This window comes from Lissotriton vulgaris, unplaced genomic scaffold (assembly GCF_964263255.1).
Source record: "Lissotriton vulgaris unplaced genomic scaffold, aLisVul1.2 SCAFFOLD_7093, whole genome shotgun sequence".
NCBI lineage: Eukaryota > Metazoa > Chordata > Amphibia > Caudata > Salamandridae > Lissotriton > Lissotriton vulgaris.
The window spans coordinates 1-72,089 of record NW_028243411.1 but is presented as its reverse complement, the minus strand read 5'-3'; the positions used below and the strand labels follow the sequence as shown (position 1 = coordinate 72,089).

General features: G+C 45.1%; 1 protein-coding gene across 1 annotated transcript; it reads right to left on the bottom strand.

Moving 5' to 3' along the window:
- Positions 1–20,528: 20,528 nt before the first annotated feature.
- Positions 20,529–68,332, bottom strand: LOC147668410 (aquaporin-3-like). Its single transcript, XM_086948570.1, has 6 exons — positions 68,083–68,332; positions 47,499–47,625; positions 35,297–35,434; positions 33,091–33,209; positions 23,213–23,430; positions 20,529–21,499 (listed from the first exon to the last, which is right to left on the bottom strand). Exons 1-6 carry the CDS (start codon positions 68,197–68,199, stop codon positions 21,310–21,312), a joined length of 909 nt encoding a protein of 302 aa, XP_086804696.1. The 5' UTR covers positions 68,200–68,332; the 3' UTR covers positions 20,529–21,309.
- Positions 68,333–72,089: the final 3,757 nt, after the last annotated feature.

The following is a 72,089-nucleotide window of genomic DNA, read 5'->3' as shown; positions in this document are numbered from 1 at the left end:
AGCCATGTTCACTTGTGTGCTGTCCTGGACCTTTTTTTGTCTTGTGAGAGGAGTTGGAACCTTTCTAGCTTGAGTGGCAGGACCTGATATGAGGCCCAGCTGCATCATCCTGCCTCTCTGTGTGGTGCTTTGAATTCAACTGGGAGTATTTCTTATGTAGGAGGCCACTCATACATGAATAATGTCTGCATTATGAGTATTCTGGAAATCAATACTATCCCAGGAGTTCAGTTTTTCTTTTTTGTGCCAAGATCAATTCTCCACTGGATAGAAAATGTGAGTTGCTTCATAGTACCCTGTTGAACCATTCCTTCGTCCTGTCTTACCCCCACTATCTTAAAAGCAGGAGTAGGGTGCTGGGCATCCTTGCAGCAAAAAATATCTTCTTTCCTTGAAAGAAAGGCCTCAGTCCCACCCACAGATCTATCACCTGGAGAACATTCAGGTTGCATGAAGCGGTCATTCTTCAGCTGCTTAGTTCATACCGAGATTAAAATTCTAGTTCAGGGATGAGAGATTATGAGTGAAGGGTTGGTTGAGTTTTTGGCTGCAATGGGAAGGGAAGTAAAATCCACTGGCCAAAAGGTTGCTGCTAGAGGTTAAGGAAAATCATTCTGTCAGTGTACTGTCTTGGTTGGTGAAAGGTGACCATACATTGACAAATATTCAGCATGTTCCGATTTACATTACTCCCTTCCTCCTAAAGATCACACAATCAAAACTGTCTCCACTACAAGATCAGGGTCTTCTTTCCCCTATTTGTTTTTGAGCATGCCCAATAACCTTTTCCACCTAGACCTGGCCCATCACAGACATCAAAAGTCATACCCATAATACGTAATTACGTAGACAAAAACACTGTCACAAGTGTAGGAAGGTGGATATCTGACTATGGTTGCCCCCAACTTTTTGCCTGGTGTTTTGCTGGTTTTTCGACTTAGTTGACCTGGGACCCTGCTATTCAGGACCCCAGGCCCACTGCTCTCTCTGTAAAATGGATTCTATGTACCTTAGGTACATACCCAATTGGATACTGAGTCACCTTATCAGTCCCTGTACAGTGTACCTTAGGTACCCAGGGCCTAGGTTTACCCAGGGCCTACCAGGGGCTGCAGCATGTATTATGCCACCCCTGGCTGGCCATCCAAATCTGACACAACTGGCCGCAGGACAGCTGAGGCAAGGTGGTGTAATCACCCTTTGCTTTAGATATAGTATCCCTATATCTAACCCTAAAAATGGACACATATATTCCTATTAGTCACTCCTATGGCAGGCCTTATCAATCCTGAAGGCAGTGTGCTTGGAATCATGTGAGATGGTGCTCTGGCATGAGCTGAGCCCGTTTGCAGCTTGCGGAACCAAGTCCTAATAGCTGTTCCATGATAACGCTATACCATATACTCTTAAGTGCATTATGAACCTCGTGGTCAAATGCTTACTTTGGTATAGCATTATCAAAACATGTCGAGTAAGGTGTCATACGAATTGGAATACTACCCCCTCGCCAATTCTGGCGACGGGGGTAGCATTCCACCCTTCTAGAGGGACACGACATGTATGTAACTGTGAACCCCGGTTAAAGTTAACTCGAGCCTCAGCATCACAAAATGGATGCTGCCACCACAGACACAAGTCTGACCTCCTGCTGCTGGGAGTCCTTCCAGCGAGGGAGGCTCGGACAAAGGGTTTCCTGCCTTGGGAGGTGCTAGCACCACCCCATACAGGATTTTGTGTATTAGGTAGGCCAGGGCTGAAAGGAATGAGACATGCCTGGGGCACACAAGGTGTCCCTGTGCATACGGCGGTCTAAACCAGTTCCTGGGGCACTCCAGCCCCAGAGCTGGCCCAAGATCGGACAAGGGAAAGGGGGTGTAACCACCCCCCTTCCTGGTCCCACCCAGAGGAGGGACGTAGTCCTAGTGCAGCCCCCTTTAGCCGAATAAAGGTAGGAGCTGGACCCATTCTCAGTTAGATTATCCTGATCAACTTCACAAGAAGAAACTCTGGACCTCAACGTTCTGCTCCTCAGAAGACAGAAGGAATCTCCCTTGTGGGCAAGGAGTGTCCACCCTGCATCTGCAGGCACCATCAGCGTACCGCGACTTCCCTTTGTCGTCTTCCTGCAAAGGATCCAGACTTCAGAGCCCAACCAGACCCGGATTCCCAGACCTCTCCGACCTCTACCTACGACTCCAGCACAGCTGAGACCTGTGGGTGCGACGAGACACGTGGGACCGGCCATCTTGAAAGAAGCAGCACTTCGCTCCAGCACGACTCCCGAGGTATCCTCATCCAAGTGCTCTGGGGACTGAGAAGCCCCGACCCCGAGCAGCTCCTGCACCGAAGATCAGCCCTATAGTATCCACGAGATCTACGTGGGGCCCTTCTGCTTGCCTGCTGCTCGACGCGTTGTCTGGTCACTTGCCGGCTGGCTAGTGACCTCCTAGACGACGAACACCGACAACTTTGCTGCTGGTCCGGTTGCTCCAGACTGGCCCTTGCTCCCTTCCAAAAGAGGAGCACCCCGGACCCTCCTGGTCCACCCCAGACGCCGTTTCCACTCACCGCGTGGGTTGTCTTTGCCAAGGCCTGTTGAACCCGAATCCGGAGACGCCGACAGCGAGAGCCTGCGTGGGACAGCTCGTGCCTCCATCCTGGTCGTCGAAGACACCGCCTGGTCCGCGTGGCTGCTGAGACAAGCGTCCACCTTCACCTGATCGCGACGACGACATCTGGTTCCACTCCAGTCAGTGGCTAGTGTCTTTGAACATTGTCTCCTCTGCTTTCAGGTTCCTCTCTTCACCAATCCACCCTTGGATTGCACCGGACATCTTCCTCCTGGTCGCCTGCAGTATCTTTCTTCAAGGCTCCATAGACTTTGACGCGGGAACCCGACACAACTTCGCACCTATGCACCCGCAGCCTGTGGGTGAGGTAACACGAACATTTCGGTGCTCAAGGGTAGCTTGACTATCCTAGTGTCCAGTTCCATTGTCGTTTCAGTCCTATCTAGTCAGGAACGTCCGTACTCACCTTTTCTTTAAACTGTACTGTCCATAGACGTTTGTACGCATCTCGCGTGTGAGTTCACACTCTGCAAACGCGCTCCGTGGGCCTCCTATTACCTACCTCAAGTTAGTATAGCGTGGTCCCAGCGATCCTACAACCTCTGGACAGCTCCATTCCTTTACTTGACTTTCACATTCCACTTACTTAGTATATGGTTTGTTGTGCCCCTAGGGCACCATTGTACATCGTGCAACTTAAACGTATTTTTCCTAAGAGTTTGTCGTGTGCTTAGCCCTCTGACCTCATAAAGAGTTCAGAGGTGTATGTTAGTTAATAAATAACTGTTTATTTTCATAACAACCTGTATGGTGTCCTTTTCATTTGGTATTCAAAGGTTATATGTGGTAAAACAGCTGGCTTCACATGCCATAAAGAGTTTAGCCTAAAGACTGCTTTTGTCCACGCTACTAGGATAGCTGGTCTATAAGGTTGACTTACAACCAATCACCATAAGGGTTGTTTGGACTGATACAAGGTGATCACTAGAACTAGTGAGCATCATATATCAGGCCAACTTCTCACAACAAGGATGTCAAAAGAGCAAGAAGAATTGGTGTTCCAAGGATTTGGGGGGGGTCACTTGTTTGCAGATTCCACAGTCGCCCTGCACGCCCTCATAGCAAATACTGTATCAAAGTTAAATGAATCCTTATAGCGCCTCGCAGTGTACTCGATCTTGCCAAGTTATAAACTGTATATGATCAAAGAACATAAATATGGGGGCTCAGATGCCAATGCCAGCCGACTGAAGGAAGTACCTCCTTTTTGAAGGTAGCCTTTAGGGTTTTGAGCAGCCGAATAGTCGAGCCTTACTTTTGGAAGTGGATTGGTGTTGTGGATTGAACTCAGACAATCCAGTAAGTGCTCAAACAACACTCGATTGATTAAACAGCCCTATTTGTGGCTGTTGAAAAAGATTTTTATGATTAAGTTTAGTAGCTTTGTAAATGCTGTCGTTTTTCAGATATAACAATGGGTCTTTTTACACCGTTTTCTTCAAATAACAGCAGCTCATGTATGAAGTGCATATGTTAAGTGCAGCACAAGGGACACCTGTGTATCTATGAGTAAATCATAATTCAGAAAAGTTTTGGGAAATCTGTTGCTAAATATTTTCTGATAACGCTGAGGCATACCACAAACAAAAGAAAAGTGAACTAATGGTTACAAGAAATAAATGGCAGCGAATATGAAGCAATGGATTTAAGGGATCTATCATTGCAAATTATAATACAAAGAACAAAATAAAGTACACAAAATGAAGCATGTAAATAAGGCATACCAGAATGCATTAATTAAAAATATTCTCTATATGCCATCAGATAATAATGATGAGGTTGTAGCCTGGAGAGCATGTAGACATAACTATTATTCAGTAGTAGAATATATGGTGAGTTTGAACATTTTTCAGTTTCATCAGCATCTGTAGGAATATTGTTTGGGCCACAAACATGTTGATTTGGTTCTTGATCCATTTGTGCAATATGAAATGTTAACTAGCAAGAAGATAGCATTTGACCCATGCCTGCCAATTTAATGTTACATTCGCTATTACAGCATCACAAAAGGATTTTAAATGTTGATTGCAATCCATGAAAAGTACACCTAGGTCTTGTTACCCAATCCTTAGCTGCAGCACCCTATCTTGCTACTACGCTTCAGTTTTTTAATTCTCTTCTGTATTTTATTGGTGCCATAGCTTGTGATGACAAAAATCGACAAGTCTGCACGGGGAGAGTTGCTGAGGCAGTTTCTGCAGATGCAAGAAATGGTTGAGAAACGGACGCAGGGATGCTTTCCCCAGATCTTTCTAGTTAGGTAATGTATGCTGTCATCTGTTCCTTTTAGCAAAAAGCTAGATAAAAGTGGAATTCAGTGTATAGAAAATCCCAACCGTAGTAGACATCTGTACAAAATTCACAAAGAACAAAAATTAGCATAAGCTATCGAAAGAATAATGTAAGTGCCAGTAAGGAGGAGGAACACAATGTTGACATGAGTCATGGGGCTATGGAGTAATGTCATTGCCTAATGTACAAGAGGACACAACAATACACCAATAAGTCATTCGCCTCGCCTTCAGTTTGGACCAATTCCTGATCTATTCAGTAGTGCTGTCAATACCTTAGATTGTGTTGGAAACACATTTTTCAGGTGTTTTTCTTTATTCATTGGATCGAATTTGCTTCTATGCAATTGCCGTGCTGAGTTGAAATAGAACTGAAACTTTAACATAAATAAGCCCCAACTGACGTAAGAGTGTAGTCCACTGACAATCCAATGGGATCTTGACAAAAAGCATACTTGAGAAAACGTGTTCGTATGGCTTGTTTCCTCAAACTGTTCCAAATAATTGACATTAAGCCAGTTAAATAATCCTACCCAGTAAATAACTCCTATTGGGAAATTTCCACAAATCGTCATTTCTGTGTGATTCTATAGATCCTGTCCCTTGGTCCTTTTCCAGGGATAACCTCCTCTTAAGCAAAAGGGAAATGTACTGTATGGAAAACCATACAACTGCTACTTAAGAGTTTCCTCTGCCTCCACCCCTTACTCACTGAGTTCTAGGGTTTATGGGTCTGCCCTAACGATCATATGTTTCAGTTCCTACCCACTTTGTTTTGCCTCTTCCTGTTTCTTACCCAGGGATACACCTCACCCTACCCTCAACTTCTTTCCCACTTTGCATGCTTTCTCCCTGGCTCTTTTATTTATCAGAACAAGAGAGAAAGAGGAAAAACACTCGCTACCATACATCCTATACACTCACAAAACAATCTCCACAGAAGATATGGTGGTGAACATGGACACTAGATCGCTACTATTAGATCTTCAAGAGGTCCATGGAAGATGCAAATAGGTGCCCAGAGTGACTACTACCTTTACAATTGCGTGAGGATCAGAGTGGTCTCCCGGTGAGAACAGTGGAGTAATTGTTCACTGACATTCAAGACCGCTTTTTCACGTTAGAGCTCGGTAAGACCTATTCCTACCCTCAATACATACTGAGCCAGGACTTTGACATGATATGGATCTTGTTAACCCTAATGAAGGTCCAAAACCCTTTTTGAACTTTTAGAAGGGGCGAAACATGTTGATTAAAAGGATGATGGAGACCTAATGCCTCTTCCCATCCACCCAGTTTTTTAATCATGCCCCTTGTACCCTCTGATAAAGAGCTATCTTTAGAGTTTACACAGAAGAAGGTTTATTTCTTAATCCGGATCCCCCAATGATCCATAACCAAATATTCTGTATGATCTTCCTTCTTTCGATATTGAGACCCCCTTGGTGATATTTTCTGACCAAATTGGGATGGAATGACCACAAGTAAGTGGGTGGGGATTTTCTGCCATAAACATTGTGATGCTCTCACACATGCCATTAATGCTTTTTGCAACATGGCAGACTTGATGAACTTACTTATGTTACAATACTATAAAAATATATTTATGCTAAGGAAAATACATTAAGCTCTTGTAAAACATTATTAAATTGTTGCTGACCTCGTGCGAATGGTATAGGATCCACGAGATAACACAACAGTGATAGTATACTTCTGTTTGAGTCCAAATATGTGAGAATGTTTATTGCCTGTGCGGGTAGATTTGATCCTTCACCTGATTTCAAGTGATCATTGCTATTATTAGAAATGGTTATGTATAGAGGAGACTTAACATTGACCCAATAAGATGAAATCCACTAAAGTACCTATTTTTAAATGCTGACAATAACAGCCTCATGATGCCATAATAGTCACCCACAGTAACCTCATGCAGTCACCTAAACTGGTATGCACACAGCTATCTCATTCTCCTGCCTTTATGAATCTTCAAAATGTCATACCTGAACAGATTTGTGATCTTGCTCCAAAACCCTGCCCTTTGGAGTGGCTCAGCCCCCACAATAATGGTGTCATGCAAAACTCCTCTAAATAATGAACACTTAATGGACTTTAAAACGTATTGGGCCAATATGTAAACTGACTCTCTACTTAATGAGTGGGATATAATTTTGACATAGACATGAGTATTGGGTGAGTAGTCATGCCTAAATACTCTGAGGATTTTTAGATTTACAGATAAAATAATGTGTAATTAGTGGAACAAGTACTTATGTTTTCAACATTGTTTTTGCAGTTCCCCGCAGTTTCACGGGATCCATCTGCTTCGCTGTTTTATCGCCCATATTACTGGAAATCTTCCCTTGACAAACACTAGCTGACAGTGGATTAAATGAATATTTGTGCAAAAGAAGCCGTGACAGCGGAGGCCTGAACTCATGGATCATGATGAGCCTGACCATGCTTTATCTTGTGTTTTAGGATCACTTTTTCTTCAGGATGACTCCAAGCACCACAGAGCCATGGATAACAATGCATTTTGCAGAGGAACAAGGGTATATGCTAAAAAGAAGCCATCTGTACGATGGTCCCTCGGTTTTGCTACTGTTTGTCTCATTCCATTTTGAAGTGCGTACTGTGGGTGGATGATAACTTTGTATTAAAATGATAATCATTTAACTTTTTAATGGAAGGTTGACTTTCTCAAAACTTCACCAAATAGAATACACCACTTTTAGTGTGGAATCAAAGATTGATTGTTTGCAATCCAAGCACAATGAACCAAAGCCAACACCTGAGACATGGTTAGTCTGTTAGAGTTAAGTCATGGGGAAGCCATAGGCTACAGTGTGATACTGGTCATGTTCTGAACTAGAAAGTATTAATGGAGAATGGTTGAATGTAGATATGCAAAGTTTAGGGCCATCTTTTCCGTCACAATAGGCTGATGCAACATGCTGGAAAGTAGTCTTGTATTGGCAATCACTTTCTTAGCCTAAATTACAATGAGTTTCAAGTTACTAAATGGATCAGAAAACGAACTGGACGAGAGGGTGTTACATTCCATCTTTCACATCTAATGCATGTTTTGACGTTGCTTGTGAATAGATGATCAGTTTTGTTCATTTATGCAATGAATAAACCACTGGATGAATTGGTAAATATACACTTTGTGGCTTTACCATATTCAATTGATGGGAATACATCCTTTGTTTTATATTTACAGATCGAATTTAGAGTGATATTAATTGAGACCTACTATATTTGTAGATTTCAGAGGGAAACTGCAAAAGATCTGCAGTAGTGGCTACTAGACTGTGATTGGGTCAGTAACAGACCCCTCTTCCTATCCCACCCAGAGCTGACAGTGGTGACGAATGTGTCACTCCTAGGTTGGGGCGACCACAAGGGGTACGTATATATCAGGGGTCTTTGGCATAGTCCCAGCTTCACTTCAACCTTCTGGGGGCGGAGGGAAATCCGCTTGGTGTTGAAAGCTTTCCATACATCAAGGGGAGACTGGTACAGGTGCTTGCGCACACCACCACTGTGTGATATTCCAACAAACCAGACAATGGGAGGCCACAAGGCCTTGTGCCTCTGGAAATGGTTGGACAATCATAGTATTTTCCTGGTGGCGAACCACCTGGCAGGCTCCTTGTATGAACTAAGCTGCTGAAGCATTGCGGATCACGAATGGCACCTGTATTCAGAGGTGGTACAAGGTTTCTTCCACAAATGGCGAGAACATTAGGTCAAGCTCTTTGCCACCGCCAAGAACTGCACATTGTCAGCAGTTCTGCGTGTTGTATTTTACAAGGTGACTCTTACTCGGAGACCAATTCCGCTTAGGGTGGAAGTCAGGACTTCAATATGCCTTTCTGCTAATACCTCCCTGAGTTCTGAAGAAGATTATGACCGACAGGGCCTAAAGTCATCCTAAGGGCCGGATAGGAAATGGAGAGTATTGTATCAAAATCTCCTGGCATTCAGCATCTTTCCTCCAGTGATGCCACACCTCCAGGGCGACCTGCCATTTCACAAGGCAGGGTTTTGCATGCTTGGATATTGAGCGGCAACAGTTGACCACATTCCCAGCACCTAGATTTATGACATGCACCTGGTGAGCACATTAGAGGTGCCCCCTGAAAAATCTACCAGTACCTAGTGTGCTGGCTAACTAGTATCATCCAGCATGCAACCGCAGACCATTTTCTGATCTCCTGCAGGTGAGAGCCAGCACTCTGAGGTCAGTAACAATGCCTGCCTCGGAAGAAGGTGTTCATATCTCCTTCAGCAGGAGGGCTAGTGATTCATAATATCAAGGGCAGGGGCTTTAAATCCCCTGCAGTCTTTTATATGTGACCCAGACTTCCCCCAAACCTGGGAGATGCCTGTAGACCTATTTGACACCAGGACACGTGGGAAATCAGCTATGCAGACTGCTTATTGCACCTCCAGGCTCGTCATCCCCTAAGGTGGGCTACCTGATGTGCTCCATGAAAGAAGTATTTCAACATCTTGATTTTTGGTGGTATTAGGAACTCTGGGGCAGCGTTATGCCCACTTCCAACAGGAATTGGTCATATAGGGGGTGTAGTGACCTCAGGGATAAGTAGTCCATTGGCTACTACCCTTCACTCCCCTTAATGCCCCTACATTTAGTGTTTAGGTGGCCCCTGACACCAGGAACTCAGATTTGTATGCCTGAAAGGACAAAGAAGATCCAAAGACATGAGAACTGTGCACCAAACTTGGCGCAAAAACGTACCTGGCTGCTGCTGTGCCGACTATCATTAAGCCAGACTCGACCGAAGTCGAACAGCCTCTCCAAACTCTTGGAGTTCTGCTCAGCACCTCATCAACCGAGCAACATCTCCCTTGGAGTAGAGAAGCTACTTCCTGCTTCAGAAGGCACAGACTGCATCTGCCCGGTACATAGTTCTGTCCAGGCCCACCAAGAGAGCACTACCCCAAAAAATGGACTTTGTGGCTCCCAGAGGCCAGCCCCATCTCCTCAGCAAGTACTGAGCCACTATTCACTCCAGGTGCTCCTGCATGAAATACCAGGCGTTTTGTGTTCAGTCAGAACACCACAAATACATACCTGCATGTTGAGGGACTTTGAGAAGCCAGCTCCACACTGAAAATGGTCCTGCTATGTTGCTTTTCCTTCTTCTGTAGGTACACCAAGAACTGTGACAGCTTCTAACTCACGACCTGCCGGACAAAACACCTCTGCACCCAAGCTCTCCAGCATGGGCTTGAGTAAACCAACTGTGTCTCAGTGGTCTCGAGACTCTCAAGAGCTGAGCCACCCCCTTGGGTTCTGCTGAACTGGTTTTCCCAGTCTCCACTTACAGCCTCTTTCTTACAGGTACTCTTCCCATTGACTTTGGTGTGTAGTATTCCAGGCTACCACCTCGTACATCACCTCAGCACCCAGACACTCCAGAGAACTTTGAAAATACGAATGAAAACGGAAGTAACTAAATGGTGGGAGGGAAAATCTTTACAAAAATAACGAGACATGGGTTGGGTCCCTTAAGGATTATACTAGCCCCCAGATTTGACAACCCTAACCCGCTGATTCTAAAAGAATGAGCCGAGAGGAATTTAGATGCCTTGATGCGCCTGATTGTCATCCTCATAAAATATGCCGAAATCGATCGCATCACTACCATGAAAGAAATTGAACGCATCAACACTGAACTTGACAAATTGGACCCTAAAGACCTGATCAATAAGGAAAAAGATGACATCGTAGCAAGACTAAAAAAGCAGGAAGAGACGACAAAAGCCAGAAAAGCCTTTACATTTGCTCGGTTGACTATGAAACAGCAGATTTTCACATTCTCTAGGAAATATGATTCCATGAAAAGATATAAATTCACCAAACCGAATATACCTAATCAGGACACTGGAGCAAATGCCAATGAGGATAACACAGCCTCCATATCTGATAGGAGTTCAGCCCTGGACAGTGAGACCAGTTCAGATGAGGGCAGAGGCCACAATGAGGGTGCTATATACAATTTCACTCTTGCCAAGGATTTTTTTTTTTTTACGGTTATACCGCATACAGACCTTTTTGTCCACGACCACCAAAGAAACAGACGCAAAAAAAAAAAAACACGACAAAGGAGACAATGCAGGTAATCCAAACAAAAACAACAGGAGAGGGAACAACTCGCGGAGGAAACAGACCTAAACGCCAACCCTGTTATAAACCTGAGTGAAATTACCTTAAGCAAGGCTGAATTGCAACTTCTGTCGTTTGGTCTAACCTTTTGCCCTGAAAGCAGTTTCAATTGCAGTCAAACCTGTGTTGACATTTGCAGATTTATCCGCAAACTGAAATTAATCAAATTTCAAACTCAAGTACAGCAACAACACTACCATTGCACCCATAACATAGCTAGTACCAGGAGATACTAACCTCATGGTATCTGACATCCTAATTATACGCACCATGTACCACCTTCAATCTACTTCACAATCACTCTCCACGCAACAAATCCTGTGCAAGGAAGGTATTACTGGATCTGTGACCATCAAAAGCCCATTTAAACCTCATTCCACCTTCACCCCATGATGCCTAGAGACTATTGGCACATTCAATGACGTGATAATCCATAAATTGAAAGACCTGCACCACAGAACCGCCAAACGTCAACAGAATTTCAAACAACGAAACACAATACTCTACCCTTATCAAAAAACTACAAAGCAACAACCAAGTGGTGATCAACAAATTTGACAAGGGGGATATCGTTCTATGGCCCAGAAAACAATACCTCGAGGAAGCATCCAGACACCTAAATTACCACACATTTACAGAAGACCCAACTTAAAGGAAACTGGTAAAATCAGAAAAGAGTTGAGATCCAAGTTGAATCAAAGATGAGGGACTGTTAACTAAAGATGAATTTCTCTTTCTCACTAATGAAACACCAGCTATGCTAGTTCTATATTTCCTACCTAAAGTGCACAAAGGTATGTCACCCATACATGGGAGCCCAATCATCTCGGCCCGTACAGTCTGTGTGAGAACATTTCAAAATATGTGGATTAGTTTCTTCAAGACTTTGTGACACAGCTACCCTCCTATTTAAGAGACACTGGTGATTTTCTGCTTAAAGTTTAGGATATTCAGTGGTTGAATGAATTTATCCTGATGTCCATGGATATTCCCTCTCTTTATAAGAGTATAAATCACTGTGATGGGTTCAGAGCTTGTGAACATTTTCTTAAGAGCTGGCCAATTCAATGTTATATAGACACTGATTTGATTCTGTTTTTGATCAAGTGGTACCTTAACAATAACGCCTTTATGTTTGATAAAGACATCTACCAGCAATTGAGGGGTGTGGCCATGGGGGCTTGCTTCTCTCCCAGCTATGCATGTTTACGTGTGGGGTGGTGGGAGGAGCAGGTTCTCAGGGTAGTCCATCAAGTGGCATTCAGTACTAATGTGATCACCTGGCTTCTTTATATAGACAATGTCTTCGTTGTCCGGAAAGGCACAAAAGAAATTACCTGGTCATTTGTGTCTGACATTAACCAGAATGACCTCAGCCTAGAATTCAACGCCACAATCAGTGCCATGACCGTTGAATTCCTTAAGGTCACGGCATACACGGAGAATAACTAATTACAGTCTAGGCTACACCGCAAAACCATAGCAGGCAACTCTATATTGCACGCATCGAGCTTTCACCCAAAGCACCTCATGGCTAGTATCCCGTATGGTGAAATACTACTGCTCTGTAGAATTTGCAGCCTTGAGGGTGATTAAGAGTCAACGTGATGCATACATGAGATTTAAGGCACAGGGTTACTATAATCTGACTATCTCTAAAGCGATTGAGAGGGCCCATGCTATACCGAGAGAACAGCTTCTCAAGGGTCATATTGACCATGACCAGGCACAGGTTGACGCTACTGCTACCCCTGAAAATATCAACTGGTGTTGTTGACACTCGCTTAGTCATTACTTATAGCAAGGAAGAGAGAGCTATCAGATCCATCATGAACAGGCAATAGTGCATTATCCAGACTGACCCGGTCTTAGGTCCCATTGTTCCCAAACGACCCACTATTACCTACCGTCGAGCTTATTCCATGAGGGATGCTCTAGTCAAAAGTAGCCCTGAGCTTATTGCCTCATCTAACTGGCTCTCCAAATTAACTGGTTTCTTTAAATGCAGCACATTTAGAGCCTGTTGTTTTGGGATTAACACTACTCAGGTTAATGCCGCTTTTCGGTCAGAGCCTATCATCATCAATAGGAAGTATTCCTGCAGAACTGAGTTTGTGGTCTATGTACATGTGACTTAAAGTACGTGGGTAGCACCAAATTTCAAGTCCATGTGAGGGTTCTACAACACCCCAGAGCCATCGTTAACAATGACTCAACTTATCCAGTGACGAGTAACTTCAAAGAGGTTCATAACAACATTCAACACCACAAATATTTTGTTATTGACAATGTGCCAGTATCGAGAAGAGGTTATAACCGTGAAAAACCTCTTAGACAACTGGAGTCATGTTACATATTAGACCCTAACACTAAGACACTAGGGGGGCCTTAAGATAAGTGAAGATCTTTACAATTTTCTATAATTAACGGTTTCTGTACTTGTGTTCAGATTTCTGTTGAATCCACTAATATATCTGACAGAAACACCCTTCTGTAATCCTTTTCTTCCCTATCTTTTTCCTGTTCTCTGGGTTACTAGAGTGATGATGGTCTGTTCCAGGCATCCTAGTTAGCTATATGATCTACCATCATACAACAATGTTCACATTCATGCATCACCATGCTGCACTTTGGTATGATCATAATCTATGTATTTTCAAGATCAATACCCTAGACTACGGTCTATGATCATTTTGACAGCTAGCCTTTTATTGTTTAAAGAATAGCTGGTCGAACTCTGATGAAGTTATTCCACATTTCCCGCCTCCGGTGCGGATGCTGGCTTCTGGCTCCCACTCTATCAATCTCCAGTTACCAAGAAGATGAGCACATTTAGCATTCATACCTCGCACTCTATATAACCGTACTAGGTTATCTTTTCTACACTTGTTTCACCTTTGCACATTCATTTTGCTGTAAATGCGTTTGCAGTTCCAGCAGCACTTGCTTCTTCTATTTAACACTCTGCACACCCAGCACATCTTTACCTACCCGGATCAACTTTTATTAGCCAGATGGTTATCTTATATTGACTCACTAAACATCTTCCAGTTGTCCTGAGTCACCACACAGGTAGCTGAATGGCATGACGAGGATACGTGTTCAGAGATGTGGTTTCTTCACATATTGCATTATGCAGAGATGTATTATTGAGTGTACTCAGAATGGAATATTTGTCGTTTTGCTAGGTTTCTTTAATGTCACCATTTAGCCAACTACTTGTTTTTAGTTTGAGTCAATTGTGTGTTAGTATACAACATGATTCAGTTTTTAACTAAAAATAATGAATATGTCTAATGTACCTGGTGGTTATGTGAGTGTCAATGAGTTCTATGACCAACTTGTAACTACCATGTGGTATATGTCCTGGGGAAGGTAAAAGTTCTCTCACCAGTGCAAATTCACTTTAATAACGAAAGGGTAAGAAGACTGTACCTTATATAAACTTGCCATTTATACCTAGCGCGTTATGTGAGCAAGGCTGCAGGTCAGTGGCCGAAACCAGTCATGTGGACCATGTCATTTGAATAAAGCATTTCACATAATCTGGAGTCTGTGCCCGAGCTGTGATTTTCCATTGCATGCACCAGGAAGGATTTGGAGATGTGTATCCATATATATATATATATATATATATATATATATATATATATATGGATATATATATATATATCTATTCACTGAAAAAACCATCGGTTTCAGCCATGTTATAGTTAAGAATTAGCATTAAAAAAAACCTTAGAAATTCACTGAAAAAACCATAGGTTTCACACATGTTATAGTTAGCTGGACATTTCACTCATACAAAACCATTGAAATTCCCCCGTTATAGTTAATTCAGCTAACTATAATGTCATTTGAGATATCATGAGTGATATCACTGACCATGTCATGAGTGATGTAATATGGGACGTCATCAGCAGTGCATTGTGGGTGCGCGAGTTATAGTTAGCTGAACTAACTATAACGGGGGAATTTCAAACTAGTGTCCCAGGGGTAGGCACCCCGGGACACTGCAGGAGCCGGCGGTGGCTGTCCCCAGGGCCATCACAAGGCTCCAGGAGGGGGGCCGCGCCGCCCCCCCTCCCAACATTTACAAGCCCCGGGGGTGGTCCATCACGGACCCTCCTTTTTTAAATATTCGAGACCTGACAAGGTGGTGGTCCCCGGGGCATGTGGGTGGGCTTGAGAACCCCCCCCCACAGTTTTTATTTATTTATTGAAAGAAGCCCGAGGGGGGGGGGGGCGCCTTGAGCCCCCGCATACATAATGTTAAAGCCCCGGGGTGGTGGCCCCCGGGGCTGAGGGGGCCCTCCGGGTTCCCCATTATATAAATAAAAAGAAATATATTTTCAGGGGCTTTCAACTAGTCCTCCTCTTCCACTGGTCTGTTAATGTGTCATTCATACTTTATCCCACCACCTGCAGCAGACACTCAGCGAGAGAACATTCCTCCTGACTGATAAAGAACTGGAAATTATAAGCAACTTTTGTAAAAGTGGTTTTGGAGCTCCATCGTTCTTGGTTAGCCAGCCAGTCAGATGTGGCGCACTCTGCTGCCGACCGCCATCCAGCTTGTATTGGTCAGCATGTTGTCCTATTTGGCTCCATTACCATCTAAAGCTCCACTCATAGGTTTAGTCAATGCTGCTGATGTTGATCCATGTCTGGGCAGTGTCTCTGTTCTATGCAGGGTTCACACATCACCATAGTAAACCTTTAGTTTATCACAGCAGGACAATCAGCCTTCACCAGTGTTCGGAAACTTGTATACGAGATATGGTCTTCCTATCAGCACTGTGGAGCGAATTAATATTCAGAGAATTCTCGCCTTCTCATGAAGTCCGTAAAAATGCTCATTGGTCAGGTTCTCATATTTTTCATTTTGTGATTGCCCCCCTAAACATGCACACCACTAGGCAATATGTTCTATTTATACAGTAGCTACCAGCATGATGTGACTTTACCATGGTGACAGTCGTGTCACATGCATGTGCCATTTCTAGGTCAATGGGATGATCAAAGCATTCTATGTTGTCCTGGTGACCCCTATTTCGTACATTGAAGTGCATGTCTGCCGTGTGGAGCTAACCTCTCTTTCTGGGATCTGCTTCCTGTCCATAGCGCTTTGGAGTTCAGCATCCTCCGTGTCCGGACTCATCATTAATGTACCCGTCTTATCAACAGGAGATCCTGATGGAATAGCAGGCTGGCATCCCTCACACACGCAATCTCACTCTACGAACACTGGTTTCACTTCCTTGAATGCTACCAAGACCCCTCACAGACCAGTACCCAACCTCTACCCACATCAGTCTGAAAACTTTCAGAATAGCAGCCTATCAATAGTGCTCACACCAGCAGCCTCACGCATGTTTCACAGAGTAAAGGAAGTACTCACACTGCCGACAGCACTCACACCCTCAAAGAGTAGCAGTCTTACACTACCAACAACAGACATACCCTTCACAAACTATCAATCTCTTTAGAGGCAATACTTGTTAGTCTTAAACAACGTAGGACTATCACCCTGCTAATAGCACTCTCACCCACTTCAACGTCAAGCCACAAAGCCCACATGTATCTAGAAGTGCCTTTACAATGAGAATTGAGTTTGTGGAATTGTGAATGGACGACTAGGTCAATGCAAATATGAGACGATAGATGAATAGTTGCTAATGTGAAAGAGGATCGACTGGATAGAGGAGTGTACATATTGATGAGTACATGGATGGAAGCATCCAGGCACTTTTAGTCATATGCCAGACAAAATAAATCAGTTACCTATTTGGGTCAGCTCCTGGATACCCTCACGGATGACAAGTGCTCCACAAGTCTACAAACTGATTGAAGGTTACTGAAAATGGAATTTTACCCCAAAAAGATCTAATCTAGGCAATCGGGAATGCCTCACCCCTTCCCAATTTTATGGAAGATGTAAGGTTTGAAAGGCTGGAGACATGCCAAAAATGTTTTGAAGAGTGACATTGGCACTGCCATTCCATTGCAAGTGTTCGATCCCATTGCTAGAACCATTATTATAACTGATGGCAGTCAAGGGTTGGGGGTGGCAGGTCACAGATGAACTAGGATTCTAGGGAAGTTACTATTTCATGTGCATCACACTCTTTCTCCTGCAGAAGACAAGTTCTCTACCATAGAGAGACAGATACAGCACCTTCGCCTGAGATGGAATTTCGGTGTTACTTGTGGAATGGACATGGTGTGGCTATTGTGAACAATGAAACGTCCAGTGGGGAAAAAGTTATGAAACTGATAGTGTACTCAAGGAAGACCGGGAACCTGTTTCAGGTAAATGGCCTTTGATGAACCTCGCTGTAGATGAAAAACATTTTTGGGGAAGTAGAATATGTGAGGCCATAAGAAGGTGGATTCCTAATGAGAAGGAACGAGGTAATCCCCCTCCTAGAACTCAATCATGAAGGCCATTTGGACATAGTTAAAAGAAATAATAGTCACTTCACTATATTGGTAGCCTGGAATAGATATAGAGACAGAAAGAGTAGTTTGTGACTGTAGAATGCTTCGAGGGAGACAAGATCTTGAATAAGTCTGGACCACCTTAATCTCCACTTAAAATGTACTGTACAGTAGCGCTGCACATTGTTGGTCCCATTTTGGCTTAAATGGCATATTACAGTTTGTGATAGTTTTATATGACATTCTCTAAATGGCTGGAATCGTTCGTCTTGGAAAGTGCTAATACCAAAGCATTTATGTTTCTGGACAAATGTTTTCAACATTGGGGCATACCCTGATCAGTTCTCAGTGATACCAGACCAGTTCGTCTCAGCAGTTTGTTTGGAGCCCTCTGGTAAAGCTTTTAACAGGGGTTTACATTTACATGAGTAACATCCAAAGGGCCGTCAAGAGTTTTAAAAAGAATTGGAGTTCAGCAAATTGTTTCCAACGAAATGGATCTCAGGACTAGTTCCAGTCTTGCAGGTGGTCATCGAGCAACTCGCACTGGAAGAATGGCGCGTGCTCCCAAGAAGTTAAAGGATTTGATTTTAGAAATGTATGGTACTTAGTGAATGTGTATACTACACAGTACTTCCACCATGTTATGTGTGGTTAAGTGTTTGTTACTCTTATTTTTATGCTTTGTTTTTCTATTTGTTATTGGGGAAGATATGTTTGCTTGTAGGGGATGGTTTCACCTCCCCAAGGACTAAAAATATGTGATGTGGTAGGTTTCTGAATGCTGGGAGAAACAGAAGTGTGTGATGAACGGTTTGAGTTATTCTGCAAGAATAAACTCCATTTATGGAGTCTGCTGTACGCTTCATCCTTACAGTTAAACTTTGATATACAAGAAAAATTGTATGCGATTGATATAAACGACCTCAAAGAAAATTATCTTCACCTTTCTCTGTGATTAAAAACTTTTTTTTGTTAAATGGGCCGTTGCCTACTATATGGCCAAGAAGGACATAAAACCACTTCTTGTGACATCACTTTCTATAACGTCAGTGTGACTTGACTAAGATAGTTTGTCACACCCTACCACTATTTTCCTTAGGAAAAGTGGCCTCCTTATGGATATTAAGATAAAGATATTCAACAAACTATGGTTTCTTGGCGATTCATGGGAGCAGAGACACATTGGTTTAGAATGCAAAGACACTTCAAGCCAAGACTTGCCATAAGCAACCAAAAACTGGTTGGATCTCTGAAGACTGTTCACAAGCCTGGCTCGAGTTTTGTCACACTTAAAGCATCTGTAACACTCAAATCCACAGAGTGGATCATGTGAACCTAGCCTACACCTGTTTACAGTGGAGCGAGTTTGAGGTGTGAGTGAAGTGTGATGAATTGAGTGTAAATATAAAAATACCTCCAGAATTCTACCTCTTAATTTTTTCCCGGTGATTCGGGGTATATTAAAAACAAGAGAGTAGGTAATAATTTACGGATACCATGCGTAGTTTATTATTACCCTTTGATGGTCGACATGTTTCAGCCCACTTGAAAATATTGGGGCTTTCTTCAGGACCTCTCAAATACATTGTGAAGTGAAAAAGTGAGTGATAAAAATAGAACCACATGTTAGCGCATTTTCAGTACTCGCGCTAAGGAGTAGTATATATGCTGGGAGAACTGACCGTATTTTGGGTCCTCACATTGGTAAATACACTAATCGGATTGTAGGCTTATGCATCTGGTCCTGGGAGGGGGGGAGCCTTTACAAGTCACAAATTGGTGATAAGGTCTCGCCCGTGATAAAACCTATTGCAGTGTTCTCTGGTACATGCTGGGTATTCATTCTTGTCTGTTTAAACGAGGAACTCAAGTTACAGTAATTCAAGGTGAATAGGGCCTTTTCTTTTGCCAATTCAAAAACTATTTTCCTGTGACCTGCATGTAAACAAAAAAAGTTTCTATAACTGTTTTAAGAACGGCCTGTCAATTAGCACTCATACTGTTCAATTATAATTATATGAGATGATTAACTATTGAAAAAAAGGTTAACATTTATTTTATTTCAAGCATATGGATGCTCTTTTAGAGGGCTGTATTTTTTTTTTTAATAGAAAGTATGTGTGAATGTGTATACTACACAGTACTTCCACCGTGTTATGTATGCAAAGCTTATGGTCACAATACAACACAATTCAGGAGACACAACCATGCCCTACTCCAGGAATAAACATAAATCAAACTCAAGAACTGCACGGACGCAACTTAGAATCAAATGTCAGGCTAATGTCTTGGGCTGAAACTTTTCTGCCGTTAAGCTTGGACAAAATCAACACTAGTGGAATTCTTCAAAAAGAAAAAAAATACCCCGACACCCTTGAAAGCGCGGTTCCATCAATGGTAAGGTGTAATACAGGTGTCTGCCACTTTGATGGAATCACACCTATCTTTGCAGGGTCGCTAATGTCCTTTACCAAAATAATGTTTATATATAGTGGAGAAACTGATTCCCTCTGGGGTCTACGAGCCGCCTGCAGTAGAAAGAAGATCAGGTGACAAAGATTCAAACCCATGCATTGGCTTTCCCATCATGTTTTGCCGCAACAAGGGCCTCCTCCTCAGTGATTATTCGCAGAGAATTGAATTGCTGGAGTTTGAAAACATCTTCAGTTATGATGTGGGTAGACCCACATTCTTGATGCGTATAATATCCAATGTTTTACAGTACACTTCTTATGCTGGATATGGTCCTAATTTTGTTTTCGCCCATTGTTTTTTCCAGAGTTGTAAACTAATCAAATATTGTGTTCTTTGCATTATTCATGTTGGAGCCTAGTGTCATAACCCCATGGCTTTAATGCCCGCTCGCAAGACATGGTACACTTGCCTTGGATCTTTTCAGTACAGTAAAAGCATAATAAAATAGATCATGATTGTGCAAGTCAAATGAGGAGTCCTCAAATCTCATAATACAAAACTTTTTATTGCGCATATAAAAAATTAATACTATAATTAGAAGCACATGACAGGAATACACACAGATACAACACTTAAAACGTTTAGAGAAACAGGAGACTGACAGGAACAATTTAAAGGAGAAGCTGAAGTGTAGGACACCCATTTGTCATATTTGCAGCAGACTGCCTTAACACATAACAGCCCAATTTCTGCTGCATATACAGAGCAACACTCTTTATTGAAGCATACTTTTTTTGTAATCCAATGCCTAGAGCAAAGCTGATGTACTTTGAACTCGTGTCAGAGGGGAGACATTTTCTTGAGACTGTATTAGCCAAAAAGGAGGCCTTGTTGCTCCACTCGATGAAAGCTCAGTATATAGCTTTTTGGTGCCAATGTTCAAGGGCCACATATACAAAACAAAACGTGGAAGTGGATAATAAAAATATTTTAAGGAGACGCATTTCCTTAATACCAGGAAAACCCTTTTTCGGGAACACAGGTACTTCAAATTAATATGTTAGCAGTCAATGCAGTGAGGGTGGCCCCTTTTAAGTCCCGACAATTCTAAGAATCCCACTTATTTTTAAAGGCCATAGTGTAATATAGAATTTAATGTTTACACAAAAACCTCATCACCTCTATGCAATTTTCAGACGCCCCTCGCATTTATTCTGGCTAGCTATTCATAAATTGGCAGAGAAGTGGTAGACATAACAGCCATAAGTATCAGGAATATCCAAATCCAAAGAAAGAACCCTTTCCTTTCAGTATGCACCAGATCCAGATTTTATGCTGCGCTCTGAACAAGTTCATATTGGGGACAAGGAGTTGGGTGATCAGGACAGTTGTCATCGAGGACCTCTTTTTCCTCCTCCAGCGGGTGATGGATTGCCACAAACAGCTCGTAGATAATGGCGCCGATCAGGCCACCCACAAGGGGCCCCACAACCGGTACCCACCACCAGTGGTTTCCAGCCCTACAAAAAAGCCACATTAATTAGACAGGCATTCTCACTCTTTAGGGTATGAGGCAACTTTTTATAAATACGGTTAGAATGGCGGAGGGACAAAGAGGGAGAGCTTGTGATTGTTCCAATCGAACACTTTATTGCGGTTGCAAAGCACAAAGACATACAAACCAAGTCACCATACACAGTTTTAAAGCAATAATTCTGTAATCATAAAAGAAGCCTCAATTGGTTTACATTAGCAAAACTAATGTAGTCATAGATATCACATTAAAATATTAAGATTAATTTTCTTTTTAGGCGTTCCTCCCTGCATAAGAAGTATACAGTTCTATGTGTAACAAACTAAGTAACTACTTTGCAACTCTTACTGGTTTATAGAGGAACCATACTGGGAGAAACTACTATAGTCCACCCCCCCCCCATCCTCCACCCACATTTAATCCTTATTGCGGCCATTAAGAATCTTGCTAAACACTAACAAATAGAGAATAGAATCATTAAGATGCTTAATAAGTCAATCTACAATCCAAACATTCTGGGCACCCCATAAAAGTTCTAAAAGAAAATGCGTGTTGTGTGGAGTTCGAATCATAAAAACTAAATCAAACCGGTCCATAGAAAAAAAAATGCCTTCAGGAAAGCATCAAAGACTAGGTAATATTCCAAATTACCCCTTTTTGGCTTAAATCGATAAATACGTTTTGGATGTACTACAGCCGGAGAAATTGCACCAGCTTTTTTGGATGTACTACAGCCGGGGAAATCGCACCAGCTTTTTAAAACTCTTAACACATCAAACAAGATCAACCTACAGGCCACATATTCAAGAAGAGTTTTTTTTTTGTGGGTGTTCCTATAGAAGAGTAGGATTCTTCAAGGGAGACCCACCCATCTAAGCTTAACCGGTCTCTCACTTTTGTAGTTCATCCTTGCAAGGTTTGTGGTTGTTGCTTGAGTGGGGTTTCCACCGCTCTCAACCAATAGCCCAATTTTTCACAAATCTCTATTTGTTCACTCACCAAATCGGCCAAGACCAACCAAGCATTTCACCTCTTCCTGTCGGGCGTTTCTGCCATCATATCTATATGTAGCCATAATATTACTATATGTAACCCTACTCTTTCTCAACTGTTCCAGAAAACTAATCCAAGCTGTTCTGTCCTTTGCACCTTTAGGGTTCAGTACTTAAAATTTAAATCTGTATCTCCTTCGGTGGACATATAGCTTTATTGTTCTAGTACTTCTAGCATACATACGAAATTTGGCGTTAAGTTCAAATTAAATTCTTCTCTGTGCCTGCAGTATTCACATGCCTGTATATTCATCTCAACAACTAACTTCAAAGGATGTTTATGCCTTCACAGATTTTTCCTCTTGGTGATAGATAATCCTATTTTCTAGTTGGTATCCCCCAATAACTGGTGTTACTTTGAGGACAGTGAATGACTTCTGAAGAGCTCTACTTTAATCTGCACATCCAGACACAAAGGACAGGGATGATCCTCCTAGGAAGAATGCAGAAAGGTGAACTCCATGATAGACTTCTTTTTAACAGTGACCGACTCCAAGAGAAGGTCCATCAGAACAGGTTCCTCCCATGACCTTATGTTCGTCTCTCCCCACTAATAATAGCGCGGCATAGACGGGACATGCAAGTAATACAGCACTTCGAAGAATGGGTAACAGACATTACAGCATCCTCGATGCACATACTCTTACCTAAACACTTCAAACCCCCATCCAGCTATGGCAGTGAAGAGGCGTGGGCCAAGGTCTCTGGCTGGGTTGATGGGGTAGCCACAGTTGAATCCCATAGCAAGGCCTACCAGCAACACCATTAGCCCAATCACAAATGGCTGCAGTCCTCGTGGGGCAGCACTGTTCCGCTCATCCACCACGGCCAGAATGCAGATCAGCAGAGCAGCCGTAGCAATCACCTGTGCATGTTCAGAAGGGATTGACACGACTTAGAAAGGCTACAGCACTGCCAAGAGGTCACTATTTGGTACAGTTCGTTTAAGGTGTTCCTATGACTGGTATTACGCTAGTCGATTAATTACTCTTAACATCTCAACTACATGAGGCTATCTTGGTCCTGGTCTTTAATTTACCCAATAAAATGTATTTTAAGACGAAACTGCCTTTAATAAAGGAGACCGGCTTTTACGGTGAGCTGGTATAGAGCCTGCCTTTCCTTGAAATAAGTTGGTCTGTCCTGACAGGTCCTGAGATCAAACAGACAAAGGGATGGTGTGGTGAGAACAACATATAAAGAGTTGCATCAAACATACCAAAGGTGATGGAAGAATGCTTGAAATGTGTGTAACCTCTGGCAATCCCTCAGGGTAGCATTCATACCCATTTTTAGTTTGCCTACCATGTCACCTCAGATTACACCCAGCCATATGCAAATTCGGTTTTTCATACCAGCTGTAGCTTTAACTGCCCTTACTTTTCACCTTCTCCTGCTCGCTAATCTATAATTTGAATGACAATATGGTAAAATGGCAGGGTGCCCCATCTCATTTAAAATCACTAAGAAGGATTAATGGAGTGTCTTTATGACAGCGCCTAGCTATCTGCCTTCAAACTTTATTTCTGCACAATGCAAACATTGACACTATTTTATGCTTGTCACTTTCAATTGTTGCTCAAAGGGAAGCTAAATATGCAAACAAAATGTGTAGAGCAGCTCCTAATGATTCCAGGTAGGCACTACTTTGTGAACCAGATTAGCTTAAAACATTCCCACTGAACTTCTGACATTGACGCAAGACCAATGGACTTTCCCAAGTGTTGTATAAAAGGAGGCATCGATAAATAGAAGAGTGAACTGAGTTACCCGCAGGTTACAGCCTTCTCTCTGTGAGAGCTCTGAAGGTGGGTGGCCTGCTGCAGCACATGGATTGCAGTGCATAACTTGGAAGTTCCAATGCCAGAAATACTGATTGATAGTGCTGCACAAGTGTGTATTTGTCCTTAAGTTGATGTGAATTTTATGCTGCATATCTAATGCAAAAACAACTGATGGACAGAATGCAGAACAATGTCATACCTTCACCCCAGTACAGAGATCTGGGTCTAAATCCATCGTATTTTTTGCTTCCCATACTATACCAGTTGAACCCATCCAAATGCAAATCAGTCTTGACCCTGCAACCAATGGGAGCAGCCCGAACTGCCAGGCCAGGTCCTCCCTGATTGGAAACCAGCATCCTAGGACCGGTTTCGGGCCACATTGACTGCAGTGCATAACTTGGAAGTTCCAATGCCAGTAATACTGATTGGTGGGTGCTGCACAAGCGTGTGCAATTGTCCTTCGGTTTATGTGAATTTTATGCTGCATATCTAATGCAGCATGAATGTAAATCGAATGAGCATCTGGGTTCTTCGCAGAGAACATTTATAGGTCTTCCGGAGCATATCATAGTTGAAGTAATGTACCATATTGTATGCATTGGGGGGCAGTTAAATCCTAAATCCAGAAATGATTTACTACAACATAGCCAAAACATTGACTTAGTAGAGCTGGGTGTAAAAATATAGTAAAAACTACTGGTTCACACTATTTGGTTTAGGATCCCAATTTGAACATTTGTTATGAGTAATGTGAAAAGGAGGTTTCTGAACATATTTGCATGTTGAATTTCTCCAAACAGACTGTTTTGCCTATGCCCAAAAACTAGTGTATAATTATATATATATATATATATATATATATATATATATATATATATATATATATATACACACACACACACATACACACACACACACACAACCCCCCCTATATATAAACAAATTGTGTAATTACTATTCTAACTCCACAAGCGCCTTGATAGGGCAGGTTATAAAGCAGACCATAGCAAGTCAAACTGAACTTTTAGTTTTTTGATACACTCGCTCAAAGTACCTAAACACACTACGGGGACCTGTCCTCATAACGCACCGGTCCTCACAAATAAAGTGTTTGTCTAGTTCTGTCAAGGTTAACCCACGCTATGAGGACCAAACCTTGACTGACTTACTAAACACACACACGTTTAAATTATAGATTTTACGGGTTGGAAGGAGTAATGGCTAAAAGGTTTAGTGCTTCGGAATGGATGGAGTAAAAGGGTTCTAAGGTATGTTTAAGTTTAAGGGACAGGTGAGTAAAGGAAGGGTGGTAAGTGTTTGAGTTAAGGGGTGGGTAGAGAGAAGGGGTTTCAAGGTTTAAGGAATACGAAGATGCAAGAGGGTTATAGGTAGCAGTAGATATTTTTGGTTTAAGGGATGGTAAGGGAGTAGGAAGCGATTTTTAAGCTTAATTGATGGAAAGGTGAGTAACAAGGATGTGATAGGGAATGTGTTACAAATGGTTTACCAACACAGACACTATATTGGATTTATTTTTCATCGAAAACATCATAGGTTTCAGGCACGTTCTAGTTAGAAATTAGCATTTAAAAAACATTAGACATTCACTTAAAAATCCATAGGTTTCAGGGGTGTTATAGTTAGTTGGACATTTCACTCGTACAAACCATAGAAATTCCCTTTTATATTTAGTCCAGCTAACTAACTCTCGCACCCGCAATGCACTGCTGATGACTTCTTAAATTACATCACTCAAGACATGGTCAGTGACATCACATTACATCACTGATGACAACACTGATGACATCATCCAGTGAATGTGTGTTTTTCTGAAAATTAAATATGTTTTATACATGTATATCTCCAGGTCGATGGAAGAATAAAGAGATATATAAGTGTCTAAAATGGATGATTTGGTTTTGTAAAATTGATTGTACAACAGACTGCTTAAGTGCATCTTAGTGAATACATGGCTTAGTGAATATGTAGATATCTGTATCAATCTCTCAATTTGTGTATAAGTGGCTGCATGGGTTGGGGAGTAGCTACATGAGTGTCCATATAGGTTATTAGTTGTTTTTTGAGTATCAGTCTGTATGGTTCGGTGGGGGTATTACGTAGTGCATAGATGCATGAATGGGTGACTCACTGTCTGTATGTGTTGAATACAGCATGTGTGCAGGACTATGGGTGGATGAGTATGCGTATGGGTGTGTTAGTGAGTAAATGACTGTCTCAATAGTGTCTTTATGAGTAACTACATACGTTTTAAACTAGTATATGCGAGTATTGGTGTATACAAGTGTATATGTGAGTGAGAGATTGGAAGAGTTCCTGTATAAATTGGTATGTGTTTCTATAAGTCATTGCTTGAGAGAGTAAGTATGTGTAAGTTTCTGTAGAAGTAAGTGTGGTGGTGTGACAATATAACTGTATATGCAAGTAAATGGATGTTTGATACTTTGTTTGCATGTGTGACTGCGTGTAACTATGGATGAGTGTTGGTGTGCAATAGGATGTATAGGTCTACGAGTACACATGAGTACATGTATGAGTGACTGTATAGGACTGTTAGTGAATGAGTGGATGAGTGTGCAGATCTTGGAATTACTGAATAGGTGTGTTTTAAGTGGACCTGGTATGTCCATGGTTTTGAAAATGTTAGTTTCTATTTAGGAATGTGTGTATAAAAGGTTATATTAGGGTGAGAGGAGGTCTGCCACTCTCACAAGGATGATGTCATGAGTGATATATGTGACATCAGCAGTGCATTGCGGGCACCAGAGTTATAGTTAGCTGAACTAACGGGGGAATTTCTATGGTTTTGTATGAGTGAATGTCCAACTAGGAACCTCCAGTATGCGCCAAGGTGCATTGCAGAGAGGTGTAAAAAGGGGCGTGACCTCAAAACACCTCTGCAATGCAGCTCCTTGGCGCATACTGGAGGTTCCTGGTGGGTTAGTTGACCCAGTATTCAAGGGGAATTAGTTCTCCATCTGCAAACGCGCCAGGGGGCACGTTAGCAGAGTGCTGCAGGGAGGGGCCTCCGGCGCGATGCCTTTTTTTTTTTTTTAAAAGAAGAGGGCTGTGTGGCCCCCCTTTTCCTAATTTATTGGCCCTGGGGACCCCATCCCCCAGGGCCTGACCCCTATTTTATTTTAGTTAAATTGGGAGGGGGCTGCGTGGCCCCCCTCCCGAGGCCATAATCGGCCCCAGGGACCCCATCCCATGGGGCAATGCCATTTTTTAAATTTGATATAATTATTTGAGGGCGACTGCGTGCCCCCCCCCCCCCCCTCAGGCCATTTATGGCCCCGGGAACCCCATCCCTGGGCCGGCCCTTCCTTTTAAAAAAAAAGTGTTTTAATAATGGGGGCCACGTGGCCTCCCCTCCCCCCACTGTCCTGCCAGTACACCGCCTTCTGCGGGAGCAGGCATTGCTTTTCCACACAGGGAGCTGCTAAGATGCAGCTCCCCGTGAAAAGCAATCGGCTTTGGTATTTGGAAGAGAGCAGGTTTCCTGCTCTCTTCCAAATACCAAAGCAGCATTTGCTATGGCAGGGCGGGAGCCGCGAGGCTCCGCCCTGCCATAGCAAACAGCTGTGTCCCAGGGGTGGGCACCCCGGGACACTGCAGGAGCCGGCCCTGGGGGGGGTGGCGGTCCCCAGGGCCATCACAGGACTCCAGAAAGGGCCCCCCTCCCTACATTAGCAAAATAGTGCGAGGTGGTGGTCCCGGGGGCGTGTGGGGAGACTCGAGCCCCCCCACACCAGTTAGATTTGTCCCCACAAATATTGTAGAAAAGTCCGGGGGGTGGCGGTCCCCGGGGATTGGGAGGGCCTTTGAGCCCCCCCCCCCACCCATTTAATTCTGAAGGGCTGGTGGGCTGTGAGCCCCCCCCAAATATGTTTGAAAAGCCATGGGGGTGGCGGGTCCCCAGGGCTGGAGGGCCCCTTTGGGCCCCCCTTTACAAGATAAAGATTGTCCACTGGACTTGGACCACCCAGGGGCTCAATATTAAACGAAGCACTAGAGCCCGTGCGTATTTTTTTTTTTTCGCAGCCGAATATCCGGATCCTCCACACATTCCGCTATTTAAAAAAAAAAAAAATAAATGGGGGGCCTTGTGGGACCCCCTGAGCAGGCCTACAGGGTCAGGGTGTTTCCACCCTGCCCCCTTTTTGTGTTTTGCGCATTTTTCTCTTTTCCTGTGCCTCAGTGCTACCGAGGCACAAGATGGCTGCCAACACTTCCTGGTTCGCAGTGTTGCCAGACAATTAGCATGCAGCTCGTGATCGGGAGGGTGAGCGGATCCTGCACCCCTCTAGATAGATTTTTTTTTCTCAGTAGCAGTTCCGGCTGTAGCTGTGTATTTTTTTTTTTTCGCAGCCGAATATCCGGATCCTCCACACATTCCGCTATTTAAAAAAAAAAAAAAAAAAAATGGGGGGCCTTGTGGGACCCCCTGAGCAGGCCTACAGGGTCAGGGTGTTTCCACCCTGCCCCCTTTTTGTGTTTTGCGCATTTTTCTCTTTTCCTGTGCCTCAGTGCTACCGAGGCACAAGATGGCTGCCAACACTTCCTGGTTCGCAGTGTTGCCAGACAATTAGCATGCAGCTCGTGATCGGGAGGGTGAGCGGATCCTGCACCCCTCTAGATAGATTTTTTTTTCTCAGTAGCAGTTCCGGCTGTAGCTGTGTCTTAAGTTTCCTCTGGGAAATTGAATGGGGAGAACACGTTTTGGGACCCCCTTTTTTCTCGGGCCCCCCCTTGACGAATCACCCCGAAACTTTCAAGATGGGAGCAGACCGGAGCGGCCCATAAGTTTTGACAATTTTGCGAAGATTCGTCAATCGGCGCCAGAGTTATTGGGAATAGAATGTTGCGATTTTCCTGTGGTAAGTAGGTCCTAACTATAACTACCTACCGCAGACCGCCAGTAGGTAATATATATATATTTGCTAATAAAGGTTAAAGTGATGTTATAGTTAGGTGAATAGGCCTGTGACAATATTAACATTTTATTCGAAGAAAAAAAAAAATTCACCACAGAAAAATAATTAGCTGAGCCAACTATAACTTGCACCCCGCTATGCACTGTTTAGGACCTCATATATTACATCACTCATTACATTTATGAAATCACTGATGACATCTCAAATGATATCATGGATGACATCACTAGTAATATTTTATTACCAATTATGAAGCCAGACACCTGCCGCGCACAGCCTTTGCCCCCCAGCAGGTTACCGACCCGATGCTGGGCACAGCCTTTGGCGGGTGCGGTGTAGAGCTGGCCTTTTGGAACCTCATAGGTGAGGAGACTGCATGCCCTCCACGCCTTCTTGGGCCCTGATCCACAGGAGCCATAATCTGCGGGGCCTACATCTCTCCCCCACTCACCTGGCCCCTGTGGGGCCAAATACAATAAAATAGGGGAGAGGGCCTGCCGCCCCGCCCCCAATCGGCTCTCCGCATGGTGCTTTAGCCGGCATTGCTCCCGCCTGGAGGGAGCAGTTGCTTTTTGCATGCTCCCTCCGTGCAGGAGCAATATGCATGTTGTTTACCTGCTAGTAGGAGTGCCGGTAGGGAAACAGAACACTATTCTGCTCCAACAGGGGAAGCATTTTTAAATCTTCCTCCTGCCGATAACAGACTTCATGTTTGCAACCTTTTGGCTGAAGATTTAAAAATACTCCCACCAAACAGGAGCAAACAAATGTTTCCCTGCCCATGGTAGTGCAAGCAGAAAAACTACTGTGTCCCCGGAGTGGGCTCCACAGGACACAGTAAGTTAGGCAGCTAGGAGGATGGGTCCCCGGTGCCATTAAAGGTTAAGGGAAGGAGGATGTGCAGTCCGTCCACCCGTTTAACTTAAGTTATAGCCCTTTGATATGGGGTAACATAGGGGCTTTTTAAGGCTTGGCGAGGGAGGCTGTTTGGCTTCTCTGCCCCCCCCCCCCCTCTTTTACATTTCAGTTCCATTGGCTCGGGGAGGACTCCCACATGCCCCTCCTATACATTAAATATGCTGGTCCCTGGGGTATAGGGTCTGGGGGCGGAGGGGGGTGTCGGTTATATATATTTTCAACTAGCCCTCCTTCCACAGTAGGAGTCGGACACATATCTCAAATTTTATTTTACACCAACAGCGTATTTTACAAGAGGGATTGTCAGTTCTTTTGTTTTAAGTAAAGAGATGTGATGTTTTGTTGTACTGCTCTCTTCCCATACCAGTATCTAATAACATCATGATTCTACTGCCATGGTCTCCTGCGCCAAGTGAATCTATCTGGCTGAAAAACGTAAAAATTAAACCAAATTTAAAAGCATATAGGGTACAACAATTAATAGGAAAACTACTACTAAAACGTGACCCAAAAATATATGGGGTGAATACCACTTTTTCTAGTTAGAGAACATATTTATATGGGATTTTCCCAATTGTATGCACAATGCACAGAAATGCTTTTTAATCATTGCTGGAATTACTTAGCTTAGTAGTGCATAATATGCTGTACATGCCTTTCCATTCTTTTAGCGTCAACTGGTTCCCCAAACTCATGTGAGCCCTCAGTTCACATCTACACATCCCACAGATATTCCAACTGTTGCCTTTCAAAGTCCTTTACAGGCATTTTTAACTCAACTGGTAAAATTCCGTCCCCACTAACAAATAAAAGGTTGAGGTTTTTTCTACTATACGCATTCACATTTCAAAAAAATTCTCTTTAAATGTAAGGTTTTTATTGGCACAGAAGTGGATTTACCCCTACTGAAATCCAGTAAAAAGTAATTTATATTAGGATATGCCTTTACCTAGACCCTAAACTTAATCCTTACCCAAATCACTGCCCTCTTCTCCTGAACCAATTCTCAACCCTAATGGATTTCAGAGGGTTTATTTTCAGAGGTGGCTTTGCAAAAAGGCTTGTTTCTCCTTGAGTTATTGCAAACTAACGGATTTAGCGATAGAATAAATGAGGACAAAGAATACCACAGAGTTCTGTAGACTAAAATGTAGGTTCTCTTTTGCAATGGCACAATTTCAATTGTTATACTGGTAAATCTCATTTAAAGTAAAAATATATATATATTTAAAAAATGAAGTCAATTATTTGAATTGTTATTGGTGGTTGAAGTGACGAGAAAGAAGAAAGCAGAAAGCAACAGCAAAAATGACACATTTTGCCCAAATGTTCCACTTACACCCAGGATCACCCCTAAATTAAAGCAACACTATGCAGCAGGCTTAAGGTGTCAACACTAAACCAGGCCACATTGCCAATAAGGCTTAAGGTTTGTAGGTCTTCATCTGTTATTTTTAAAATGTTTTTTCTAAACTAACTATTGTTCATTCTACTCTCTAAACATTCAAATGTATACCTATGCATTTTCAAATGTTATCAAAAGAAAAATATATCACTATTGGCACGGTGTCCAATGCAGAATCAAAGGCAGACGGCAATGGTACATTTTCATTACATTTGCTAGAGATTCATTTAACACGTAATCAAACTAAATAGATCTAGTTAGATAGGTGTATATTGAAGTTAGTCGTGGGCAAAACAACAATTGATGGACGGAATGTTGCTCAATGGCAAAACATTCTCCCCCAGTCACAGATCTGGGCTTAATCCATTGTTTTGCTCACCAGACCACCGCAGTTCAGACATGGCCATATGCAAATCAGTCTTGACCCTGTGCCTCATAGGAACAGTCCAGCCAGTACTGCCAAGGCAGGTCTTCCCTGGAACGGAATCAAGCATCCTAGGACCAGTTTCTGGCTATCAGCCAGGATAGCTTGATTCCAGTGGCCTGGAGCAGGGGCGTAACACAGGCCCCCGCAGCCCACGTGGTGCGGAGGGGGCCTCAAGCTCCAAGGGGCCCCCTCAGCACTGCAGTCTGGCCAGAGAGCTCATGATTGAACCTGGAGGGGGCCCCTCTACGTACCGTGCAGGGAGGCCCCCTCAGTTTTCGTTATGCCAGTGGCCTGAAGAGCACAGGACTCACGTCAGAGCAGGTTTGGCTTGGCAGTTCGGGCTGGACTGTTCCCATGAGGCACAGGGTCAAGGCTGATTTGCATATGTCTGAACTGGGGTGGTGTGGCGTGCAAAAAACACCAATGATTTAGGCCCAGATCTCTGTACTGGGGTGAATGTATGACATTGTTCTGCATTCTGTCCATCAACTGTTGTTTTTGCATATTGAAGTTAGTCACCTGGATGGACTCAAAACCAGGCATGAACCTGGTCAATGAAGACCAATGCTCGACACTTTGAATCATCCCCCTGAAGTGCTTGCTTTCTAAGCATCACACGCCCGCCAAACGTGTAAATTAAAACAACCAGGGTATATACATCTAGTGCATGTCTAAAGTTTAACAGTGAGCACCCATTCCATTGTTCAAAGTTACAATAATAAGGTTTTAATAATGAGCAGAGAATGACATATAATATGGACTATTGAATGAGGAAATAAAGATAGTGGCTGGAATAATTTAAATAAATAACGTTCTTGCTTTTGCATCGTATAATCTACATGGGTAGCTCCTGCCAATATTAAAATCAAGGCTAGATTAAAAGGCAGCTCTAATTCATAGTGCAGTACTCCCTGCATTAGACCAGGACAGCTCTCATTGTTAACTCAAAACCATCAAGGGCCTTCCCCAGGGAAGGTTTACATCCGAAGCCCTCCTATTCCTCGAGAAGCCCAATAGACGAAAGCATTCTGACCTGGTCTGTAAATCCATTGATAACACTGAGGTGTTCCGAAGGGTAGGATGCAAAGATCCCAGCTGTAGCTTGAGGTCCCGCCACGGTCCAGTTCCCACCACTGTACACATGCAGAGCATCTGGAGAGGAGGGGGGAAAAGTAGGAGATTACAGTCTGGAGGATGGCTTGCAGTTTATGTGAGCATGAAAAGTACGGGAAGATGTGAAGTAATGTTTTCATTGTACAGAAGGCAGTCTTTGTAATGTTAGCATGAGGTATCAAGGATAAGTCTGAATCCACAATTATTCCTTGGTTTTGTTCCCTTGATTTTGTGGGAAGGGCTCCAAGCTCCTTAGGCCGTAGGGTGGTAGGCTGATAGTTTCATCAGTGTCTGCATGTCACAATCTGTGTCTTAGCCATTTTGAACTTTAAATGGTTATTTATCATCCATGCATTTATGGCACAAAGGCAGTCATTGAGTTTTGATTTGTAGCTGTCCATTTTTTAAATGATTAGGTGTCATCTGCATAGTTGTATCAGGGGAGGTTGTATGAATAATCAGATTTGGTAAGCGGGTTAGGCAGATGTTGAATAGAGGGATTTGATGGGCCAATGAGTAAAGCCATAGTGTTGTGTGTGTGGAAGGTATGTGAAAGGAGGTAGAGAGACTATACTTGGAGATATGCAATCCATTTTAAAGGATTTTTATGAATTTCGATATTGTGGAGTCTAGTTTTATCAGCTACATTTGACAATATCTAACACCACACACTACTACAAACAGGCTTTCAAAAGTAAATATTCTTTCATAACTGCAAAATACGTTTTAAAAGGAATTACTGTCTGGAAACAAAGTCTCTTCAATACACAAGCAGTAACAGTGAAGGGGTCTCTGCAGAATTCGAACGCATCAATTTATCTGACAGCTTGCAGCCCTCTCTGGTCATTAAGGCTATTCTATATAACCCAGACGTTCCGAAACTATTCAACACTCTTAATCCTTCACTCTTCTGTGCAACTCAGACCTCTCAAGTCTCCTCACATTGTATACTGTAGCATGTACCTTCCAAGAATCATCTGTATACCCACTGAACTCCTCATAAAAACCATTTGTACTGCAATCTCCTCACAACCCACTAAGCCATATTTGAGTGAAATGTATGTCTCATGGGACAATCAGTCCCATGAGACATTAAAAGGATAGTTGATGCAACCCCAACCCTCTTTCATTAAGTAATAACTCGCTCAAGAATCCTAGATCTCAAGGAATACATTTTAAAGATTTTAACGATCAAAACCGTAGTCTAGTGAACACAATATGAATTGAAACCAAAATGAAGACCATCAGCAATGTTTACTAAAAGCATGCATACATTTATAGCAATTCCTCCCTGTTTCTGCTACTTCTAAGCACCAAGTTCATTCTAGCACAGCAGATAATCAAACCTATATTGAGTTTCCGATGGTTCATACCCACATATCTGTTTGAATAGAGCTATTCTCGTTGTTTAAGGTAAGCCGCACTGATAAATTCAGCAAGTTAAAAGGCAAAGGCTAGGTGTATCCCCAGAAGCCTGAACCCAGAGTCTCAATACATGTTTACAAGGCCTGTCCCAGTGTCACCTGGTGTGTGAAGGTTTCCTCCGTGAGTCTTCTCTCATTGTACTTGCCTTTTTATAGCATGATTTCATGGCTATAGAAACTCACAAAATAAGCAGCCAGAGTGGTGGGATGGCATTTTACTTATGTTTTATCTGCAATACAGTAGTATTTTGAACAAGAGTTAAGACAGTTATCAACCGTCTAGAAACACTCCAGAAATCAATAACAAACAATGCAAGACCGCAGAGGCGGGATTAAATAAAATACTGGGAACATAAATAATCAAACAATACTCTATTAGAATGTTGAAGAACATAACATAAGCTACATGTACTTTCTATTAATCACATACTCCCTTTTGGTTGATTGACAGTTGTAACATATACAGAGCAATACTCGAGAGAAAAGACAATATTCACAACAGTAGATTCTGCACATCTTTCTATGGAAAAAGTAAGGTTAACTTCATCATTTTTATCTATTTTTGTTCCTCCACTGTCTCCAACATGCTAGATACTGGGTAACATTTATCTGAAAAGGAAAAGAGCTCCAGCCATTCAGACTGTGTTTATGCCACACAGGAATGAAAGAAATAAAGCGAGCCTTGTACCATATTTCACTTACCAAAGTAAAGCGCAAAAACAATAGCTGCTCCAAAAAAGGCCCCCAGGAACTGAGCAAGGCAGTAGACAAGCATCAGCTTAAAAGTCATCTTTCTCAGCAGGAACATGGCGAGGGACACTGCCGGGTTCAGGTGAGCACCTGCACGTGTGAAACTAACAATTCAGTGCCAGGTCATGGTACCAGCACTAACAAGAGACTAATGAGTAAAACATGAAATCCAATAGCTCAATTGTTAAAATCCAATAGCTCCAATTGTTTGATTTTACATTTTAACAAATGCCTAAAAACGAAGCCAGACTCCAAGCAAATACAAAATAAGTAACATGCTAAGAAAATTGAATCAATTTGGTACACCGGCCTTTTTTAGGTCTTGCTACAAACAGCTTTATTGACAGAGCTCATGTTATTAGTAATTATGACAAGCATTATCAAAACCAACATGTCTTGCTTTTGATTGAAAAAGCAAGTCGGACCCATCGCTTTGGCACAGCTTTCTCTGGATTGCAGGATGACATGGCAGATGCGGAGTGCACTTGGCAGGTTGGCCGGCTGTCTACAGCCGACCAATCTGACATGCGCACTTCAGAGCTAGCAACCCCAGCGATGGGAAACATCTGTGGGATTGCAGGCACAGGCCCCCAGCCTCAAAATAAGTGCTGGGGTAGCCTGCTCCAACCAACCCTGGAGCTGCTTCCATGCTGAAAGCAGCCCCAAGATGGTTGGATTTGCTGCAGGAAGTTAATCGCTTCCTTCCCTTTCCTGCTCGTCCAGGAGAGACACCAGCCAGCAGCATCTCCGTGACTTTTTCAGCACCTGACCAATTTTAAAATTTTGCCCCTGAAGAAATGTTTCTGCAATTTACACATTTCTAATTTCAAGTGTGATTGGATTTCAGATACTCTGTGAACCACAACGCTCGCTTTTAGGAGACACATCACCCGGCAGTTCAAGCCCTATATGTTCATACTTTGAGACGCAGGGAGGCCATCATTCAGGATTCAGACGAGGCCTGTTTTGCGACCTCAGTTGTCCCACATTGCGATGACCGCACCTACTTTGAACACCTGACATGTTTGTTTATGGTTCACTCCAAAATGCTACTCCCTGTCAACTTTAAACGGGACATAGAACATTCTGCCAATAAGGAGCTAATCACTCATTTGCCATCTAATATACCCACACCTATTACCTCAAAAAAGCTGTAGCAGCTGGACCGCTTGATGCCCATGATTTGTGGCACCGCATCCCACCCAACCAACCAACCTGATCAATCTCCTGTTGAGAATATCTAGTGGCCAAATGTATGTGGGAGCCCACTGAAGTCCATGGAGAGGCTTGGCATTGTCCCACAGTACCTTGGGAAGGACTGAGAACAAGAAGTTACTGTTACTACACCCTAAAAATAGCACTGACCTTCGAATTTCCTACTAAAACAGATATCCCACTGAGTGGACACGGTTAGAACGGTAACCTTTTAAAGTTGACCCAGGGCCGGCTCTAGGGCGGTGCGACTGGTGCCATCGCACCAGGTGCTGGCTTCCTGGGGGCACTGTGTTTGCAACTTTACTAAGCTTTTCCAGCACCTGCTGCAGCGTTCCTTTCCCGGCAATTACAGTGCCTAACAAAAATGTCAAGATCACTCCTGTGATTAATGTCCTTCCTGGCCAGAGATCAGAGTTTTGTGTAGTTGAGGTTTTTGACTTATGTGAAGGTAGTGCAGAGGGTTAATATGCCTGCTGCAAAGAACGTGTACCAAGTAGATTACAGAGTGCATTTAATGTAAATAGACCAGCAGGTTATTGCTTTTAAAAGAGCCATCCTTTTGTTACTTGCAATTTATAACTTAGAGTCCTAACATAGAATAGTGAGGTATTAACTTACATCATGAAACTGCATACACTCTGCAAAGTATAGAACATGGATTCATGTTGCAAAAAGGGTTACTTTGGGTAGAAATGGATTCTTCTTACTAAAGAAAATTCCCATTTATGCGGTTTCTTTTTTGACTCAGAGTTTGTGCTTCTCCATACCAAGCTCTCCTAAACTGTACTGCATACCAGTATGGATGACATGTGACTCCTACACTTTTAATCCTTTGGCTTAAGTAACATTTCCTATACACTGATTTACACAAGTATGATTGATTGTCTGTGTAATGTGTGTGTGGTGCAAAGTGCTCTGACATACTTTACTGGTATGAGTGGCGCTATAACACAAATTCAATGCATCTGAGAGAGTGGTTATGGAGACGTGGTCACTGCTAAAGTGTGCTAGTGAGAGAATCCATGGTGGAGGTGGTCATTGAGGGAGACAACTAACATTGTCGCCCAGGGCGCTACCAGCGCTAAAGCCGGCCCAGAGTTGACCACTGAGGGCTAAGCCTTTCCTGGGGTTGGAGATGATGGGTTGCACGCTTTGGAGAATGAAGCTCCCCGCAACAGAGAGACCCCCTGACCAAACACAGCTATATCTCTGTACTAGGGTGACCAGGCGTCCCGGATTTGTCCGGACAGTCCCGGATTTTCAACAGCGGTCCGAGTAGATTTCAGGAAATTTCGCTCATGTCCCGGTTTTTAGAGAGGGTCGAATGAAAACTGTGGGAGGTATCTTTTTATGTTTTGCAAAGCAGACATGGTTAGCAGCCGTTATAATAGAAAGTAATTTAATTAACAGGCTTTAAAAATTGCGTTCTTACTTCCTCTTCTGTAATTCTCTGCTAAGGAACAATGTCATCATGTGCGCTCGGTTGAAGTAAAATTGTAGTCCTATTCCTGGGAAATGTCCCGGGTTTTGGCTTTAAAACTCTAGTCACCCTACTCTGTACATATATTTAAAAACTCTGCACTGAGTGTATAATAAAATAGTAGCTGCTAATCCTGGAAGTCATTGGTGCCGCCTTTAGTGAAGTGTGAAACATGAAGTGGAGCGGAAAGCAACTGCGGAATCCGAAACAGAATCAGCCTGCGGGAGGGGGATTCAGAGATCCGGGATCCAGTCCCACTAATGGTCCCATTCTACAACACAGATCCCCCGGAGCGAGACCAGGACAGGACGCTTGGCAGAGCGGACCTGAATGCCTCTTGTGGGGAATGAGAGGCTGGGCAGCAGGTATCAAAGCAGAGTGACCCTGTCCAAGGACCCCAGTAGTCGCAGGCTCTCCAAAGTCAAGGGGTAACAAGCATGCACAGGTGGCATCCAAGGTGATGCGCTCACCATTTGACCTCTACACAGGGCTTTAAGTGGGCCTGGTCTCACTGGGTCTGAGCACCGGCAGTTTTTTAAGAGAGCCTCGAAACAGGTCTCTATTGGGCTCCGTGTTGTGCCCTGGCACAGGCGGTCCATTTTTTTTTTCCGGACTGCAGTGACAGCAGGTATATCGATGTGCGCGTGGTTAGTGTTTTAGGGGAAGGGAAATCCTTTAAAGAGAGTCAGTCATACAGTCTTTATTTCGATATTAAGATCATAAAAGACAAACATATATATACACACACACACACACACACATATATATTCTTGCATTATTTGCACGGTTGGCACTCGTCACTTTACATGTCCATATTGCATTTGCACTTTATGGAAACATCTATGCACTTTATTGCATATTTTGCACATTGACTAGGTTGACTAGTACAAACTGTACTGTATTCAAAGTAAAAATATTTTCAATAAGGCGTTATAATCTGTATAATTTTTGTATATTCTTTTGCATTTTATGCATTTATTTATTGTTACAAAAATTATTGCATGATGTCTACATTTCATACTGGGCTTAAAACATATTTCCGTAGTAGTTTTGGATCTATGACTGAATGTATTTACCAAAATGGATTTTAACCATTATAGTTAAAATACAACTTTTTTTACATATAAGTTTAGTAATTGTTTGGAAAGCAGACTTCCCAGTACTTAAATTGGAGTATGTCCTTTATTTCTATGAACACATGGTGTTATGTATGAAAAAAACAGAAAACATAGAGAAAAAAACACTAATTGAAAAAAATGCTAATTGAAAAAAGCTGTGAAGCACTAGCTATTTATTTGTGAAAGTTTTACTTACTGACTGTCTGTGAGCAAGGGCGGATGCCCGAAACGCGTCAGATTTAGTTGGACTCAGCTTGTAAATAAACTTTGTGCCCTTAAACACGTTGGATTCGTGTGGTTTCCTTTGGTCGTTTCGACGGAGCTTCTGGAGACTGCTATTGATTATATATATATATATATATATATATATATATATATATACACACACACACATACATACACACACACACATTCCAGCTCCTCAACGTACAAAGGAGCACCCGGACCTCAGCTGCCCACAAGGAGCCTTGAATGGTAAGCACGCCTTCAGCACAACAATATCCTTTGACTGTTCAGACTGCCTTGGATGCCGGACGCGCTTCGAAGTGTCCCCACTTCTCTTCAGAGGCTTTGGCAGTTATGAAGGAGTGCTTGAGGCACCACACCCCTTCTTGCTTAGATGCACGCCCTGGATGGGACTTCTGGGACTTGTAGTGCCTCACGTCGCGCTAATGTTCAGTCTGTAACTTTTCAAGCCCACAGATGGGCCTCGCTGAGTGGAATTCGTGCAGAATCCATACGCTGCGGTCCCATGTTCTCGGCCTGTAGTCAAGACCGCATGGCCCCCCGATTCTTTCAGGGTGGTGCTCCTTCCGCGGCAAGGGTTGCAGCGTAAATATTCCAGCTCCAAGGCATCCAGGGCAGTCTGAACAGTTAAAGGATATCGTTGTGCTGAAGGCATGCTTACCATTCAAGGCTCCTTGTGTGCAGCTGAGGTCCGGTTGCTCCTTTGGAGCTGGAATATATATATATATATATATATATATATATATATATATATATATATACATATACATATACACACACACATCGAAATCGGGAGGATTAGTTCTGCACTGCACCATTTAAGATGGGGTAGTGCCAGTAGAATTATGGGCAAGCTTGGGAGTCTGAAAAGACACTTCACAATTGCTTTATTCACTTTCTTCCTTTCTTATATATGCTTGAAAATGCACCATTTGCCCTCCAACCCACCGAATACAAATGTATGCCGGTCGGGCTTGTCTCGCTTGCCTGCGGCACTCATCTCACACATTTATGCCTCAGCACTTTAAAATGTCACCAGTCGCCACTGTTCCCTACCTGCCAAAACATGAGGCTAGAGAAGTGGATATTGTGTAATTTTTATGGTAATCTGAAAGGAGATAAAATAGTCATGCATATTGTAGATAGGATGATGAATGTAGTACAATGGTGAGTTTCCCAAAACCATAAGGACTCTTGATCATGTAGAGGAACACATCTGGCAGGGTGATCGTTCAAGACAGCACTTCAACAAACCCGGAACTCTGGTTATAAAATGAGCAGATTGAGAAGTTACAAGACACATGGACTATTCCAGATAAAAGAAAAACAAGAAGTGGCAGCTATCTTAACGGAATTGTAGACAGGTCAAGGTCTCATGTACGGGATATACAGAACAGCAGACTGCATAAAGGGAGAGAGGCAGACATGGCCCAGTTTCACAACAACAGAAGCAGGCAGGCTTCACTGGAAAAGGACACAGATTCAGGACCCAAAATTGGTAATGTGAATAAAATAGTCCTCACGTCATGACAATATAGTATGACCTCCATGTTGCAATGGGAGAAATTCCAAATGGAAGTCCAATTGATACGCCTGTAGTCCTCAGTGACTAGCGTGTTAAAAAGACATGTAGGAACTTTGGCAACTACATGTCTCCTCAACACGCCTCAGTCTGACCCACTACTAATGGATACCTGGAATGTTCTGGGGGAAGCCCTGCAACTCACATTTGCTGCCTCTGCTCTTCCTCCAAACCTCATTGTAAGCACCACTAAATGTAGCACAAACAAAAAGCAACCAAGTGTGGCTTAAGCCGCGTGTCATAGGCACCACACACACACACACACATCCTTTACACAACCAAGTAAGGTACATAGAGGCACTATCAATAATCCACATGGAGGGTGGGGGTCATGTCAGTTCTCATTTTCTGAAGAAGGTTTTAAGGATATAATTTCCTAGACAGTTGATAATGAAGGATCAGGGAAGGCTGATAATGTTGAAAAACTGAATGCCCCATGCGCAATGCCACGGTGACTTATCTGAGGCTCTTTGAAGTACTTTGGCCAATCCCATCCAGGTTTGGGAAAGCAACCATATCTTTAGGATGGCGCTGAATAAAAGTCTCTTTAAAAGAGGTAATGGCTACATTTCAGTTTATCAAAAGCTCCTTCCTTGGGCTGTGTAAGGGACCACATACAATTCTCTAATATCATAACAGCTATGGCGAACACTTGCAGGCATTTTTACACCGAATTGTCTGAATGAGAGTCTCAACAACGTGTACAAGGGCTAAATCATTAGGTCTCGGGGAACTAATCTAGGCTAGGCTTGAATGTAGTCAAAATGTGTCTAGAGCCCTAACCACAGATGAGGGGAACAGGGTACATTTGGCAAGTAATTTGCCAAGTAATTACATTCCAAAATCTCCTGCTGTTTGTATCCATTATAGGCAACTACCCCACCCAAAGAGGCATTTCAACAGGTAGGCAATTTTGTAGACAGGTTTGATATATAAACCATTGATCAACCATGAGTGGTTGTCCAATGGTTTCTAGATAATCAAGTATGGCACCCGCCCACTTAAGTATCTCATTTCAACACATGCTTTGCTTGTAGTTTGCGAATAGTATTTTCCACTTTCCCTCCACCCCAACTATGCCCACTTCACCCAACAACTGTGCTGTAGCATGTTAGACAAAGATGCCTGGCTGCCAAAAATGTATATTGTTCCTGAGCAGCCACCAATAAGTGGGGATATAAGAACTCTGGTCAGCCATCTCCCTCCCACACCAGGTTAGGTTAGCATTTCCAAGGTTTTTCAGATGGGTGAAGTTATGAACTGGCTTTATCCAGGTGAGTGGCCAATAGAACTGAAGGGTGGATTGCCACACAGAGGAGAAGAGGGGGCTGTTTTTGTGGATGTCATAGCAACTGTGCCAAGTATTCCAGGATGTCTAGAGTTGGCTATAAAGGTCGGCGCAAATTCAATTTCCTTGCATTAAACCAATAGCGCGGCCCCAAGTCAGCCACCACGGATTTGATCCAAGTACGATACAAGGCGAGGAGTAGAAATGTTTCGAATGGGTTTCCCATTTAACCCATGATGGAGCGTAGAAGTTCCGTAACGTTTGCCCCCGTCGATTCTCGCCATTAGACGGGTTTTACTAATATAGTATTAACAAAATAGGTGAAATAAAGTAATGATGAAAACATGATATTTTTTACTGCATCGTAAAAGCATGAAGGAATGTTCTGAAATGTGAAAATGAGAAAAGCATGAAGAGAAATGGTCATAGGTTTCTGAAATTGTAGAAACACGTTTAAGCAATAAAACATGTTTTACTTACAAATGTGCTGCTTATTACCCAATATGGCGTAATGAAAAGAATGCTTATATCGTAAATCATAATGTATACAAAAAATGTCTAGCTTACTTTTACTTGTTAAGCATCTGCTTAACAAATAAAAGTTGTGAAATATGAATGTGAATCATAAAAATGACACGAATATTTATCCACTCGATAAATAAAATGTGTGAAGTGTTCCCTTTTAGTAGTGCCTAATATTGGCATGTAACATTTGAAGAAGAGAATAATGAGTATTTACTAAGAGAAACTGAATTATTCATCATCATGTGTTTTATATTAATCTTAACGTTGCAATGGTTTTAGTTAGTTTTAAAAGTAGGCCTCAAATGCTTTTTTTTTTTTTTACTCAGTCAGAAAGGCGAACACGAGCTGAAGTCATCATTTTAGATGCTATGAAAAGTTTCTCTCTCGTGATTGTGAGCAGAAAGTCCTATTCAGCAACACGGTTGACAGAAATGTATCTGTTGGACTTGGCCCTTTTGGCAAGTTCACCCCTAAACTTTTTGCTTTTAATTGTGACCTGATACTAGATGTTTTTGGCTTCTGCGCACTTTAACCCTGTGTCCCAGTGTAAAGTGCGTGTGCAGTCTGCGTGCGTGTGGTGAGATTGGTCTGCCCTCCCATATGTATGCATGGGGAATGTGTGTGTCCATGGTAGTTCCTGATGTATGGGGAACGCGAGTTTGGTATGTGCGAACTTGTGAGATTAAATGCTGCGCGACGGTGTGCGCAGATTTACTGTGTCTAGTGTGGAAGTGCCACTTCTAGAAGTTGGCATGTCTGGGTGCAGTGAATGTGGATTGCCTATCTGGCTTGTGAGTGACAGGAGCTGGCTGGTGTGCTTGGCTCCAGGAGTCCGGATGGGTCTACCCGGGGGTGAATGGGGAGATCTGCATGTAGATGGGAGGGAGGCATGCACCTGGGACCTGAATAGGGCTGTGCCTTCCCTCCACAATGCTGGCTCCAACCCCTGTGGTGAGTGATGTCCCTAGCCTGTCCTGTGAATTGGGAGAGGGGCTGAGCAAAACAAAGTGCTCAAGAACCATTTGTAACAGGTTCTCCCCCTGCCCTACAGCCTTAGACAAAGGAAATGTCTGTATAAGAATGGGCTGTGACCCCATGTATTTGTTCTCTCTGTGACCTAACTTGAGGGGGGCCTGCTGCTGATGCTGGGTGCCAGGAGGACTGCCTCCCTGTTGCGGGGCCCTGTGAGCTGCCCCCTGTGGCTAGCCTTTGCCCCCCTGCATTCCTGGGAGAATTGTTCCCTGGACTTTAGGGAACTTTCAGTCCTAGCGCCTTGAAAACGCTTCATTTCTGGTGCAGAGCCCTTTCTTTGACCCAGGAGTGAGTGGGCCCCGCAGCGAGGAGCTACCTCCTCTACCAAGGGAATCCTGGTGTGCGGATTCCCCCGTAAGCCAAGTTTATGCAGCAGGTGCCCACTCTGCATCTGTGCTCTGCGAAGCTTGAGCGGGTGCCCAACCCGCATTGCGGTATTCATTTTCGCCATCACTTTGTGCCCCTCTTATACCCCGCCAGGGACTTAGTGCTGATTTTGTGGGTGCCACCCCGCTTACGTGAGCCCGAGCGAGTGCCCAACCCACCTGCTACATTGTTTTTGCTTTCGAGGGAGCCCACCCCTCATTGTCTGCTATTTAAAAATCCACCGCCACCTGCCCGGGAACCTCGGGACTCCCCCGTGACGTCACAGGCAGCGCTGTGCTGTGATTGGCCGGAGTCCCCGGCCGCCGAGAGAAGCTGCCTCGCGCTCCGGGGCACAAGAGAAAGGAAGTGCCAGGAGAAGGGCGGCGTGTGCACCCGGGGCCCCAGAGAGCGAGGGAGAGCCCTGTAGTGCAGAGGGTCACGAAGGAGTGCTGCGGTGGCTGGCGGGGCTCCCGGGTAGAGCAGAGAGCCCATCGTGCAGCTGACATAAACTGTAGAGAGCCCAGCGGAGACTTCGCCCCGCGCCAGACATCCCCGTTGAGTAAGGCAGGGCTGGGGGGGGGGGGGGGGGGGGGTGGGTTTGGGGGGAGATGCTGCGACATTAAGTGTTGTGCCAAATCGACGCACAGGGAAATTGGCACCACAGGGGCGCCCAGTCTTGCAGCAGGCCGCTCCAACGGTGGGCAGAGTCAGTTCCTGGGCACCAGTCCGCTCACCCGTTCTGGGTACATTATCCATTTTAGATCCCTTGTGTGGCTCCACATAGGGCACAGCTGTTTGTATGTAGAGCCTGTGCGTGGCTCCAACGTTGAGGGACATTTTTGCTTTCAAGAGTGCCCCCGAGAGGGGCTCCCAGCACAGTTGTGCCCATATGTACTTTGGAGGCATATGTTCTTTAAAGGACCCGGTGGGGTCCTCAGGGGTGCGTTCTACCCCAGCCTACGCACCCGTATTACCGGAGCCAGTGTGCTCCGGGGGGACATGATCTCCATAGCCTAGAAGGCTCCAACGTTTGGCGCAATTTGTTTAAAGGGCACTGAGACCTCACAGTATTTTTCCCTACCTCACAGCTGCCCAGCAAGTAGTGGGCAGCTGCTACGTTTAGGCCCTAAACTCTTGCGCTCTCTTTTGGCTGCCTGCGCAGCCTGCCCTGACACTGTTGGACAAAGGGCGTTTGAGCCCCATGGAAGGCCAGTTGGCCTGGGGTCAGTATCTAATGTGATTCTTGCGCAAGGTGATTGGTGATTTGTGTTATGACGACAATTGCCTAATGTGATTTATGCGTAATGTGCAATGCCTTTATGCCTGTAATACCTCTACTTAGGAGGTTGTTTTGCCTAGTATAGTTTATGCTAGTGAGTTTGTTTCCCTGCGTGATCTATGCCTAAAGGGATTAGGATTGCGTAGTGTGTACCTACCTTGTACCAGTGGTTACTGGTTGTGTTCTACAATTATTCTATGTTCTAGAAGTGCTGATTCTAACAGTGGCCCCCTGTGGCCCTGTCATGTGTATATAATCCCCTGTAAATACTGCCCAGTGCCAGTTGGCACTGTGTCATTGTGTGATTATGATCTAATGTGTTTATGATAATACAAAGGCTATTTTTATACATAACCTTGTGTGGAGTTCCTTTTTCGTGGTGTGCCTAGTGTGTAGCTGCTGTGTACATGCACAAATGCTTTACACATTGCCTCCGGGATAAGCCCGACTGCTCGTGCCAAGCTACCAAGGGGGTGAGCAGGGGTTATCTTGGTGCGTAACTCTTGCCCTGACTAGAGTGGTGGTTTATGCCTGGCTTTGGCGCAAGCCTCAGCCAACCAGAAACCCCATTTCTAACAGTACCATACAATTGCAAACCCAGAGAGAGCATCTGGAAATGTACACACAGTGAATCAAATGAATGTTCCTACTTCCGAGGAGAGGATGCAAATTAGAAAATTGTTGGAAGTGATAATTCGACAAAGGATTACCTAATGTTTCCAGAATTCTTAGTGAGGTATTGATCACACCATGAGCAGCCAACTGTGGACAACCAATCAAAATCATAACAAACGACTAAACTGATACTTTGTGGGCGTACATCCAGAACATTTGGAAGTATAATTGCACCCGTGGAGGAGGAGTGGTGCCTGCTGTCTATCATTTTCAATTTCCCTGCCTGGCATGCTGTCGGACTGAAGTATGATTTCTTATACCTATTCCATTTGGAACTGAACTTTCAAACTGACTCAGCCTACACTTTATCGGCTGGTAAAGTGCGCGGGTATAAACTGTTCTGCTGAAGAGTTATGGCCATAGTCCTGCGACTCCTTACATTTCTTCACTTCATATGGTTTGTATAACAAATACTGATTTTGATGTTTTCCATGTTCTCTTTTTATTCCCTAGATGATCAGCAAATGTTACTAGTCTTTAAGTTGTGTACTACTTGAACTAAATTATTTCATTAACTAAGATTTATATGTGATTTGTGTTTCTTGACCATTCAAATTTGAAGCACAGATAAATGGTATTTATAAGCTATCTAATCTTTTTAGTAATTATTTGGCGTGAATTCTATTGTCGACTAATAATCCATGGAAATTTAAAGGTATGTTTATGCGTGAGGTTTCCTCATAACGATTTGCCTCTTATTTTTCTTTATATCAAAGTCCCTATTCGCTCACATAACAGATTAATCGGAGGATCTAATGGTTGTAAGTTTGTTTTATGAGCCCTGAGAATAAAATAGGTAAAATAAGGTGATGAAATTAAATAGGTCTGTGTAAAAATTGGTCACGCTCCGTGCTGGATCACCCTCCAGGGAACAAAGTACCAGAGCCCAACAAAAAGACTCAGGTGTACTGTGCAGGTTGAAAACTAGATCATTGAGCAACCTTCAATACCCATCTTAGGGTCTCCGTCCCCATTAGAGACATTAGTAGACTACACATACCTTGCGGTACAGGATAATGTGGTGATTGGGAAGGAACAAACACTCTTGCAAGGAGGTCACCTTGCAGAATACAATCAGGTTAGGTGCTCATGTTGTCCCCACTTAGACTAGATAAGGGGAAAGTTGTGTGGTATTTTTCCATTCAGATACCCACCTAAATATATTTAATACATACATACAAGGGGGCAGGGCAAAGGCCTGTTTTAGGGCAAATCCACGTTCCCTTCAGACTAGTTTCATTACATCATAAGCAGCTAAATAATAATAATAAACGTGCATCGCACATGAATTGAATATTTTGTTCGGTCACATCCACACATCGATCTATAAAAAAAGTTATATTTTTACCTGATACTCCAGCACATACGTAGGCTCCCGCAGTGACTGCATATCCAAATGCCATGTTGACACTGAGGAACTGTGCTTTGGCAAAGCCACTCAGCTCCATCTGTGCCACTGACCCACAGCCAAATAGCTTTGGAAAGTGGAGAAAATGAATAAAAACATCAATTGGGCTTTCTGCATAGTAGAGCACTTGCCTACTTGTGAATTGTCTTAGAAGTGCAGACATTAATTTTAAGATTTTTCTTATTGTAAGAAACTAGATTGTTAAGCTATTGGGGGGGGAGGGAATGGAAACAGTCTTGATGTTACATGTGTTTAAGCTCCTATAAATTAAAACCAGGTTTATTTGACGAGTCCTTTGTAACGTGGCACAAGCAGCACAGAGAAAATGTCAACTGATTCTATAAGACATTGGGTAATTAGTTGAGCAGGATGTGAGGCCTACAAAATAGGTCCACAATTCCTTCTTGCTGGAAACCAAGCACCCCATTGTAGCGCTCAACTCTCAGGGTAGCAAATCAGAGCAGTCCAAGGGCTACTCAAGCAAGGTAGTGCGAGCTAGTTATCACCATTTGGTGGCGCACATATTAACTCTCAATAAATGATTGTCCCATAAGCAAGTGCTTTTATTTGAAAAAGTAAAAGTATATTACACACATACACACTACTAAATACTATGCATAATTCATAAGCATATACATCAGGCAGATAGAAATGCCTCTGGTGACATTCTGAAATCACACTTGACACCTAATGGGTCATGACCCTCAAAAGCAAAGTGCCCCTCCCCCACCTATACCAGATAGAACATTACAATATGGGCCTAACACCCTAAATAAAGCCAGTCCATTGGCTTTGGGCATCACATCAATATAGAAGGCAAGCTTACTGACTTTGTCAAGAGGCCTCCACAATAAAGGAACAATAACCACATGTTAAAAAAAAGACCATATCACTGAAACCAAGAAGCATGTTTAATGTATTCATTATTAAAAATAAAGCTTTGAAATGTACATTAACAAAAAAAGTTCAGCTTTCAGTTAAGTATTTAAAATACTCAACATAACGTGTCCAAGACTCTTTTACACATTTAGGCCACATAACATGCAGCCATAGCACCAACCACTAGACCACCAATACTAGGCTGAAAAAACAAAAACTCTAATGCAGCGGTAGATTTACAGCTTGATAGGTTTCCAGCGACAGCTTCATATGGGGGACCCTCTTGGTTTCAGCGATTCCTAGCAGCAATGGGGTTAGTAGATATTTGGCGTCACGTCCATCCTCAGGACAAACAGTACACGTTCCATTCCACAGTCCATAACAGTCTTTCCCGGATAGATTACTTTCTGGCTTTAGGAGAAGGACTACAGCGCATAGATACTGCAGACATACACCCCCGAGGCATCTCAGACCACTCCCCGATAACTTTAACCATTTCCTCCCAGACAAAATCACGTATCCGCATATACCCCATTCAAGCACCATATCTCAAAGTCCCGAAAATCAGGAAAGCTCTCCAGAAGGCTACAACGCACTATTTTGATGAAAATGTGGCAACTGTGACCTCCTCCGAGGTGCTATGGGAGGCCTACAAGACAGTACCAAGGGGGCAAGCTATAAGCTCTATTGCGGCCCATAAAAAGGAACAGGCGGCTGAACAGTCTACACTTGAGCTAAAACTACGTGAAGTAACAACTTTACACGAGGCTACCCCTACAGATGACACAGAGCATACCCTTGCACTCCATCAGCGATTATACACAGAACATGCTCGTCTCACGGTGCAGGGGCACATTACTGATACACAGAATCGGATATATGACGTAGGCGATAAGGCGGGAAAGATGTTGGCCTGGCTCGATAAAAGGGGGGGTAGCTCCAGAATTCAACAGGTGAAAGATAGAAATGGCGTGACGCACACCAACCCTGAGCAGATAGTAGAAGCACTGGCGGCACATTTCGAACAGGTGTATACTCCAGAGAGGGAGGTGACCGGGGTCATGGCCCAGGATGCATTGAGTAGAATGGACATCCCAGTATTACAACCGGAGACAGTAGCCGACCTGGATGTGGCCATAACCAGTGATGAACTACAGCTGGCCATGCGAGCGCTCAAACCTGGAAAAGCTCTCGGTCCAAACGGCATTCCAGTGGAATGGTACCAGTCCCAGTCCGAAGACCTTAGTCCGTACTTGCTCGATATGTATGAAGAATGCCGAGAGAAAGGTGCGCTTCCACTAGACCAGAGAACGGCCACTATAGTAGCAATACCCAAGCCCGGTAAGCCACAGGAAGAGTGTTCCTCATAACGCTCCATCTCCTTATTAAACGCAGAAAGCAAAATCCTGGCTAAACTCCTGGCTAACCGGTTGATGGCTCATCTGCCTGATCTTATCCATCCAGATCAGTCAGGATTTATGCCTCATAGGAACACTGCACTAAATCTTCGCAGGGTTCATGGGGTGCTGGCGGAGGCGGACCAGATTCACAACAGCGCAGTTATACTGGCCCTGGATGCGAAAATGGCTTTCGACTTGGTGGAATGGAACTACCTTTTTGAGGTGTTGTCCTGCATGGGCTTCGGCCCAAACTTTATATCGTGGATTAGGCTGTTATATGCGGAACCGGTGGCACACGTGGTGGCGAATGGCCACATTTCACGTACATTTTCGCTGGGGAGAGGCACCCGACAAGGCTGCCCCCTATCTCCTTTGCTTTTCGCGCTAGCTCTAGAACCACTGGCTAACCTAATAAGACAAACACCCTTGCTTAAAGGGATACAATGGAAGGAGGGGTGGGAAGACCGGCTATCCCTCTATGCAGATGACATGCTGGTGTACTTAACAGATCCCGAACAAGGCGTGCCGGCTCTTTTGAACCTGTGTACCGAGCATGGCAGAATTTCGGGATACACAATTAATTGGAACAAATCGGAGTTATATGTACTGAGAGGCCAGGTCCCGACGCTCGGGCCGGACTGTCCCCTGAGATTAGCTGGTTCCTCTTTTAAGTATTTAGGGATCCATGTCACGCGGGATCCACTGGAATACATGAAATTAAATCTGGCACCACCATTGGAACGTCTTAAGCAAGACGTCAAATTCTGGGCGGGGTTACCATTGACCATGCTGGGAAAAGCAGCATTGTATAAAATGATGTCGTTGCCCCGCTTTCTGTATATCCTAGATAACACGCCCTTTTCGGTGGCGCCGGGATACTTTAAAAGGGTAGCCGCAGTTGTTTCTGGGCTGCTGTGGAGCAATCGTCCGGCACGCATAGCGCAGGCCAAACTACACAGAGGCTGGTACGATGGAGGCATTGCATTGCCGAATCTGCACCTATATTACTGGGCGGCGCAGCTTAAGCCCATTAATCAATGGATACATGCCTCGCAATCTGATCCAGCTTTTCAAAACAGATAGGGCGCAGCTGGGCACCAACAACATGCTCGCCCCACTCTATGACCGACGTAAAATAAGACTCTTAACAGGACCTACCAAACTCACTGTGGAACTATGGCATGTGGCGACGGCCGCGTTGGGCTGGAAGGGGAAAATTACCAAATTCGCCCCGCTCTGGGACACACGTGCCTTGGGAAACCTGAGATACAGCAAAGGCTTCTCTCACTGGGATTCCATTAGAATATCCACGGTGGGCGACATGTGGGAGCGGGGGAAGTCATCTCATTCACCCGCCTGAGGGAATTGTATGACCTAGGGCCACACGAGTCATATCGTTACGTACAAATACGCCATGCTTTGCTTGCAGCCATCCCCTCCGGGTCGACTCTACCAGAGTCCTCCCCGTTGGAGGATCACCTCCTAACTGACTTTATGATAGAAAGAGCGACATCACTGATTTATCGCAAACTCCTGAACAACTTGCCTGACCCACTGGTTCCCCTGAAGGAGAGATGGGAAAGGGAAGTAGACGCCCTAGATGAACACGAATGGAACAAGGCATTGGCGTCGCCAAAAGAGGTAGGCATCTCAGCTAGGCTGAGACTCGTCCAACTCAAGGTCCTACACAGAGTATACTATACAAGAACACTCCTACATCGCATCCACAGGATACAGCACCCTTTCTGTCTACGTGGCTGTGGGGAGGAGGGTTCCTTTTTTCACACGCTCTGGGACTGCCCACGCATACAAAATTACTGGCGGCAAATATTGCGCACTGTATCACAGACCTTAGAGACCTCGCTCCTCCCAGAACCAAGGCGATGTCTCTTAAACGTGTGGGAACCAACAGACTTATCCAGACATAGCCAACTCTGGGTGACACTAGGCATGATTGTGGCAAAGAGAGATATTGCTCAGCGTTGGGGGGCGGCAGAACTACCAACGAAGTCGCAGTGGTGCATGAATATGGACAAGATAATGATAACTGAGGGCGGTATATTTAAGCCGTGCGTGCCCAGGCAAATGGAATAAGGTATGGTCCCAATGGAATGTGTACCGAGGTGACATATGTGACCCTCAGCCAGAAGATGACCAGTTAGAGTCGGATGATGAGGGGGAGGGGGGGGGGTAGATTGAGGGGAGAGGGGAGGGATAGGAAATACCACACGGATGAAAATGGGGGTGGGGGGGTGCTGTCCTCCCTCACTTCGGGTAAGGTCTCCAGACAATAAATAGCAACATATACTGCCATATGAATCTTTCGTACACCTAAACTGCACTGTTACTTTTATTTGACCGCATTGTGATTTCCTGATTGTTCTTTTTGTTATTTTCATAAAAATCAAAAAACAAAACCTTACTTAACTTGCAGTGTGATATTGGCTAAATACCTTTCACTCGATTTCGTGAAGTGCCCTTTTACAGTAGCAGTGTGACTACAGTGTGGACTTCTTTTATGCATGACTATCACTGCTCTTTATTAGCGGCCGGCCCCTTGTGGTTGTAGGCGAACTGCTGTGTAACTATGTGAAGGTAAAATAAAGGTTTTAAAAAAAAAAAAAAAAAATCCTGCCTTAGAAGCGTTATAATGAAAAGCTGAAAAGTCAAGGGGTCATGAATGAATTTCAGGACCTGTGAAACTTAGGGTCACTTTAAAAATTAAAAAAAAAAGCAACTGGCGGCGGGGGCTGCTTTCGCCCACAAAACGGTGTTGTGTGTGCCATCCTTTGGTTACCAGAGCAAACCATTCAAATGGTGTTGTTGCTGTCGTTGTATAGGTACAAATTCTTGCTCTCCTTCATGTTCAGGGATGCCACTTTTGTCCAGCTAGTGTAGCGTGGCAATTTAGAAATAATCCAATGAACTCTTGGCAATATTCAAAACAATGACAAATGCCTTATTGTCAAATGCAAGACCCTTGACTGATGGCGACAGAAGCCAAGCAAAGAGTGGCTCAGCAGAGCCTCACATTTTAGAATCACAAACATGTCATTGGGACTCTTGCATGTATAACATTCCATAAAGTGATACACAACTATAATAAGCCTACCAACAACATCAAGCTAAACCACTTATCACAGCTTGTCAAAAGGGGGGGGGGGGGAGAAGAGGTAGGGGGGTGAGCTCGTTCACCCTTTGCCTAACTTTTCCTATCTTTGGCGCTGGCCTGGCTATTGACACAAAAGGCGGGTGTCTGGTCTGTGTGTATATGGGGGAAGGTCCCTCTGAAATGCAATCAGGAAAGGGCCCAATTCCTCCCCAGTCATCCGGTCAGTAATACCCAGGCCTTTCTCTGCATGGCTTAGCTCCAATATATTTTTCCCAGTCGGAGAGCCATCTCCGTCCCAGGAAGCTGGATACTCTCAAAACCTTAGCCATGAAAATAATTTGAACTCATACCTCACCATTAAAGATTACTTTAAGATTAAAAAAAGGAGCGGAAGAATAATTTTTCGGGCTGATAATCAGAATTTAGGGTCAGATTTATAAAGAATTTGTCTGGTCGCAAGCGGTCTGATTCACATAACCAGGCCATTTGCATCCGGGAAAATGTTTTTTTTATTTTACAAACTGCGATTCGATAACTTGTTTCCAAATCGCATTTTGTATTCGGTATTTCAAAGAGGCGTGTTCAGGGCATACCTTTCAAAACACTAAATCAGTATGGTATACACCACTGTTTTACAACCGAAATCTGGTTGCAAAACAGTAATACTTTATCAGGTTATAACTGGTGGTAAGCCATTCGCAAAGGGTAAGGGATCACCAAAGGACCCCTTTCCCTTTTGATAATGTAAATATTTTTTAAGAGCAGGCAGCGGTCCCACAGACCAATGCCTACTCTTGAAAAATAAAACTTCAAGCAGACCCCTAGGATATTGCAGCATGGATTAGCAAATTTTGCTGCACAAATACAGACATTTTGTAGCATTTTTGCAACACTGTTTTGCTATTCTGCATAAAAAATACTGCCATGGGTATAACGCGTGGGCCTGGGCGGCAGGCTCTAGATTTAATTAAAAAAATATTGCTGCTTGAGCCCAAAACTTAATACACTAAATAGCCCCCTGTGCCCATGGCCTGCTTTATGGGCCTGAAACTGCAATAAAAGAAATTACACACTGTACCCGCTGCAAGCCCTGTGGGAGGTGGGTATGAAAATGCATAAAAAGTAATACTCCACTGGACCTGCCGCGTGCCCTATGAGCTGTGACCCATAGATTTAGTTTTCAAAAATTGCCCCCTGGGCCTGCAACGTGCCCTAATCATAAAAATAAAAAAATTTTAAAAAAGTAGAATGCGCCGTGGGCCCGCCGCTTTTATAAAAATCAATTCCCCCTTAGGCCCGCCACCAACGGGGCACCTTGAGGACATTCATTATTTTTATCTACTTTTGGGCCCACTGCTCAGGGGTAATGTAGCAGGCCCAGATTTTGCAGGCACTTTTGTAAAAATTGCTGGCTTTTTACTAAACTGCCTACTGCGCAATTTTTTGGGGGGGAAAATCGCAAAGCCCTTGAGGGTCTGTTAAAAGATTCATTTTCTTTTTACACGCATCCAGTTTTCCTTCAAGAAAAACAGGCAGCATATATTTTTTTTAAAATGATTACTTTGTTAGGAAGCAATCACAGACATGGTGGTCTGCTGATGTCAGCACCCCACAATCCAAGTGATGGCTGCGATTCCTTATGGTTCGCAAACAGCGACCTTCTGCATTAATATTCATGAGGTAGGTCAGTTTGTGACCCACAAGGAATCCCTAATTTAAACTCAAGTTTCATGCATTAGGAATATCAAGTTCCTAATTGTAATTCTAAGAGTTGCAGATAGGAAATCGGAATTCCTGATGTTTGTACATCTGGCCCTTAGCCTTTAATACATCTATGAATGTAGCCCAATGATTCCCAGTGGCAGCAGACAGCCTCCCTACACTAAAAATCGAGTTTAGGGATATTTCAATGGAAGGAAATGTTCTACTTGCTCTATTTTTGAAGATCTATACCCTGCCTTTGTGGGCAATATTGATATTATAAAGGAAGGTTTAGACCTGTCAAAAGGGGTGTTTTGACAAGTCAAATTTGCAGTTTAAACCGCCTTGGGCAGGTTCCCCATGTGCTGCTACCAGGCTCATGTCTCACCTAGTCTCATGTTCAGCCTGTAGCCCTGTTCATGTGTAACCAGTCCGCTGCCCCTTACCATAGTAGTGTCGCAGCAGCCTCATCTCAAAAGGCAGACACTGGTGATTAACATGTGCAGTCCAATTTACCATGAAATTACTGGGATTGAGACCTGTGTATGGAGACTCATCCGTCATAAAAAGTTCAAAAACGAATGATCAAAATGCAAGCAAATTATGCAGTAATAAGTGGGCAGAACCCACTTGCAACAGATACACAAAAACATAAAACATTTAGGAAACAAGCAAGTGAAAAATCCAAAACCAACCTAGTTTGAAAGAGGGAAAAAAAAAAGAAAAAAAAAAAAAAACACAAGTGAAATGTGAAATGCACATAAGAATCAGATGTAGGAATCAAGAGTTACTACTCAAAAATTCAATTTAAAAATCAGCAGAGCCAGGTTGATATGCTCATTTGAAGCAAAGTTTATGAAGTGATGTTTGAATGGCAAGTCAGTCAGGTTGATGATACAGAGGATTATTTTGAAGCTTGTGTAAAGTTGGGGAAACCATCCATGGAAGAGAGAGGAGATTCTATTGTGTGTTGGCAACACAACTATATGAAAATTAAACTTGACCCAGGTACGAATATTCCAGTTAAAGTATGGAAGCTGAGTGTGCTAGGACATGTACATGAGATTGCATTAAAAAAGGGGATACCACCACTGCTCAGTAGTTTGGAAAAATCCCATTTCTCAAAGAGAATCACTGCCTAGAGTTAGTAACATTATTTCTGTGGGGAAGCAGGGGGTGACTGAACCAGTGGAGCTTACCAAATGGTCAATGTAAGAAATTGGGTTATTAGTTAAAGGTGAGAGTCCCACTCAAGTAAGACGCAGGAGAACCACAAAAGTCTATTTAAACTTGTGCATACCCCTCTGGTAGCTTGGTACCAAGCAGTTAGACTTAGCTTAGAAGCAGTGTGTCAAGTATTTATGAAGCACAAACAGTATAATAATGTGAAAACACAACACAGGAAGACTCGCAAACCAAATTAGAAAAATAGATATTTTATTCAATAAAATGAAACCAACCTGACAAATATCCAATCAATAGAACAGGAATTTTTAAACTTTACGGTAACAAAAATAGCACCAATTACTGGTAGCTGGTCATGCTGGACCAGGACAAAGTCAAAAGTTCAGTGTGACCGCGGTGGAGCCCTGCTCGGGAATGGGACTAGGTTCAGTCCACTGGTAGTTGTACCTTTTGTCTTTGTTGTGGGGCTGCGTGGTGTTGCGATGAGTCTCTGCATGGAGTCCTCAGAGGAGCCAATCAGGAGCTGCATAGTGTTGCAATGTGAGGCTCTGCGATGGATCCGGTGAAGCCGCAGATCATTAGAAGCATGATACTGCGATACAAGCCCCTGCATCAGATCTGGTGAAGCTGCCGATGCGTAGCTGCTGCGAAGAGAAGCCCTACGCCATTCTGTGTTGGTTCTGGTGAAACCTGCCATTGAGCAGGGAGGAGACCACCGACTCCAGGACCTTGAGGACAGCACTTCGGAGCAGGGAGTGTTAAAGCTCACTCCCAGAGTCCAGACATAGGGACCACTGTCCGCTCCTATTCGGTCCGGTCAGCTGGAAAGGGCTCTGTGGTGTGATGTGCATTCCTTCCAGACATGGGCACAAAATGGCCCTGAGAGTGGGGCAGGGTGTTCCTCACCTGAGCAGGTAAAAGGTAGACTGAAGGATGTGCTCACCCTTTCCTGATTTGTAAGGCTGCCTGCCCTGATGCTGACAAATGCAGCTCACACATGCGCCGGACTGCTTTTGTCCCCCTCAACAGGTTGGGGTCAACCCCAGGAAAAAAAGACTCAAAGGGGGGGCTCACCCTTTGAGTCCATTCAAAGCTATGTATGATTCCTTATCATCAAGATGTTTCTTATTGCAATCACGTTGGCGGACCGAGCCAGTGAGCTTCAGGCAGTATTGGAGCAACCTCTGTAAACCACTTTCTTTTCTGACAAACCAGTGGTGTGAATCTGGGCTAGGCTGCCTTTCTGCCAAAGGCGATACAAATGGGAATGATGGACAGGGCGTTTGAGCCAATCAGTCAGTCACCCCCAGTCAACTGATCTGGGTTTAATCCATCACCATTCTTTAGCTCACTCATTCCCTTTTGTATAGCTTTCTGCCAATGGCTGCATCACTATTCCACGTGAGTCAGTCCATCTCACTACCTGCTAGTGCAAGAATGGACTATCTAGATTGGTGGTCCTGTGCATTAAGATATGCTATGCCCTGTCCACAAAGGAGCCCACTCCCCCCTAGCTTATTCCACTTGAGCCAAAGCTCCCTCAACAGCTTTCACATTGGGCATTCCAGTCCAGTCCTAGACATAGATAATGGTGCTACATCCACGTCTGTGCGTACATTTAGCAATTATTGCTAGCTACTCCAAATGAAAAATGTGGTATGCGTCCCTTACCTTTTCCCTGAAGTCTCTCCATAACCCGATCCCCCTTCACATTACAGTTCCCTTGTGGTTTGACCACTCCCATTCGACATTTATGCCCAGTAGCCATGTGTGGTTGGGGCAAGACTCCTGGGGTACTGCAGCCACATTTGCAGCCATCCTGTGTGCTTGACTGCAAGCTATAGCACAGTACCCCTCTTTCTCTTATAACAAACATGGCATAACTGTTTATCCCCTGGTAACAGCTTCCTGTGGCCACCCAGACGTAAGGCTGTGAAAATGAGCAAACCCTCCCTTGTGGTCACTCCAGACCAGTACTGGTGCAGCTTCCTGCCTCCAGTTCGGTTTAGAGACAAGCTGAATAGGAATACAAAGGGAGGTGGGCTTCAGTGTGAGCTACATCTGCCATTGACAGGGTAAGCAGCCTGTGAAGATCAGAAAGGAGCTGGGCACACCGCCCAGGCAATCTTCCCAAGGAGGGAAAACACTTCTCCAAAACCAACCTTTTTGTCCACTGTCCGGAAGGAATCCACATTTCACCATACAGGAGCCATCAGAGGTCAAGTGACACTGGCAGAAAGGCATAGTTGGCTTAGGCAGGAAACTGACAACTTTTTAGAAATGTAATTTCTAAATAGTGATATGAAAAATCAGACCTTACCATTAGGTTGGTTTTTAAATAACTATTCAGATGAGTCCTTCAAAACTGAAATTAAGCATTTGCTCGTTATAACCCTGTGTTTACCTATGGGATAGGCAGCCTGCTGCATCGACTTTTCATTGCCAGGAAAACTGTTTTTTTTAGTCCCACGACATGTAAAGCGTTAAGTATGCATGTCCTACTTTTTAAAAACCATGCACTCTGCCTTATGGGTATTTGGGGCCTATATTATGGGGACTTATTGGTATTAAAAATAAAGGTTTAGGACTGGCAACTGCATATCCAAGTTGCAGGGGCAGGCCTGGTGATGTTTTATAGTGCTAATTTAGTGGGTGGCCCAATGAGCGCTATGGCACACTTCTGGCATTTCATTTACAGTCCCCAAGTACGTGTATTAAGTACTGTGGTCTTAAAAGTAAATGTACCGGGGGCGTGGCCAAGATGGCAGGGTGAGCGGACGCTTCCTCCCGTAGCTCCTCCGGCCCGGCTCAGCTCGAGCCCCTTTCTTGCGCTTCTCTCCCCCCGCTGAGGCTCAGCGAGTTAGAGGAGTGTGGCGGAGTACTTGGCGTGCACATTGATGTCACTTTGGCCCTAATCGCCTCGGAGGAAGCACTTCAAAAGTTTGGTCAAAGATCGAGAAACGGAGGAGAGCCTGGGAGGCGGAGCGACCTGCAGTGCTGTCCAGACGCCTCGGCTGGGCCTGGTGCTGAAAACTGACGATCCGGAGGGGATCGGACCCGCCGCGTGCCGGAGGATAGCGGAGCCCTACGGGCAGGGTCTTGGCGGCACGAAAGACTTCGGATTTGGGAGTTGCGCTTTGGCCCCCCCGACTGGCGACGGCGACACCCTGCGCTGTGCAGGCCCCGACCCCGTGAGCGAAAACCGGGGGCCACGACGCAGGGATCGGCCCACTCGGACCCTTCTGTGAAACTGTGAGACATTGGCTGTGGTACTTCTCTGCTGGCTGTGTCCCGGGGGGGGCACCGGCGGTGTCGCCAGCCCGGGCCGCTCTACCCAGGCCCCGCCCTGCCGCCATCTTGTCCCCGAAGGACTGGGGTTGGTAGCCTCCATCGGTGCCCTTGGCCGGCGGGTGCTTGCAGTCGCCTCTGCTACTATGCTGATTTCCTGTGGGTCGTGCTGAAGGGGGACCCCTGCTTTGGCTCCCGATCGCCGCCCTGGCTGGGCGTCGCGACTGGCAAGGCCCGGACTAGTCCGCCATTTTGTCGCTTGTGACGCAGCACCCCTGTTTGCAGAGCGGTCCCCACATCTGGCGCTCGCCGGCGACTGGGCAACCCTGAGGCGGCCGGACCTGAGCCCGCTTGTCTACTGCAGCGACTACGATGACTGGGAGGGGCGGCTCGAGGAAGGGGGACCGTACCCTGCCGGATATGCTTGGCAGGGCCCAGCAGCTGCGGGACAGAGCACAGCCGTCGCCGGGGTCCTCCCGGGCCTCGGCGGATGCGGCTGGGGGCGAGCCGCCGGTCACGAGGTCCTTTATGGAGGAACTGTTTAGCTCCCTCAGGGAAGACTTTCAAACGCTGAAGAAGAAAGTGGCCAGTGAGGTCCGGGAAGTACGCAGGGAGGTGGAGGGCCTCGGCGAGCGTGTTGAAACGGTAGAGACGGCGGCCCAGCGCCGGGATGAAGAGATAGTTCATCTCCAACAAGACGTCCTCCGTCTCCGGGAGCAATGTGTTGAGCTCCAGGCCCACTCTGAAGACCTTGAGAACAGGTCCCGGCGGAACAACATCCGGGTGCGTGGTGTCCCATCCGCGGACGAGGGGGCCGACTTGGTGGCCTATCTGCAGGACCTGTTCCGAGAGATCCTGGGGGAAGATGCAGAATTCCCTGTCCGCATTGACAGAGCGCATAGGGTTGGTCGACAGCGCCAGTCATCGGCGCCCCCACTGGACATTTTGGCATTCTTGCCCGACTTCCAGCTGAAGGAACGCATCATGGCGGAGGCCCGAAAGAAGCAGCCTCTAACTTTCAGGGAGCGGCCTGTGGCGCTCTACCAAGACCTGTCCACCATCACGCTGCAGAAGCGCAGGTCCTTCAGGATTGCCACTGACTTTCTGCGCGAACACGAGACGCCTTACTCCTGGGGACACCCTTTCCGTCTGATCTTTCAGTGGAACGGGGTGCTGCACCAGCTGCGCTCCCTACAAGACATCTGTGGGGTCCTGGGGCTCACGGCTACAGAGGAGGACGGAGCTACACCGTCGTGGAGGCGCCCAGAGAGACGGAGCCGACGGAGGTCAACGAGGAGACAGTCGCCAGCGAGTGCAGGGCGTCCTGATTCCCCTACTATCAGGGCGGACATGGCTGACGCTTTGAGGGCGGCGGCCAGGGACTTGGCCGACTCCAACGGCGTGGCCTTGACGGCCTAAATTCACTCCGGGGGGAGAGGTTCTTAGCCTACACGATGCTGGGTTTGGGGTCGGGGGGGAGCGGATGGAGGTGAGTGGCTGAACGTCCACTTTTCTGTTTTCTACGGACTTGCCCGTTGGGTCTTGACTGAGACAATGGGGTGTTTAAGTTTGTATTTGGCTAGTTGCCATGGATGTGTTTTGGGAGGGTGTAAGGGTTGTTTTGTTGTTGGGGGGGCCCCGTCCGATGTTGTCCATGCCCACGCTTGGCCTGTCCTGGCCTTTCCCGCGCGCCTGCCCCATGCGCCCCGCCCGCTGATCCCTTGCTTGCTACATAGCGGTTCTGATCCCCGGGTGGAATGCCGTCCTTAAAGGTAGTGACCCTTAATGTTAAGGGTCTGAATAACCCCGTGAAGCGAAGGGCGATTCTATCATTGCTGGAGGGGACACAGGCGGATATATGCCTCCTGCAGGAGACTCATTTGCTGTCCCGGGATTGCCATAGGCTGCGCTCTGCCAAGTTCCCCACTCAGTTCTTTTCCTCGGCGGCGAACAAAACTGCGGGAGTGGCCATTCTTTTAGCGAGCTCCTTTAGGGGAGAGGTTCTGTACAAGTATGCTGAACAGAAGGGGAGGCTCCTTGCATATCGCTTGCGCCTAGGGGGAATAGCTTTTACGGTTGGCTCAGTTTATAGCCCGAATGATCACCAGGATCGTTTCTTGGACTCAGTGTTGGTAGACGTCACTGCCTCTCCGACCGCCATGTTATCCTGGGGGGAGACCTTAACATTGTTTTCGACTCTGCTATGGACAGGTCGGCACAACGCTCCCCGCAGACGGGGGAACTTTCCCGCGCGGTGAAGGATCGGATTGCGGAGATGGACTTGCACGACCTCTGGCGCTCTATACACCCCACTGATAGGGACTACTCATACTTTTCCCAAGCGCACCGCACCTACTCGCGGCTGGATTACCTCCTGGTGAGTGGGCCAATGTGCGCTGCCGCCACAGCGGCAGACATTGGGGTCCTGTCTCTGTCCGACCATGCGCCAGTTTCCGGCGTTTTCAAGTGGCCGGTGGCTTCCCCCTCTCGGGGGACATGGCGTCTTCGCGATACTCTTTTACAGAAAAAAGTCTGTTGTGAAGCGCATAGGGGAGGTCATACAGGATTATCTGCTTCATAATGGCAACTCCGACACGTCCCAAGCAACGCAGTGGGCGGCTCTGAAGGCGGTCCTCCGGGGGGAATTTATTTCCATCTCCTCCGCCGAAAATAAGGAACGGCAACGTAAGAGGGACGAACTGACCGCGCAGGTCCGGGAGCTTGAGCAGGTCCATCGCCGCACAGGGGCTCCGAGAGTTTGGAAGCAGTTGAAGGCGACGAGGAAGCTCCTGTCGGCACTGGATCTTGATAGGGCGGAGTACGCCGCTTTACGTCTGAAGCATGCCTTCTACTCAGGAGGGGACAGGTGTGGTAAGCTCGTAGCCCATCGGCTCCGGGTCGCACAGCAGCGTAGTGTCGTGAAGGAACTGGTGGGCACGGACGGGTTTGTTGTTTCTGGTGACGCAGAGGTGGCGGAATCTTTTCGCAGCTTCTACGAAGCGCTGTATGCTGGGGAACCCTCCTCGCCGCGAGACGCCGAGGACTATCTGGAGTCAGTGGCCCTCCCGGTGCTGGATCCCGCCCAGGCGGACCATCTAGAGAGGGACATCCATGTTGAGGAAGTAATCTCCGCTATAGCGCGACTGAAGCATGGTAAGGCCCCGGGCCCAGACGGCTACACATCCTTGTTTTATAAGACCTTTTGCACCGCTGTGGCCCCAATCCTGGCTCGGGTGTTTAATTAATTCTCCGAGCCTGGCGCCATCCCACCGGACCTCCTGAACGCAACGGTATCGGTCATCCCGAAACCCGGGAAAGACCGGGCCTTGTGTGGTTCGTACAGGCCCATCTCGCTCTTAAATGTCGACCTCAAGTTATATACGGGGATTCTAGCGTCCAGGCTTGGTCTGCACCTGCCAGGACTGGTGGAGGCGGACCAGGCTGGCTTCGTACCCGGTAGACAGACGGTTGACAACACCAAGAGGGTGACGCATGTACTAGAGAAGGCCTCGCGGATCCCGGGGGAGCGGATGCTGCTATCAGTTGATGCGGAGAAGGCCTTCGACAGGGTTCATTGGCCGTACCTCGAGCTGGTTCTCAGGAAACTGGGTATCGGTGAGAAGTTCCGCACCATGGTCTTCAACTGTTACAAACGTCCTTCGGCGTCGGTGCGGGTCAATGGGTGTAGCTCCGGTAGTTTTGCCATTGAACGCGGTACGAGACAGGGTTGCCCCCTCTCGCCGCTTCTGTTTGCCCTCTACATGGAGCCGTTTGCTCAGAGGATTCGCAACAACCCAGACGCTATTGGGGTCAAGATGGGCCAATATGTCCACACGGTCAGCCTCTACGCGGACGATGTCCTGCTGACCCTAGACGACCCCAGGAGATCGCTCCCTGCTTGCGTCCAGGAACTGGACACCTTTGCACGTGTGGCCGGCTTCAAAATGAATATGAGCAAGTCGGTGGCGTTGGATGTGTCCCTGGCGGCAGATACCAGGAGGGACCTTCAGCGCCTTTTCCCCATGCAATGGTCCTAGTCTACGGTGCCATACCTGGGGATCCTGCTGGCGCCCACATTGCCGGAGATGGTGACAGCCAATTACACTTCCCTCGGCAGGAAGATCAAGGAGGAACTTGGCCGCTGGAGCAAGGGCCTTCTGTCTTGGCTGGGTCGCATCGCGGCGGTTAAGATGACGGTGCTGCCCCAGATTCTGTACCTCTTTCGCGCTCTGCCTCTCCAACCCCCTGTGGGTTGGATAAGACAAACGCAGGCTGACATCTCCCGCTTTGTTTGGCAAGGCCGCAAGCCACGGATGAAGAGGGTCCTCTCCACGCTTGCTCCGGATGCAGGGGGTCTTGGTATCCCGGACCTCCGTAAATATTTTCAGGCAGCGCAACTGCGATACTTGGTGGAGTGGAGCAGGTGGGAGTCCGACAAACACTGGCTTTTTCAAGACCAGGCGGTGGCGGGCCGCACCCTCCAGGAGGTTCCGTTCTTACGCCGCGCGCATCGCCCTGCTAATCTTTACGCCTCTTTAGTTACGCGGGTCCCCCTGAGGGTGTGGGATGCAGTTTGCGAGGCTCATGACCTGACCACCTTCCCCTCGCCGTTCAAGCCCATAGGGGGTAACCCGGACTTCTCCCCAGGGATGGAGCCGGGAGCCTTCTCCCATTGGGTGAGCGCGGGCTGTAGGGCGCTTTTCCATATCTACGGGCCGGAAGGCGTGATTCCTTTTCAACAACTTCGGCAGGAATTCGGCCTGACTGAGACGGATAGACTGCGCTATATGCAGGTCCGACACTGGGCTCTCCAACCCCAGGTGCGCGACACAGCGGCTCGCCAAATCACACCGTATGAGCGGTGGTTGGTGACTCGAACCTCGGATGCCAAGCTGATTACCGATTTGTATAAATTCCTTCAGCCCCTGACGTTCCACTATTATAACCCGGGGAGGGAGCGCTGGCACAGAGAATTGGGTAGGATACTCAGCCATAAGGAGTGGGACAAAATTGCATATCGGGCGCAGCACTTTGCATATCACACAGGACTTACGGAGACCTTTACCAAGGTGTCTACTTACTGGTACTACACCCCGGAGAGGCTGTATGAAATGCATAGACACACTGACAAGGCGAGGATGCGGACAGGAGGGTACCCTCCCACACATTCTTTGGGCTTGCTCGGTGCGGACCGCTTATTGGAAGGAGGTTTTGGATGAGGTGGACAAGCACTTTGAGATTGAGCTGCCGCGCTTCCCAGCGTATGTATTGCTAGGCCTTCCCAATGATCTAATGTATCCGTTGAAGTCCCGCAGGGGTAGACCAATTGCAATCGCGCTGGGCTCAGCGGTCCAGAACATTCTTGTCCACTGGCGCACCGCCACTGTCCCCTCCATTACGGGTTGGTTGCATAGGCTCTGGCAGGTGTTGGGAATGGAGAAGATGTCACTCACAGTGGCTGGGGATGTAGATCGATTTGAGGAGCTATGGCAACCCTTCCTGGCACTACTGTCCACGGAATTTCGCGAGCTCACCTGCCCGAGGTACCTTCGACTTCTTAGGCTGACGCCACCGACGACCCCGGTGGATTAGACTGCACGGGGGACAGGATCTTGGGGATGGGATGCGGGCTGATTGGGGCGGGTTATCCTAGTACGGGGCCATTGGACGGGATGTTGGGGTGTTGTTTTCTCTTTTCCTTTTCATTGGGGGTGGGGGGGGAATCGGAGGGACTGGGTTGTGCTCTGATGAGTCGCTGATGGCTATCCGCGCTTGGCTTAGATGGGGTGTTGAGGTGCATGCGAGGGTCACGCGGATTGCTTAATTGCCTCACATTTGCTGTATTTTCCTTTTTCTGGACCACTGGACTACTTTTCGCCAACGCTCCTGAGATGCGCTTCTTCCTTTATTGTGCTGTATGTAACCTTAACCTCCTATTCCCCTCCCCCATGTTTTTTTTGTCTTAATAAAAATGCTTTAAACCTAAAAGTAAATGTACCAATTCGGAATAGGTCAATATGTTTAAAGGGAGAGCATAAGCATTTTGTCACTGGCTAGCAGGATTAAAGAACAAAAATGGTTTCTGTAAAAGAATGCAAAAACCTGGGGGGGGGGGGGAAGAAAAAATATCTATGGGGGGTGAGGGGGGGGTGTTACAAGTGTTGATCTCAAAACTATTAATTATTATTATTTTTTGATTTTTAAAGACCATTCCCGGGGTCACCATAAAAAGGTGCCTGTGTGATGTGTATGCCCACACAATGGGCAGGATGGATGGATCCCTTGGTGGGTACCAGCGCCATGTGTGTTTCACCATAGCTGGCATCCAATTAGCGTTCATAATGGTGGTAATTCAGGGGACAAGGGGGTGAGCCTGGCACTGGTTTACAAAACACTAGCATGGCGGACAATCTATCCCTTGGCTGGCATTACCTCATGTGAGCGCTTGATAAAATTCCAGCACAATGCTTATGCCCTAAACATTTATTCACCCGAAAAATAAAGTCTTTCGTACTTTAGACTAAACAGTGTTTTATAATGGGAACAAAGCGTTATTTTTATTTGTGTAGTTTCGTTTACTTTTGCTAAATAAAAATCTTTTATTTGATAATAAAATTGTGTATTTTCACAAACTGAAAAGCTGATGTCCGGGGACAGAATCACTGCATTTCCAAATGTATATTTACAGCGGATATTTGAGTTCCCACTGTAGGGTCTGAAGCCTTAGTTTGTAACGTGTCCGCTCTCAGAACTTGTAACATCGAAGTAACTGCTACAACAGTTCTATAACAGCACCTGGAAAACCCAGCCAAGTTTGGGCCGCTGAGGACAGATTGTGAGGTTTGCTTAGAAGCGGCAGCATAAAAACAATGTAATCTAATAGTGTAGAAAGATGGTATGAGGAATGACAGGTTTACGAAAATACATTTCATATGCTCCTTACATCAGCTACGTATTTTAGATTTGATTTTTTTTTGGGGGAGGGGGAACAATTTTTGTAAAGTGCATCATTTTCTTTTATTTTTTTAGGGTAGCGAAAACATCAAGAAGATCGGGTTTTCTTAGTACGCCATAAAATAGTGGAATATGTTGTTATTTACTCAACCTGAATGTATGTTGTTTCAGTAAATATTGTGCAGCAAAATGCACTATTTGAAGGGGAAAAAAAAAAAAGAACTCTCAGAAGGCATCTATCCCCTTCGCCGACTCGGCCTGGAATGGGTCATACTGGCTTGCGACTGGAACATGACGCCGTACATCCCTTTAGGAACAGCACAGTTTCTAAAATATTCAAGTAAACGGAAGCTTCCAAACAGCAGAAAGTTAAAATGTGCTCAAAAGATATTTCTGCTCTTAGTATTTTTTTTGGGATATTAGTGTCCGCAGCCCTCGTTCTGCTCCTGTACGTTTTTCTTAGATTGTATTATCAGTATCCCTGCGATTTAAAGGGAAACGGCACTTTCAAAAATAAACGTAAGGAAACACATTAAACAAGTAGATTGCACGTTGATAAATAAAATTGTTTCCAGTGCTTTGTACAACGAGGCAAATTCCGGTCCGCTTCAACCGGGGAATGTCAGCAACACTTTAAAACAATCCCGACACCGGCAAGCGAGGGTAAAAGGATTACCGACGCAGACGCTAAAACAACAGAGTGAACAGAAGCGACGGTCAAAACCTCTGCCTCCGTTTTTAAGCGTAAATCTAGGTTTCCATCGTTTTCTACAGCTTATGGACATGTTAGGCACTTTCTAAAAAAAAAAAAATCGGGGTACATTTTTATAAAATTAGAAGCAAATTATCCAATTTTGCCAAGAAGCAGGAATAATTGGTGCCAGGAGAGCTGAGACGGAGTGACTGCTTTTATCAGCTAAACTGGGACCGGAATGAACAGTATAGATTAATTAAATTATTGTACAATTACTTAAAATCATAACAAAAAATGCACTTCATGATAAAAAAATCTCAGCAATAAAATGTTTCAATACACGTTAATGCTACAATAGCAAATACAATACAAAAATAATTTTTAAATCAAATATTTCATCAAAGGTCCGTACTGGGGCGCATTGCTTCTATGCGAGCAGACATTATCATAGCAAGTCTATAGGGAAGCGACCAGCCCGGCTCTTCATCCTTCCAGAGTCGGCGGCCCTTTAGAACCGCACCTTGCGAACATGTGTTCGCTGGTAGGCGTGCAGAGAAGCAAAGTAGAGACCGAGACAGGATATGTACGGGCCACACATTCGCCAAAGGGACCCAGAAAGACTGAGGTGTGGTGGGGGAGATGGATGTGGGAGGGAGAAGGCCAGTGACGTCAGGATTAAGGAACCGCGGAGCGCAGTTTGGATGGACTTTTCTCGTTGTATGTGGTCTGAGAAGCGTCAGGGATTCTTTACCATAGTTTCTGCCACCTTCACATATTGTAGCGGGAAAAATTGAAAACACGCCTGCTCCGTTTTCACATATTTCCCCCCTAATTTGGAATTAAGGTAATTTTAAAAATGAATTTAAACTAGCACAGAACAAAAGTAAAACTCTGCAGGAACGGCACTTTTAATCGATAAAAAGCGCGTGCTTCAAGAAGTCAGGCATTTGAAATATTTATGTTTTGTGCTGTACGGTCAAATTAGAAAGGGGAAAAGTTTGTATAATGCCCCCCCAAACACTCTTGGAGGCACCATTCCTGGGAGTGTTTACGTATATATAAATTAGAATTTAAGCTGCAAGTAATAGATATTTTCTTTAATATAATAATTTGCCATAAAGTATTTTACCTACTACCACCTATTTTTTAAAACACCTAAAAAAAAAACACCCCCAGCAATACAAACAAAAAAAACACAATTTTAAATGTAATTCAGGGAGCACCTGTTTCCTTCTTATACGAACCTTTCACTGCTTCTCGTTCGCTTTGATCTTTCGTTAAAACAATTTACGTGATAAGAGTTTTACTTACAATTAAAATGAAGGTCCCCAAAAACTCTGCCAGCCCGCAGCGCACATGGACATTTTCGGTTCTGAACTTAAACTTGGCGGCTTTCAGCAGGGCGTCGAGGCCGACTATATTCACCATGACCGGGAAAACGGTATTTCAAGTTAAAGATCGTGTGACTCAATCCCGGGAGTCTAGGCGCTCTTGCCAAATCTGACCTGTTTAACTTTCATCCCATGGTGTGAGCTTGTTGTGATTGGCTAGCGAAGGGGGCGGAGCCCGGGATCCACGCGACAAACACTTAGGGATGGATGGGAGGGGCTGTGGAAAAGAGGAGGAGCCAGAGGGAGAGGGCGGGAGGTAGCATGGGAGATGGCTGGAGAGAAGGTGAGTGGGAGGGATAATGAAGACAGGTTGTGAGAAAGGGCTGGGAGCAGTTGGGTGGAGGCAGAGAGGGGGGCAGTAGGGAACATCAGGTACCTACACGTTTTGACAAGTAAAAGGGCAGCGGGTTTCCCTTGGCTCAAGTTAATAGAGATGTGTTATGGTTGCCAAGAGTGCTCCTGCTTGTCCAGCATGGTAGGTTTTAAATGTGAAAGCGTCCCTGGCCTTGTAGATAGCATCTCGTTGCATTATGGGACTTGTAGTTTTACTTCCGGTAAAAGCAGACGTAGAAGTGGAAGAAAGGCAGCTTATATATGAGGTAATGTGGCTTTAGGGAATAGGGTCTGGAGAACCGATGGAGGTCCGATGGGAGGTTAGACCTTGCTCTCCAACATCCCTCTAGGATCATTTAATCTGCTGTGGGGCTGGAACAATTGTAGGAATGACGGTGCTGCCGTTAAGGGTGAACCCAGATCTCCTGACTGGGCGTGAATGCTTTCATTTGTTCTGCATTCCGTCCATCAACTGTGTGTCTTTCGCTGTTAACGTTACACCACTGACGTCAAGGGGTTGTGAAAAATCCAAGTGTTACAAAAAGCTTAGTAAATAAGTTACATCCATTCGGCGGCAAATAGTGCTAATACAATGGTGCATTTTGGAACGAATTCCCCTAGGTTCATAAGTACAGAATTGTGTTGGTGCCCTGCTTCTTGCACAGAGCACATTTTCCATAGAAATGGCCACAAAATTGTATTGAATTGTAATTGTATTTATCTAGCACTTACTACCCCTGACGAGGCATCAGTCATGCAGCAGTACCGCTAAACCAATGTGGCGCTCAAACAATAACATCCAGAAACTGGATTTCTGTGCATATTTATCAGGTATGCAAGTACATTATTTTGGTTTGTTTGTATTTAGAAATGGGGTCTCTAGTTGGCAGTGGTTTGCACCCTGTCCAGGTAGGGACCCTCACTCTTGTCAGGGTAAGGGAGTCACACAGTTAAGATAACCCCTGCTCACCCCCTTGGTAGCTTGGCATGAGCAATCAGGCTTATCTCAGAGGCAATGTGTTAAACATTTGTATATATAAACAGTAACACAGTGAGACTACTCCACTGGAGTCCACACCAGTTTAGAAAACCAGCCAATATTAACACACACAAGTCAAAATGTAACTTTCCAAAGATTAAGCAAGTTTAGTCTATGCGTTTGTTTTACACAAAGTACCTTGGATTCATCAAAAATCAAAGACAAGGCAGGGGAGGTGAGGTGAGGTGAGGCGCTGGAAAAGCAAAGCAATGCATAGGTTCCGTACTCTACAGGGGAGGTGATACGTTGGTTCCTTACTGGAAGGGGAGGTGATGTTTTGGCTTCCAGACATGCGAACTGTTCTTTTTTGCGATGCCGTGTTGATGAAGAATCGGTGCCCAGGGTCGATCCATCGAAAATCCACAAGCGCTGCGTCGATGCAACAGCGGCGATGCTCCTGCATCTATTTTCCTGCAGTGTAGCAGGTGCTGGGTTCATTTCACAGTCGCGAGCTGGTGCTGCTTCAATGTCGGAGCGGGTGTCACAGACGTTGGTGACACCGGGCTCGGGACTAAAGCTGCTGCAATTTTTCCAATGCACTGCAGCGGTGAGCTGGAGCATGCAGTGAAAGCCATGGTCAATGTGACTTCAAGGAACCACACTTTGGCGCAGGCACGGTGATGCAGCGATCTCCTGAAGCAATGCATTAAAAAACAAGTGCTGGGAGTCGATGTGTGGATTTTATCCTTTAGATCACAAGATTCTACTTCCAAGGGCACAGGAACTGGATTTGGCACCACTTGGCAAGTCAGGACTCTCAGCAGATGAGCTCTGGCACTGGCAGCTGAAGTCTCTGATGGCCCGAGAGTTCATAACAGGAGGCAAGCACACATAAGCTCTTGGAGAACCTTGAAATCAGGCAGGGCTGGACTGGGAACCACAACTAGCCCTGGCAAAGTGCTCGGCCGGACCCCTCCCACTCGAGGGGTGGGGGGGTTGGAGGTGCAGCAGAGCTCTTTGCGGGGCCGGTTTTCGGACGATTTTGGTACAGGGCCGATTTTGCAGCTATGCTGCAAAAACAGCCCTGTAGCAAAAACGGCCCTGTAACAAAAACGGCCCCCAGGGGCCCAAAACTGTCTCCCACCTGTGCGGCGCACCGTGGGATTGCCCGGTGCCCGCTATGGCCAGTCCGGGCCTTAAATCAGGATGTAGAAAGCAAAGTCCAGTCCTTTCACTCCCAGGACGGAAGCAGCAAGCAGTAGGCCAGCACAACAAAGCAACAGACAGAGTGGCAGTCCCTCCTACAGCACTCTGACAGAATATCCTCAGTCCAGAAGTGTTCTGATTTTGGGGTGTTAGAAGTCTAGTACTTATTACCCTTTCTGACTTTGAAGCAGGAAAACATTAAAGGAAAGTCATTGTAGTGCACAAGACCCCACCTTTTCCTGACACACTACAGGGAGGTAGAGGCAGCTTTGTGCAAGGACAGGCACAGCCCTATAAAGCCTCCCACCACTCTATCTCAGGAGGGCCGTTCAGCCTGGTGATGATCCATCAGCATATGCAGGGCACACCTCAGGTCCCTATGTGTGACTTTCTGGAGTGAATGTACCAGAGCCCAACTGTCATCCTGACCCAGACGAGGATTCTATAGACAAGCAGAGGCAGAGACTGGTTAAGCAAGATACACCTACTTTCTAAAAGTGGCATTTTCAAACACGCAATTTAGAAACCAACTTCAACAAAAGATAGATTTTTAAATTGTGAGTTAAGAGACACAAAGCTCAAAATCTCTGTCTGCTCCCAATGGGAAATTACACTTTAAAGATATTTCAAGACAATCCACATGTTAGCCTATGAGAGATTTAGTCCTTGCAATAGTGAAAAACGAAATTGGCAGTATTTCACTATTAAGACATGTAAAACATCACACAGGTACATGCCTTACCTTTTAAATTCACTGCACCATGCCCATGGGGCTGCCTTCGACTACCATAGGGGTGACTTAAAAGGGAAGGGCTGGGTCTGGCAGTGGGTGCACTGGCCAGGTCAAAATGCCAGTTTAACACTGCACTCAACGACACTGCAATGGCAGGTCTGAGACCTGTTTGCAGGGCTACTCATGGGGATGACACAATCAGAGCTGCAGGACCACTAGTAGCATTTGATTTACAGGCCCTGGGCACAGCTAGTGTACTTTACTAAGGACTTAGACAGAGAGCACTGATTAGCAGTGGTAAAGTGCCCAGAGTCCTAAGAGCAACAAAAACAGGTCAGAAAAAATAGGAAGAAGAAGGTAAAAGGTTTGGGGGAAACCCTGCAAAAAGGGCCAGGTCCAACAATCTGGTTCGTATTAAAATCATTGCTTCCATCACACCTCAGATTTACAAAAAAGTGCCTCATATGCAGGTTTCTTGCTGCTGATAGAGTCTGAAACATATGTCAAGTTAATTTACAAATATTTACATTTTGTTGTGTGTTAAAAAACAGTTGACATCCACTTTTCCTTTCGTACTCCCTTAACCCCAGCAGAATTGTCACAAATCCCTCACGTTGCACTCAAGGAAAGGAAAAGATGGGTCAATCTTCATGTAAAATAAGCAGAAGTTTGTCAT

Excerpts from the sequence above, each read along its gene's own strand:
- LOC147668410 (XM_086948570.1), bottom strand. The coding sequence starts at position 68,199 with ATGGTGAATATAGTCGGCCTCGACGCCCTGCTGAAAGCCGCCAAGTTT. Across the intron at positions 47,626-68,082 it reads TGGGGACCTTCATTTTAATT|CTATTTGGCTGTGGGTCAGT; the intron begins GTAAGTAAAACT and ends CACTTTCCAAAG. Across the intron at positions 21,500-23,212 it reads TGGGGGTTTGAAGTGTTTAG|GGCTGGAAACCACTGGTGGT; the intron begins GTAAGAGTATGT and ends GCTTTTTTGTAG.